General features: G+C 43.7%; 1 protein-coding gene across 1 annotated transcript; it reads right to left on the reverse strand.

The window, feature by feature from the left end:
* Positions 1 to 727: 727 nt before the first annotated feature.
* CAPN14 (calpain 14) lies at positions 728 to 26,896 on the reverse strand. Its single transcript, XM_068564152.1, has 20 exons — positions 26,885 to 26,896; positions 24,851 to 24,920; positions 23,873 to 23,991; positions 23,601 to 23,737; positions 23,046 to 23,220; positions 22,369 to 22,431; positions 20,534 to 20,619; positions 17,270 to 17,344; positions 16,096 to 16,259; positions 14,918 to 15,085; positions 12,101 to 12,338; positions 10,541 to 10,577; positions 9,982 to 10,038; positions 8,573 to 8,630; positions 5,975 to 6,039; positions 4,276 to 4,344; positions 3,537 to 3,615; positions 2,779 to 2,895; positions 2,373 to 2,428; positions 728 to 820 (listed from the first exon to the last, which is right to left on the reverse strand). Exons 1-20 carry the CDS (start codon positions 26,894 to 26,896, stop codon positions 728 to 730), a joined length of 1,938 nt encoding a protein of 645 aa, XP_068420253.1.
* Between the last annotated feature and the right edge of the window lie 28,915 nt (positions 26,897 to 55,811).

Raw genomic sequence — 55,811 nt, forward strand, 5'->3', positions numbered from 1 at the left:
ATCGGATATACCGACCATCCGCTGATTAACTCTACAATGCAGCGTGGATTTGTTGTTCTTCTTTGAAGTAGATCTGATAGCCCATAGGTCAGGTAAACAGACTGACACCCATCACATGCAGAAGCCCTTTAAGAAGTCGGGTGTTTTAAATTCACTGGCACCCCCAAATCCAACCATCGGGAGATATTGTCAGCAGAAGATCACGCAGTGACCTCAGATGCCAGATCCAGCCCATCCCACCTGGACCCTGACAGTTCGGTTATTTTCTGTGTTCTTAAAACCTCAGTGTACCCCCGCCCCACCCCCAGACCGTTAAAAGTTAGCCTATCCCTCTACCAGTTTATAGATGCCGGTACAGACGCCTACAAACATACCATTCCCTCTTCAGATCTTGAAACCTAGACTATTACCCCAAATGTGAGAACGTGGCATGTCTAAAGTCATTTAAGTTGGACACCTGTGGAGGCAGTATTGTATAAAGGAAAGCACACCAACCCTGGAATCAGATTGCTTAGACGACGTTTCTGCTTGTGACAAGGTTGTGGTCACAGGGAAAGAGAGCTGGTCTTGACAAGTCCAAGGCAATCTTTACTACCTCACTGCTTCCCTCTTTGTATGCTGCCCATCCAAAGGGGAGATCTGCAGAAAAGAAATCTTCCCAGATGAGAAGGTGATGGCTGGAGACACAGTCCTGAAGAACTGTAGGTGGGTTGAGCACGGGTTGGTCTCAGCCAAAGGCCACCCTTGGGCCATATGCAGAGTCTTCAGCGAGGGCCGATGAGCGTCCAGCCTTCTCAGGATACAGAGTCATCGTCAGCCACTGGAATAATGGGGAAGAAAGTTATGATCTACTCAGACCCATCTCTGACATTCAGTTAAGGATGCTTCATTTCTCAGTCACCAGGTCCTAGAGCCTGACGCAGGGCTTGGGGCCTCCTCCCCCATCACTCCTGGGAAGCCAGAGACAGGACATTAATGGATAGCTTAGCCAGAGGGAGCACACCATCCCATAGTAAGTATAAATCAACCTGAAATATAATCAACCTTGACTTCCCTTGGCGCCTGTGAATGATGATAGCCAAGATGCAGGCTGATTCTATATTCAATTCTCAATGCAATTTTCCCCCATGAATTCAATTTGGCATGCTTGTGACAGCAGTGTGCAGGTGTGTGGAACCACTGGGTAACAGAGATCCAGTAGAGCATAGTCTACATGTTTACATTTATGGGCCCATTTGTCTGACAGCTTTATGTGGGTGTGATGAACGGTCCCTCTAACTCACATAGGGGGGGACCTCTGGGGAAACCACTCCCCAGGCCAGTTACATAAAAATGGTGACGCTGATGTGGTGATGATGAAGATGATAACGGTGAAGTTACCAGTGGGGTCTGAGAAAACCCCAGAGTGAAATTCCAGCAAGTTGGCTGCCGCTCCCTGTAGGCCTCCTCGGATGGCCTTGAGGATCTCCTCAAGGAGCCAGAGATGGTCAGAGCTGGAGAGAACGTTAGAGACTACCTCACCCAGCCAGCTCATTTCGCACATAGGGAAGCTGAGGCCCGGCGATGTAGCGTGATTTGCTGACAGTCCCACAGGTGGTTACGAGGGGTGCTGTGGCTTCACCCTGGGTCTCAGGCCAGCTCTCTTGCCATGATAGCACGTTGCTTTCTAGGAGACTGCTCAAGCTGTGCGCTGCCCTGTGTCAGTTGCCTCTGTGGTGGCTGTCCTGCTCTCTCAGTGCTGAGTATGTCGCTATGGAAGGATTGCTTGGGATCAGGTGTCCTTGGGGATCTGTGCTTGGGTATGGGCTCAGAAGTTCTAACCATTGCCCCTCCACCTGCATCCCAACTTCACACTCAAATGTGGGAGTGATTGAGGGTAGATACACGTTGAGGGTCCCTATATCTTAGAAGCTTATTCCATAAACTGAACATCTGAGGTCAAGGAAGAAACCCCAGCTTTTATTAGTCTCTTTCTAAGCAGCCCAAACAGAGGATGTGTTTTAGACAGAAAGGGCAGATGATTCAACTCCAGACTCCAGTGTCTCCACATCTGGCCCATAGCAGGTGCTCAGTAAATCCGTGCAGGCTGAATGATCAGGGAAGACAACCAGCGTCAGACACAGAGCTGTTTTCTCCTCAGCGTGTCACCTCATTCATTCAACGAACACTTGTACCTTCACATGTGCCTGGCACACAGTGGCTGCCCAGTCATATGTGAGGCACCAATGAATAAGTGCAATGAATACAGCGCTCCATCGTGAGCTCAGCAGAATGAAGGGCACCCAGAACCCTTCTCCTATACAAGCCCCTGAACCGGCAGCGGCCACTGCTCCCTAAGATGACGTGAACCGACCCCGTGGAGAAGGTCTTACCTCTGGCTTCTGGAGGTATATCCCTTTGCCATCTTGGGTCAAGTTTTGGAAGAAGTCTGTGAAAATGCAGTAGAAAAGAACACAGCTAATGCGTGTGCATGTGTTGGAAACAAGGGGGACTAGCTCCTCCCGTATGGGCCCTCACCCAGGAAGCCAATCTCGGCCTCTGTGCAATCACACGCCCCACACTTGTTCTAAGCGAGCCGCCTCACACCTTTGCCCTGGAGCAGACAGGGCATAAGTTAGTTTGGGTAGATGCAGCTGGGTTTCACAGGCACAGAGCCAGCGTTCCCCGGAGCTCCCCACACAGGCAACAGTCCTGTCTCGTGCTTGAACTGGGGACAGGTGGGCAGTCCACGTGGAGAGCAGAGGAAGCCCGGGCCCTCCCTCCTTCCCCCCAGCTCACCCTCCATGTTCTCCACACGCAGCATCAAGCGGACAAAGCTCACGACGTCCATCTGGAGGTCAGGGCCACCGTAGCGGATAAGCATCAGCCGGCAGACGTCATCACTGAGCACGATTCCTGCATTGAACAAGGGCTCCCACCGTGGGTGCCGGAAACCTCATATCCAGCTCTCCTCCCGCCTGAGGCCCCTTAAATTGTCCCTCCACTTCCGGGACCTGAATCCTAATAGCCTAAGATCTTCTTTTATATGGTTCATTGTGAATTGTTCAATTATTTAGCCTATTAATTTTATTGTCTCTCCATTCTCCATCCCTGTCCCCTAGGCAACCAGCATGAGGATCTTTTTATCGCGTGGGTTACTGGCCTTGAAGGCAGGAGGCAATCTGCTTAGTGGTCAAGATCATCTGCCTTGGAGTCTGGGGGTCCTGGATTTAAGCCCCAGGCAAGTTAACTTCTCTGAGCTTCAATTTCTTCCTCTGTGAAGTGGGGATTATAACAGGGTGTTGGCAAAGATTAAATGTGAGTATACATGTGCCAACCCTCAATAAATGTTAGCTGTGATCATAGTGATAATAATCAATGGTTTAGTTATTCACGGATCCTGGTCTCTGGGCCTCTGAACTCGGGGAGTAACTCTGCTCATTAGAAGACTGCAGGACGCCACATGCCCTGCCCAGCACCACTCACCCCCACCCCCCCGCCCCATCCCCTGCCTGGTGTGCGCCCTGCAGCACCAGCTCCCCACCCACCGGGCCTACCCGTGTCCCTCATGGCAGCCCGCAGCTGGGCCCAGTTCAGGCATCCTGAGCGGTTGGTGTCCTGCTTGTGGAAAACCTCCTGCAAAGAGCCCACACCAAAGGCTAAGGAAGCCAGGCGTTTCCAAGCCCCGCCTGAGAGCCCCTCACACCCCAGTGTCAAGGCTGCAGGACTGCTGAATGTGAGCTCCACCAGTAGGCCCGGCTGCCTAGACAAGAATAGGGCAGGGGGTCCCTGCCAGGATGCCACCTCCTCTCCCAGTTCTCCTTAAGGCTTGTGAGAGGGGACGGTCTTTCTGTTACAGGGGATGGAGAGTCTGGGGATAGGTAAACGTGCCTAATCTGAGCATGCCATCCAAACTTTGAAGGGCTTCCAACCTTATGACTCAGGAGACGGGAGGAGAGTTGTGAGTAATGATTGGAAAAGTAGGAGGGAGCCAATTTATGAAGGACTGTAAATGCCATGCTAAGGAGTGTGAACCCGACTGAAGGCCATGGGGAGTCTCAAAAAATTTTTAGTAAGGAAGCGATGCGATCAGATGTCGCCTTAAAAATTCAGAAGACTATTGCAACAGGCTCTCTGAGTTTGGGAGAGAAAGGAGGAAACACTAAAAGGACATTAGGGAAGATTGGGTGAGTGGTTGGGTAGAAAGGGCTGAAAGGGAGAGAGGTACCTTATAGTTTTGCAGAACTGCCATTTCTGCACTGTCCCGTGGGAGGCGTGGTGAACACTTGTTCTTACCTGATAGAGCATCAGCTGCTTCCACGGGTCCCTGAATTCCTGGATACTCACGGTGCCGGACGCATTAAGCTGATAGCAAGGTTAAGGTCAAAGCCGCCAGGGGAGCTTTGTCCACACCTCTGGAGGCAGTGATGGGCCCTCCACAAAGCAATGTGCACTTTGGGACACCCCATTCAATAGCTGGCCTCCCTTGACTGATCAGTCCAGCCCAGGGCTCCCCGGCCCTTACTAGGAAGGGACAGAATGAGCTGGAACACAGCAGCACTGGGAGGAGAGGATGGTCTGATGATGGTGATGATGACAGTTACCATTTAGTGAAGCAGGGTATTCAGACATGGCCAATCTGATGCGATTTAAATAAAAAATAGTAACTCTTTTTTTCATTGTTGTCAAAACCAACTCATGGACGGAGTCAGGCACAGGGTGACTAAGGATGTCTCTTGTATTTAGTCATTTTAGGAACAGTTAAAAGCTGAATGGTTAGCCCTGTAGACCACGTCCAAGTACCCCCGCGTCAGAGAGACTGGCTCAGAAACACCATGACACACCACCTCTCTTTGAGCCCTGATGGCGGGCCTAGTGCTGAGCTCTACACTTGACCTATGGAACTTCATTTTCACCTAGTAGGTGGGGTAGGCACTAACTCCTCCCTGTTATGGATGAGGAAATGAGGGCTCAGAGAGCATGATCTTGTCCAAGTTCACACAGCTGGTGACAAGGCTGGGACCTGTCCCAATGCCTGCATACCTGACCACCATCCCACACTGCCCGCAGCCTCTGCAACGTCTCTGCCAACATTCTTTATATTTGCAACCCCTCTCACAGTATCCGTTCTACGTGCCTCTCTGTGGGTAATTAAACTCCGAATAACTTAAGGCAGACAGTTTGCTAGAAAAATGACAGTGTTAAGAACGAGGAAAGCTGATTTCGCGGCATGTCATGGAACTCCCCAAGCTCTGGTTTCCTGATCTGTAAATGGGGGCAGCTGCTGCCCCATCACCAAATGGAAAACTCAGGACCCTGAGGCTCTTGTAAAAGCTTCTTGTAACCTGGAGAATTGTTACTAACCGCCACCCTGCAGCTGCCTCCTCCTCGCTATCAGGAAGTAAGCTTATTGTTATTAATAACAATATTGATCACTTTTCGATGACAGTTCTGTCCTAAGCACTTTACGTGGGTTATCTCATTTGCATTCACATACCAATCTTACAGAATAGCTTTTGTTTTTTGGGTTTTTTTTTTGTTTTGGCTGCGATTTTTTGGGTCTTCGTTGCCACTCACGGGCTTTCTCTAGTTGCGGTGAGCAGGAGCTACTCTTCGTTGCGGTGCGCGGGCTTCTCATTGTGGTGGCTTCTCTTGCTGTGGAGCACGGGCTCTAGGCGCGCGGGCTCAGTAGTTGTGGCGCATAGGCTTAGTTGCTCCGTGGCACGTGGGATCTTCCCAGACCAGGGATCGAACCTGTGTCCCCTGCATTGGCGGGAGGATTCTTAACCACTGCGCCACCAGGGAAGCCCCAGAATAGGTTTTAATACCATCTCTGTGCTGCACATGAGGACCTGGGGCACAGTGAGGCTAAGTGACTAGTCGGAGGTCACAGACCTCGTAAGTGCTAGGGTTGGGATTCAACCCCAGGCAGCCTGGCTCCAGGGCAAAGCTCTCAAACAGCAGAATGCATCCTCCCACAAACCCAAAAAGATACATCCAGTAGGGCCAGGATCCCCTGGCAGGCCTCGAGGCTGAAGAGAGGCTGTTCGCTCCTTAGACCTGTGAAGGAACAGAAAGAGTCTGCATGGGGGTGGCCCCAGGACTGCATGGCCCTTTTCTGAACAGGAAGAGGCAGTGCTGTCTAGGCCGGCCATAGGGTCCAATGACCACCATTTACGTTGGGGCAGGAAGAATGAGAACAGTGGAGACAGAGAGAGAAGGCTTAGAGGGGATTCCTACATCCTAGTAACACTGTAAAACCCTGCAGAGAACATTCTGGTTTTGCTTCACAGTAGGTCAGACGAACATGGCCCTGTGTATCGGAGGGTTGGGGTGGGGGCAGACAGGACGATAGAGTCACAGGCTCCCCAGTCTGAAAGGGCACCTTTTTCAAGCTCCCACCCAAACTGGGAGACAATCTCAGATGTCCTGATAGATGGCCTGTCAGTTCTGGGAGCTCACTTTTTCACATGGATCCATAGCTCCAAGTCAGGAGAAATTTCTCATGTTAATTCCAAAGGAAGCTCCTGTAAAACTCACTCACTAGTCCTAGTTCTACCTCCAGAAAAGCATAAACAGGTATTTGTCCCCTCTTCGACTCCTCCCCTCCATTCTAAACATCTAAACCTTTCTCCATCGGTTCCCCAGATGATATGGTTTCTAAATCCCCACCTCCCTCTTCTACGCACTATGCTTTGCCAGCGTCTCCCTAAAATGTGGTACCAAGACTGGAATACACTCCTGCAGCCGCAGGTGGATTAAGCAGAGTACAGTGGGTCTATCACTTCCAAAATTTTCAGTCCGCATTTCCCAAATTAGGTTCCAAGGGAGATGTTTTGCAGAGAAAGGGTTTTGAGTTCAAATACATTTGAAATATTCTGTATCTATGACCCTTGTCTCCATCACCATGTACCTTAGCACGTGATCGGTGTACAGGAGCCAATGTTGAAATTTTGTTTAATGCAGAATTTCCTAAGCACAATTGACCATAGAATCTAACCCATTTTACTTCATGGAACACTTACTAAAACCTCTTGGTTTCTAACATTTCTTGGAACACAATTTCAAAAACACACACTAAATGCTTCCATTAAAAACCGCCTGAATTTGGATTAGCTTATTTAGCAGCAACTTGAAACTATTAGCACATGTTAAGCTCAAGGTCAACTAAATTAACCAGATAGCTTTCAAATTAACTGCCACAAAGATGAGGTCTCTTCTGTTAGGAACTTGTGCAACTGATTTTTTAAATATTATAAAATGGCAGTTTTTAATTACCACCCTGACTACATTTCATCTTTTTGGCTTGGGCACAGCTTGTGGTGAGCATTCTGAATTTCAATTCTGTTGGCTATTATATTAATTATTCCTCCCAGTTCTGTGCCATCTGTGGATCTGATAAGCCTGCATGCCATGTCTTCTTCCAAGCCATTGATAAAAGTTGAGGAAGTGTAAGGGGACCAAGGGCAGAATACAGAGACTCTCAACTAAATATCTAAAACGTATAGGCTCTGACCCATAACATAGAATTATCTCTCTGGGTTCATATTTATATAACTCTTGGGATGATGATAAAACTTGTGAATCATATTGCAACTTTCCAACCCACATTTCATCATTTATTATGGGAGACTTTACCAACTATTTTGCCAAAAGCTATAGTAGCTCTCTGATCTATCAACCAGAAACCCTCTCATAGGAATAAAGGAAAACAATGTGTCCATCCATTCTTTCAAAAATCATTTTGCATACTTGTGATTAATGCCTTAAAAATTTTAGTGTGCCATCTCTTTTACAATTTTTTTTTTTGAGGAGGGGTAGGGAGGGGCCACATCTCATATTGTATAATTTCTAGAATCTCCCTTTCTGGCTCTTTTATGATACCCGAGTTTGGCTTTGAGAAACCATCTGGAAATTATACAGTTTCTGAGTGTGTTTGGGTTTGAAATCTTGGCTTCATGTAAAGGAGAAGCAATCACATGTTTCAGGTAGCAAATACCCTTTAGTTGTTTGGTTTACTTTTTTCAAAATCATGTTTTTCTCACTCAAAATATACACATAAAATACTTTTATATGGGCTTTAAGCTTTCCTGATGATTTATCCCAAGCTTCATACAAAGGCATCCACACCGCCCATCTGCAGTTCTCCTACGTGATGTGCTCCTTTCTATCAGATTTCTGTGGGTTAATCAATTTAAATATGATCTCATCAGAGAGCTCCCTGGTAAGCTAGTCGATACTTAATATTTATTTGCCGGGTTGAGAAAATGAATGCCATTCTTCCACATGGACTTTATATGCCAAGAAAGAAATATTCAACGATTCTTCTCAAACTAGCAAACTAGCAGAAATCTTCATTTTTCACTGCCATCTATCTTTACACACTCAACTAAGCAAAAAAAAAGAACAATTCTCTAAGCTGCATAAATTCCTCTATCTCTTTCTCAGACCACACGACCCACCCTGGTATAAGACACAGCTCCTGGGGCGACCAGTGGGCATTCACGTGTCCCACCAGGAGAAAGAGAAATAGACCCAGAGTTCAGAAAAGTTGTGTCCCCTGAGTCCTACAGGATGACTCTGAAATACTTACCTGACCAGGGCATGTGGTTCAGGATCTTCTGCAGTTGGACTGCATTTATTTCTGGATGCTAGAGCAGAAGCAGAGTGGTAGAAGAAAATCATTATTGCTGAAGGCTCGTTAGATGCAGAGGGCCCACAGCTAAAGCGGGCTGGGAAAGGCCTCTCCCACATCTGCTCAGGGTGGCACATATGCCATTTCTGGGCAGAATAAGTGATGCCGTTTTCCTGCACATAAGGAACATGACTAGATATACAATTAAATCTGGAATTTCATAAGAACTTCTACAACAGTTTAACTGGGTGCCAAGTTCAGAGCACCCCAGCAGGGCAGGACTCTTAATAGGGAGACTAATAGCGGTGATTCTCAAACTGGGTTCTATAGAGATGCTTTGAAAGTTCAGCAATTGGGTTTCAGTTTTATTATTAATAAACTATCCTTAGCCAAGAGTCCAGATTTCCATTTTAGAGTTCAGAAAAGCAACCCTTTACATGAACATTTAACTTTAGAACATATTAATGCAATATAAGTACCATAAATTTGAACTTATAAAATGGCTATAAGTTATCTGTTCATATTTATCTGTTTTATATATGTTAGGTTTCTCTGTGAGATCCCATTTGATAAAAAGGACTGCCGCAGAAAATGTTTGGAAACCCCTGGGGTGGAGGAAAACTTTTATAAACAACACACATAAGATTCTGATGTATCCTCTCTGACGACATTAAGCAAAACGCCAGTGGTGAAGATGAGAGAAGACGGGAGGGCAGGCAACTTGGGAATGAAATCAGGAGTGTTACTAACACAGGGGGTTCATGTTCTTCCAGTTGTGATGACATCACTCAGATGGCAGGCCCAGGTTTCTTGCCCTGTTCCTAAATGTATTTAGTGTCCTGCTGTTTAGGGACAGGGTGGCTTCTTGCTGGTGCTCAAACCTGGGTCAGCCCAAGGAGAGAACTGGAAGGGACCGGGTGGGTAGCCCTCCTCCTCCCCAATGCCTCTGACCAGTCCCACCCCCCCCCCCCAAACCCACCCACGGGGTCTTCTCCCTGGGCTTCCCTCCCCCAGACCCCCCAGGGCTCACCATTGCCACATTCCACCCACTCCTCCCAACACTGAGTCTCACTTCTGCCATATTCCATCGTCACAGGGATTAAAAATTAATTAAAGTTGTTTTTCCTACAACAAATCAATGTAGCTTCCAAGAACGGATATGCATTTTACAGGAGCCTGCTGGAAACAACAGCTCTACTCATTTGTCTAAAACCTTGAGGGCTTTTATAGAAAGTGGCAGTTTGGAGACTAGGAAGCCTTAAATCACAATTTATACACACGGTCAGGCAGATGCAAACCCACCCTCCATGGAATTATAGGCTCCACAGTGTCCCCTGCTCCTTGCTACCTCCCTTGGTTCAACTCACCTTTTCAAAGAGTTTGGTGAAGAATTCATCCTGCCCTTCACTTTGGTCTACAGTTTCCTATAGGAACAGACACACAGAAGGACTTGGTCATTCCCCTGGACGAATGGACTCTCGTGCACTCACTAATGTGCTCACGGCTCCCAGGCCTCTGAAGTCTGTGAGTCTGACCTCGAGTGCTGGTTGAAATGTTTTACCATAGCACTCACCCACATCCCTGTTTCTCCAATCGTCACTGGCTTTGGGGAAGTAGCAAACCGTGAAAGGGGCAGAAGAAACACCAGGTAGAGAGAAACAGAAGAACATGGAGGTGTGACTCATGCATCTGGGGCTCTGGGCCTTCAATGCCAAGGACCTGACCAGAAGGGCAGTTATTTTGGTGCAAAAACAGCAGAACCTGCATACTTCTAGGGCACGATAGATAACATACTATGTGCGCCATAGAGTAGGGCCTGCAGGATCTGCAGACCTCTTCCCCCGACCCCTGAATGTGAGGGGAGAAGTCCCCCTTCCCGGCTCTGTAAACGGTCCCCATTATGTGGAATTCCACCTGACAACTCACCTTAGAGAAGACGACACTTGAATTGCGGCCAATTTCACTGAGGGGGGAGAAAAGACCAAATTACTTCTTGGGGATCATTTTGGGAACGTTTTGACCAATATTCTCCCACCCCTGGGAACTCACCTTCCCAGTTCCTTAGCTGACGCCCCACTTGCTCTTGAAGCGTGCAGTCTGGCACATGGCTCAGCACACGGCTGTACCTCCCCACGCGCCCTGTGTTCTCACCCCACGGCCTTTGCTCAAGCGGGGCCCTCCACCCCGTGTGCCCTCTCCTTCCCCCACCTTCACCTAACTACTCCTACTCATACGTTCAGACTCAGTGATCTCACAAGGCAGTGAGGCCTGGGACCAAGTGAAACTATCTATGCCCGAAATATGATGGAAAGAGAACTGGGTTCTAAGCACTGAAGGGCTGTCATGTCAGAACAATCATAGGCAAAATACAGGCGTCCCTCATTTCCCTGTGCTCCGCTTTACTGCATTTTTTTTTACAGATTGAAGGTTTCTGGCAACCCTGCATCGAGCAAGTCTATGGGCGCCATTTTTCCAACAGCATTGGCTCACTGCCTGTCTCTCTGTCACATTTTGGTAATTCTCGCAATATTTCAAGCGTTTTCATTATTATATTTGTTACTGTGATCTTTGATCAGTGATGTTACTATTGCAAAAAGATTTTACCTCACTGAAGGCTCAGACAATGGTTAGCATTTTTTAGCAGTCAAGTTTTTTTTTTTTTGGCCGCACAACTCGGCATGCAGGATCTTCTTTCCCCGACCAGGGATCCAACCTGTGCCCCCTGCAGGGGAAGCGCAGAGTCCTAACCACTGGACAGCCAGGGAATTCCCGAGTATTTTTTAATTAAGGTATGCGCATTGTTTTTTTAAGACATAATGCTATTGCACACTTAATAGACTACAATACAGTGTAAACATAATTTTTATATGCCCTGGAAAACCAAAAAAATCCTGTGACTCTCTTTAACGCAGTATTTGCTTTATTGCAGTGGTCTGGAACTAAACCTGCCATATCGCCGAGGTAGGCCTGTAATAAGTTTGGCTGGGATGAGTGTATATTGATTCGTCTGAGCCTGATGGTTGATGACAGCCCCCCTCAACTGAACAAACCCTGTGCATCTCTTAGGAATCACCACGTCCTTGAAGCCACCCCTGCTTCCCCCAGGACCATGGAAGGTTGGCTCAGATGCTTCTCCTTGGTGCTCTCCAAACACCCTGGGCAGATAAACGCTTGCCCCAGACACAGCGTAACATAAATAACTGTTCATACGTCCATGTCCTTTCCAGATTTTGAGCTCCTGGAGGGCAGGGGCCAGACCTGTTCTAGCTTTTTCTCTCCAAGTCCAGCAGAGTGTTCATTTGTTAGAAGGAGAGCGGGGAGGAAGAAGTGAGGGATGTCTCTGTGCAGACAGCTGCCCTGCTCTCCTGCTCACCCCGTCCCCTGTGTTGGTCACAGAGACCCCCGTCCTCCACCATTTTCGCCTCGCCCTGCCCCCCTCCCCTGGCCCGAGTGGACCCCAACCTCCGGGAGAGGCCTGGACCTTACTAAAAGACGTGCTTCCTGCAGAGGACTCTGAGGACGAACTCAGACTCCTGGCGGGACTCAGATGTGCAGGGCACAATGACGTATGTCCCAGGCTCCAGCCACAGCTCCCGACTCACTTCCTTCTCTCTGAGAAACGTCTCAGGCCAATTCAGGGGAGCATTTTTCCAGAAGGACTTGGGAGGCAGTCTCCTCTGGTCATCATAGCTCTGTGGGTAGAGGACAGAGGGCAACAGTTGAGCTGATCACCCAGGGCTTGTGGCCAGGCCTGGGCCCCTTGGCCAGGAGCCAGGACTAAGGTGGCCTCTGATTTGCCAAATCCCACCTGCCCCAGTGGAGGATGAGATAAAGGGATGAAGAGTGGAGAGAAAACATCAGAACACGTCCAGAGTGGGCACCTTTGCTGGAACCCTACATGAGGTTGAATAAATATGTCGACTGATTTGACTTTGTGTTAAAAACAATATCATACACAAAATGAGGTGAGGAATGTCACTGTGTCTGCACTTTCCACTTTACAGTTGAGGGTCTGAAGTTCAGACAAGTTAGGCCATCTGCACAAAGTCACCTAGCGGGTAAGAGTCTCAGCCAGGATTGGAATTCAGGGCAGCTGAGCTACTATGTCCACGTTCTTGATACTTCCTGATGCTGCCTCCATGTATGTGCTACAATTTCAAGGTTGATTATGACATGATTATGCTCATAGGTACAGACGGACCACCAGCCATCTCCCTCCATACAGATCAACTGGAGATTCCATGTCATCTCAGTGAAAGCAGCCTCATAAAGAGGAAAGAGTACTGGCCAAAGCTCAGAAGACCCAAATCAGAGGTCTGGTTTGTGTTTTGTTTTATCTCATATTTTTACTCTCTCTTTCTCTCTCCCTCCCTCTTTTATATCCCCCTTTTGCCCTATTTTTCTCTCTTGCTTCCTCTTCCCTTGGCTCTCATGCAGGACTATGGAGGGAGGGGAGATCCATAAGGAGGATGCACACAGTTGCTGATAAAGACACTACCCACCACATAAAGACATTTCCCAGATTCCACTTAGGGCTGGGGAAACAAAATGTATCTCTTGGTGATGCATGCTTTCTTTATTGAGACAATGAGAACTAGAAGATCAGCCCTTTGCTGTCTTTGCCCTGGCTGCCAGGAATCTCAGAACTAAATTTTGTAATCAGCTGTAGTAGCTGTTCTAGGTTTAGTGTTCCTGGTAGAATTAACTGCTTCCCTATCCCTCATCTATTTCTAACTTTTTTCTCACCTTTTGAATTCTATAACTGGTTCACAGTTTTGTTCTGTTTATACTTTTTACTGTAGGTTGACCCAATTCTATTTAGGAATAGGCTTGATATAAATAGCTTTTTTTTTTTTAATGAAATAGTAGAATTTAATAGAAATTCATGGCATTTTAGATTTGTCTAGATTTACCAATGTCTATCTTGAGATCTGGCATCATTTATACTATTTCCTAGACTTTTTTTTTGAATTTTATTATTTTTTTTATATAGCAGGTTCTTATTAGTTATCTATTTTATACATATTAGTGTATATATGTCAATCCCAATCTCCCAATTCATCCCACCACCACTCCCCAACTAAATAACTTTTTCTTTTTAAATTAATAGGCAACTTTGGGAGCACTCAGTATTCCCTCGTGAGGAAAATAAAAAACCCAAACCGACCCAAGACACCCAATGCGAAATGGTTTCTTTACAAAAACCCTTTTACTCGATTCAGTCCAATCTGAGAAAATTAAGTTTTTCACTCCTGTTTTCTTTGGGAAACAAAGAATAGCTGCCACCGTTCAGAGGCTGGGATAGCTCAGGCCTTCTCAACTGATCCCTGTAGGCTGCCACTGCAGCTGAAACACAGAGCTGCTCTTGTCCCCTGCCTGTGTTTCTGTTTTGTTTTCCCAGCCTTTGTCCCTTGTCCCCTAGTAGGTGGACTGCATGGGCTCCTGATGTCCCATCTGTTATAGATCTATTTTATTATGGGCTTCATAATTCAGGCAAGATTGTGATTTATCATTCTTCCTATGCTGTGACAGTCTTCAATATTAGCCCTAAGTATTTATGTAGGGATTTAATCGATTCTAAAATTTATTGGTTCTGCATCAGGCTCAGACCTGTCTGTGGAGGTATAAGGACTTTGGGGGACCCTTGGATAAAAAAAGAACAGCAGATGCTCTTTACTTGCACACAGAGAGGCAGTTGGCATTATTGCCAGACCTTCCAGCGGCTCCTTACATAAGGCTGCTGCAGTCTCAGTGAACCCGGGACATCACTCCCTACCAGGGCCAGCCTGGCAAGTGTGCAACTCACCTTGCTCATCTGAAAAACAAAAAAGAGAGGCCTCATTAGGCAGTGAATCCAGCTCTTTCACAGGCATGAATTCTAATGGAGGCTGGTATACAAGAAGACTCTACCCAGAGGCCACTTTCCCTCCCATAAGACTTGCTGTTCCAGTCAGTGACATTCTAATCCGTCATCAGAAATTCTAGAAAAGGGTGAGGCAAGGTAAGCTCGGCTTTTGGAGAGGGACAAAGGGAACCAGAATTAATTGTACCAACTGTGTGCCAGGCACAATGATAAGCACTGCTACACGATCTTCTTTTACTCCACCTTTTGCATATATATCATTGTCCCCATTTTACAGATGTAGAAACTGATGTTCAAATGCAAGAAGGTGGCTCATTCTAGATCATATATTCCCAAGGATTTGTACCCACGGTAGACAGAGAGGGATGTAGGTAGACAGAGATGGATGGTAAAGAGGACAGGAAATAGGAAGAAAGGATAAGACTCCACGAGAGGCCCACCTACCCTGAAGAGGTAGAAGCCAATGGCAAGGTGAGGCTTCTTGTTGCGGTGCCTGTGCCTGGGCTTCTGGAGGAGGGACACCAGCATGCTGCAGGGCATCTGGAACTTCCTGCCCTCCTGGGGCCTCCAGACCAACAGCAGGAACTGTGGGTTCTTCCAAAATGTGTCTGGGGCAGAACATAGCCAAGGTGAGACAGGCTCCCCTAGCATCCTGCTTGCCAAACCACAGCGAGGAGCACAGACCCAGTGTGCTGCCCCGAGATTCCCACCCAAGGTCCACCCGGACAGAGCTGGGGTCTCTTTCACCACAGCTCTGTCCCCCTCCCTCCCACCTCTTCCACCCCGGGTTCTTCTATGGACACACAGACCTGAGAGTTACTCTCCACTGTAGCTTTTGCCCAGCACGCTGCCTGGCACAGACTTTGTGTCCTGGAGATGTTCACTGCCTGGGCCAGTGACTGTTAACTGAAGAGAACGTGCCTGTGGTCCCAGGGGAGCAGCATTTTAACGGGGGCCTTAGCTTATGTGCAGCTTCAGCCTTTGGGGGGACCCTGTGGGGGAGATGAAGCCAGAGCCAAGGCCACCTGGGCCCTGCTGAGATCTTACCCCCTTCAAATCTTTCCTACCCAAGACATGGCCCATTGTGGAGAAAGGGACACAGTCCCCAAACCTCTCCACTTGGAGAATGTATACACCTTCATCTCCTATACCTGATGACCTGGGAATCCTTGATTTTGTTTCTCTACCAAACTCTAGGTAAGGAGGGCCCGATACATACAATATAAATACTATTTCAATCCTGCCTGTTATGGGGTGGTTACTTCAGCATATCAGTGACCTTATCGTAAAACCACAGAAAGATGTAACCCAACCTTCTACTATGCCTGTGCCCCTGTGGCCTCCTGGTGCCGATTAGGAAAGGGAACCCTCTGGAAAGATACACCCCCAAGAGGTAGGCAGCCTGACTGAGAATTCTACGCCCTGGTGCAAATTAGGACAGAAGTGCCCCATCTCCCTGGTTCACATAGCCCGGCCCCAGCGCACGCAGCTTGGCCAGCAAAGCCCCCTCACCTTCAGCCAGGGGCTCTGGGCAGCGGCTCTGTCTGCAGCCCCACCTTTGCCCGGGGAAGCTGCCACTTTAGACCCAAGAGCCCCTGGCTCCTGTGCACAGGCTCACCTAGGGGTGACTTTTTCGGGCCACCAGCCGTGGTCCCTTTCTCCCATCTCCCCTCCAGCATGGTGTACGACCACTTCTGGCCCACCTCCTGACTCAGCAGGCCTGGGCTCAGTTTACAGATGACCAGAAGCATGAAATGTGCTTTAAAGTCCTGCAGTGCCATCCTGTGTAGAGGACGAAGGAGATGACATCCAGTCATCAGGACCAGAAGGGAGGCTGCAACTAAGTAACGGGCATCCCAGCCCTCTGCTGGACCCAGGACCCCATCCTCCACACCCCCACGCAGAGCTGAGCTGCCTTTGGACCCATGAGACTGGGGCTGGATGGACCAGTGTGAGGGTCCATCTCGGGCAGGTGGTGCTACCATGAAACCCCACCCCGTGGCTGGAAGCAGCCTCCAACAATGGCTGCCTGAGGGCAATGCTCCTGGGCCGCTGCTGGTGGTGATAAAGTGGAATTGGGGCATTCATAGCTAGTCAATTGATTTATACATGTTCAATAAGAATTGCACAAATCAGTTCCTCATCATCAATTGATTAAAAATCTTCGCCCCTATTGGCTAACGTTGTGCCCCGAGGCGTGTTGTCTGAACCAGCTCAGTTTACTATCTGTTAATGGAAATAACAGTATTTGCAGGACTCTTGAGTTCAATGACCACCTACTTCAAGAGCGAAAGGGCCACAGCAGTCTGAAAAGGATGGGTACAGGGAGAAGAGGGGCAGCGTGGGAGTTAATACTAAGGGTGAAAAGTGGAAGGAACGGGGAGCAGGTGGGTCTCATGTCAGACACCCAGAAGCAGCATCAGCTCAGGGTGTCTGGTGGCCTTTCATAAAAAGGGGTGAGAGGCTTTGGGGTGGGTGGGAGTAGTACTGCTTTGCTCTGGAGGGCACAGGTGCGGTGGCTTACAGTTGGCAAGAAACAGAAGTCGGAGAGGAGGCAGTGGCCACACCCACCCTCTGCTTTGAGCACCCGCTGAGTTCCATGCCAGGGGTCTCTGGTCTCATCACAGAGACTGTGACTGTTTGATTGCCCTGCTAGGCCGTGAGCCCCTAAAGGGTCTTCTTGATCTCTGTATAAGAGATGCCTGGCATACATGAGGCACCCTGTAAACGTTTGCTGGATGGATGTCCTAATGTAAGCCAGGGCACGTGCCCCAAGCCTCTGAGTCAAATACCAGAATTCTCCATCATCATCTTTCCTCAGCAGCAGAATCTTCTCCTTGGGGCTCAGTAGCTCCCACACACTTGAGCTGAAATCAGAAATGTTTTCATGGGGAAGGAAAGGATTGAGAGGGACATGCAAGAAATTCTTCAGTAGATGCTCTATAGTGTTGCTATTTATTCTCATCTTCATACTGCTTGCAGACAATTACATCTCACATCCTCTATTATGAAAGCAACGTGTGACATTAATTCATCACTCACTCTGAGCCAAGTTCTGGGCTAGGCTCTTGACATATTTTATTTCATTTAAGGCTAACAGCAACTTTACAAAGTAGGGATTTTTACTGCCATTTTAGAGATTAGGAAACTGAGGTTAAAAGAGATTAGGTCACATGCTTGAAGTCACAAAGTTATTAAATGTCAGAACTAGCATTGGAACCTATGTTGCTATTGGTTTTTTTCCCACAGCCCATCATTTTGGACTTCTGTTTCTGGCCACGAAGGAGTAAGGCTTTCATGTACCACTTCCCCACTATAAACAACTAAAAATGGGACAAAATACAAGAAACAACTGTTCTTGGACATTAGACAGCAGGCAGCACGGAATTGTGACCCCAAGAGGAGGGAGACAAATAATGTGAGCCCTAACATTGCCTAGACTCCTGCCTGAAACTAATTCCCTGGACAGTGATGCAGGGAAGTGGACCCAAAAAGAGCCTAGCAGTCTTGCTGAGTGGAAGAGGCAGAGTCTGAAGCTCAGGGAGACAAGACAGCTAGAATTTGCTGGGGAAAGTGCCCAAGAGGAGGGGGCTACTTAAACAAGCACCTCCAGAGAACTTCATAGGTGTTCCCTTGAGTCTTTGGCTAAAATAAAATCTGTGCATACGTAAAATGAAATCCCACAAGACTGGACTATACACAGAACAATTTCCAGAGCTGACACCAGGCTGGAAATCATTTTAATTCCCACCAGCCAGAGTCAAAAGACCTTACAGTATACATGAGGTCTTTAGTAGAGAACTCAAAGGGTCTACACCTTAGTAGTGGGGTCAAGTTAGGCCCCAGCTAAAAGTTTTCCTAGATCTGTCCTAAAAGAAAACGTCAAAGTATCAAAATAATCCCTAAGCAACTAAATTCACAATGTCCAATATCTAATAAAAAATTACTATGTATATGAAGAAGCCGAAAATGTGATCCAATATCAAATCAATATCAAAAAAAAAAACAAACAACCCAATCCAAAAATGGGCAGAAGACCTAAATAGATATTTCTCCAAAGAAGATATACAGATTGCCAACAAACACATGAAAGGATGCTCAACATCACTAATCATTAGAGAAATGTAAATCAAAACTACAATGAGGTGTCACCTCACACCAGTCAGAATGGCCATCATCAAAAAATCTACAAACAATTAATGCTGGAGAGGGTGTGGAGGAAAGGGAAACCTCTTGCACTGTTGGTGGGAATGTAAACTGATACAGCCACTATGGAAAACAGTATAGAGGTTCCTTAAAAAACTAAAAATAGAACTACCATACGACCCAGCAATCCCACTACTGGGCATATACCCTGAGAAAACCATAATTCAATGAGAGTCATGTCCCACAATGTTCATTGCAGCTCTATTTACAATTGCCAGGACATGGAAGCAACCTAAGTGTCCATCATCGGATGAATGGATAAAGAAGATGTGTCACATATATACAATGAAATATTACTCAGCCATAAAAAGAAACGAAATTGAGTTATTTGTAGTGAGGTGGATGGACCTAGAGAGAGAAGTAAGTCAGAAAGAGAAAAACAAATACCGTATGCTAACACATATATATGGAATCTAAAAAAAAAAAAAAAAGATTCTGAAGAACTTAGGGGCAGGACAGGAATAAAGATGCAGACGTAGAGAATGGACTTGAGGACACGGGGAGGGGGAAGGGTAAGCTGGGACGAAGTGAGAGAGTGGCGTGGACATATATACACTACCAAATGTAAAATAGATAACTAGTGGGAAGCAGCCGCATGGCACAAGGAGATCAGCTTGGTGTTCTGTGACCACCTAGAGGGGTGGGATAGGGAGGGTGGGAGGGAGGGAGACGCAAGAAGGAAGAGATATGGGGATATATGTATATGTATAGCTGATTCACTTTGTTATAAAGCAGAAACTAACACACCATTGTAAAGCAATTATACTCCAATAAAGATGTTTAAAAAAAATAAAAGAAAGAAAATGTGATCCATGACCACAAGTAAAAACAGACCTAGAAATAAGAGAGATATGATGGAATTAGCAGATAAGGACATTAAAACACCCATTATAAATGTGCTATGTGTTCTCAAGGATGTAAAGGGAACTATGGACATGATGAAGAGAAAAGTGAAAGATATTCTCAGATGGTATCTCTAGTGTTAAAAAATATAATATTTAAAATGAAAACTACTCTGGATGAGACTAACAGCAGATTAGACACTATGGAATAAAGCCCATCATTTTATTTAATCCTCATCACACCTCTGGCTCAAAGAAATTAAGAAGTTTGCCTAAGATCACACAGCTACCAAAGTTAATTTAACCAGTCATTTTTCTCAAAGGCAAGCACTTGTTTTCCTAAACAAACCACTACCAACAACATTATGATGCTATATTTCTACAACACTTTAAAATTTATATAAATCGGGCTTCCCTGGTGGCGCAGTGGTTAAGAATCTGCCTGCCAATGCAGGGGACGCGGGTTCGAGCCCTGGTCTGGGAAGATACCACACGCCCACTAAGCCGGTGAACCACAACTACTGAGCCTGCACTCTGGAGCCCACATGCCACAACTACGGAAGCCTGCGCACCTAGAGCCTGTGCTTCGCAACAAGAGAAGCCACCGCAAGGAGAAGCCCAAGCACTGCAACGGAGAGTAGCCTCCACTCGCTGCAACTAGAGACAGCCCGCACGCAGCAACGAAGACCCAACGTAGCCAAAAAAAAAAAAAAAAAAAAAAAAAAAAAATTTATATAAATCTTTGGATGCCATTTTTCCACATAGACTCAGTCCCTCTGACAATTCTCTTTATTAATTATAATAAATAGAGTATAGTACATTCTATCAGGAGTAATAGTCCACTTATTTTTCTGAGCCTTCATTTTTTCATCTATAAAAATGATTAAGTGATGATGCAGATGTGAAAATGTCAAAAGCACGCATTTGAATTTGTGTGCCAAAGGCAGCCTCCTTTGCAGCCTTCACCTACCCCGTCCTCACCCCTCCCAGCCGGTCTCAGAAGTTCACCTGTCACTCCAGTCTCCTTTCCATTCCACTCTTCCCCAGGGGTTCTGCAGCTTGATTAGGTACGCAGGTCCACGTTTGGAGGTCACCTGTATAAAATGAGAACCAGTCCAGGTGGCTGGGCTGAGTGCCAATAGGAAATGTTGCAGATATCTGGGTGAGATCCACGCCTGCAGATGAAACCTTGAAATGAACAATCAAAGGCCCTGGGAGTTGGTAAGAGGAGAAAATGGCTCTGCTGCTCACTAGCTGTGAGACCTAAGGCAAGTTACTTAACCTCTCTGTGTCCTTTTCCTGATCTGTAAAATGAAGCCAATAGTCACATCTACTGCAGTGAGTTGAATGGGTACCCTCCTCCAAAGATATGTTTACCTAGAATCTGTCAATGTGATCCTATTTGTAAAAAGGGTCTTTGCAGGTGTAATTAAGTTAAGGATCTTGGGACAAAATCACCCTGGATTAGGGTGGGTCCTAAATCCAATGATAAATGTCCTTACAAAAGAAGAGAAGGGGAAAGACACAGAGGAGAAGGGCGTGTGAAGATGTAGGCAAAGACTGAGCTATGCATTCCAAGCTGAGGAATGCTGGGAGCCATCCTAAGCCGGAATAGGCACGAAGGATTCTCCCCTACAGCCATTGGAGCGAGTACGGTATTAAGGACACATTGATTTCAGACTTCTGGCTTTAAAAAACACTGTGAAAAATAAATTTCTCTTGTGGCAATTTGTTATGGCAGCCCTAGGACACTAATACACCTACTCACAGGACTGTTGTGAGGATTGAGTTAACATTGGTAAAGCAGTTAGGACAGTATTTATCACATATTAAGTGCTAAATTTTGTTAAATACATTTGTTAAATAAATATAAAATTATAAACATAAATATTTTAAAATATAAATTTCGTTATCTAAATATGAAATTAAAAGTTCTTGACACACACAAACATGACTGATGGAGATCTAAGAGAAAGAAGAAGTCAGGTGCGAATGGAGTTGAAAAAATCTGAAACAGAGTTAAAGGGAATTGGAGGACTTTGGGGAAGTTACACTCTCTAGAGGATAACAGAGGTTCTTTAAGATTCAACCTGCGGATTCCTTATCTCTGTGCTTTGCTCCTGCCCTCCCTCCACCAGGAAGGCCCTTCTCCCCTCACACAAATCTACCCATCTTTCAGGGGCCAACTCCATGTCACCTCCTCTATAAAGTCTTTTCTGATTTCCCTCCAACCCAACCAGGTAAATGTCTTCTCTCCTACCTCTAAACCCCTCAAGCCTTTCACCATTGCTTTCTTCTTTCAGTTTCTACTTTGCTTCCCTATCCATTTCAAATATGGTTTGCCTCCATACTTGACTGTAAGCTCTTTGTAGGCAGGGTCCCCGTCTGGTTCATCTTTCTCTCAATGTTTAGTAGAGCTCAAAAGATGGATATCATCAGAAGGAAACTGGGAGATTGTGGGACAAAGAGAATGTGGGAAAGAAGCAGGAATTTGGAGGGAAAACCCAGGTAGAAAAGCTATCAATGGCAGCCTAGAGCGAAGTGAAGCTCAAAGAAGGGTTGTGAGGCACAGCAGGGCTAGATGGCTGATTGGCTGGGACTGTCAAGAGAGGCTGGGATGGTGCGATGGAGGTGGCAAAGGCTGGATCCACCACTTCACCCCAGAGAAGCGGCACGGAGGTCTGGGGAGACTAGTACCTGCTTTGGCAGGCCTACCAGAAAAACTCACCCCCTAGACTGGGAACAGACACCAATGTTCACCAAGATGAGGCAAGGCCTCGGTGAGAAGGCCCGGGAGAGACGGGAGAGGTTGAAGGGAGACAGAGGGGCTGGGTTCCGCCCACCTTCCTGATCCCTGTGAGAGTATAGGCATGGCCTGGCACCAGCCCATTCTTCAGCGCTCTCTCCTTCTGCAGAGACAGAGAGCTCCTGTCAGCACTCTGCTGTGTACAGCTAACTTGGGAGTTGGGGGGATTTATTAGCTGGAGCCAGGGTTTATGGGGAGGGGGTGGGAGAGACCCATGCTGTGTTTCCTTACTGTTTTCAAAGCTCTTCAGCACCTGCAGTCTCATTTGAGCCTTTCAAGAAGTTAGGGTGCCACTCCGCAGTGATTAATACCCCACCTTCCCGAGGGCAACACAGACTCAGAGCTGCTAAGTCATGTGAGGTGACGCGACGGTCGTTAGCAGAGGCAGGGCTGAACTGAGGGCTTCCTACTCCACTTCCGGGTTCTTGTTTGTTATGAAATTAGACGGTGACAGCTAGTGGTGCTAGTAAATGGCCTTGCATGTGGTTGACACTCAAGAATTGTTAGCTCCCTTCTCTGAACACAATCTGTATTCTATGGAGTTCTCGCCTGCCCCGGGGGCTCAGCTCTGCTGTTCTAGTTTGAACGTCAGGACTCTGGGTGCGGGAGCTGGTGGAGTCCGGGGGCCCACACGAGGTGAGAGCAGCAGCTGGTTGACAAAGGGGATGGGAGCAGGGGAGGAGGCCATCCTGCCAGGGCGCAGCCCAGCCTCACCCTTGAGTGGGTCTGAAGGCCAATCTGGGTTCTGCTGTAGGTGGCTCGGGTTAGGATGTCCCAGAGCTTGCCAGGGGCTTCCGCCAGGTTGATGGTCATTGTCAGCCCTCCAGTGAAGTCCACAAGGGCTTCAGATACCTGTTCACACTGCAAGTCTTCATAGGAGCCAGAGAGCCTGCCCAGGGAAGGCATAAGCATGGGATAAGGGAAGGGTGTTTATGCTGTAGCCTGGGATGGTCCAAACAAGTCTAGAGAATCCCCCGCTTGGTTATTCCCCGGTCATGTGTCTGCTATCCTTTCCTTGCATCCTAGGGGCAAAAAAAGAAAATATATACTCAGAGTTTCTAACCCTATTAAAGAACTCCATCCATTAGGGAAAGGTAAGACTCTTGAAAGCATGTTCCGATAGCGTGACCTCTATGTTTGCTGAGATTCGCCTCATCTCTCACGTGAGAAACTTTACCGCTTCTTCGTCTTGTCCTCCCTCAACATTGATGAGAGGGAGACAGAGGCAGAGGACGTGGGAAGGGCTGGGAAGGAAAGGGGTTGTCTTACTTAGCATAGGCCTTTTCCAGAAGAGCTCCCCAGAACAAGTTCTTGTAGGTAGAAGAGACAAAGACCAGCTGGCCAGCCTCACTCACAGGCAGTCGGTCATCTGCCACCACTGGAACCCACTTCCCAAAGTGCCAGAACTGGAAGGAGAGAGTGCCCGCTGGTGAGTGAAGACTGCCATGGAGGACAGTCAGCCCAGGGAGCGAAGACATGACTCTTCCAGAACCCTCTTTCCTATGGCCTCCTCCAGGCTGGAACACCAGGAGGACACTCACCCAGAACCGGAAGATGCCAGCATACTTCTCAGTGAAACTCTGATTCAGGGGAATGACACGACTCAGGATGTCCTGGTGCAAAGTCAGAGCTTGCAAAGCCGCCAAGAACCAGCAGTCGCCTAAGCCAGATAGCACACAGTCTCCACATGAATCTGCTGGACATGCGTGCACAGACCGCAGTGTCTGCATGGGTGTACTGTACAGGCCTGCACATGCTACAAGTGTCCACACGAATCTACTGAGGACTCACTGCATGCAAGAAATGTCTGGCGCCAACTGCTATCCTCTCTGGGCTTGTAGCCTAGTTTAGGAGAAGGGAATTCTATACCGGGAAGGAAGATGGTGAGTGAGCAGAATAGAGAGTGGGGAACATTGTCTGGAATCCAGACTTGACACCAAGAACTGAATCATATTCCTGGACCAGCTTTTAGCTTCCCCTTGCCCCAACGTCAGGAACTTGGGCCCAAACACAACCAAAGTTTTCTAAGGCCTGCTTCTGTAACTGATTTATGTTCTTCTGAGAAAGGCTCAACCCTTCTGGACTCCATTTCTCTGTCTGTGAAATGGGTATCACTACACGTGTGCCTTCCCTCATGGCCAAGGGTTTTTCTATTCCTCTAAAAACAAAGTTGGGTTGAGGATAGATCTGCTTGGATTCTGGGGTATCTAGTGACTGGTGTGCCAAGAAGGACTCATTACAGGGACTAAGGTAGAGTGAGCACATTTTCCAAAGATGAAACTTAGACCTGTAAACTGGTAACAAGGATGATCGTTAGGCAAGGTGTGGCATTCCCACGCATCCTCAGGGAACCAGTTGTGATCATTTTCTCATCAAAGGACAACATGTCAAGGTAGAGTTCAGGGTGGCCATTTCCCCCGCTGGGCTCTCTCAATCCCCCTCCTCTTCACCCAGCTCTGCCTTGTCTGGGTTGGGCTGGCTACTGCCAGTTGTGCGTCTCAGGGGCTGTGCAGACTTACCTACCAGTCCCTGGCACAGATGCAGCCTTTTGGCCTTGGCAGAATAGAAGTGGGGATTGCTGTGCAGCTCCTGTAGGAACAAACAGAAATGTCCTTCTGAACGAGAACAAAGAAGCTCCTGGAGCTACAAGGACCACAGTTTCCCATATCCCCAAACTGGACTTCTGGGGACATAAATATAGAACATATGTGAAATCAGGGCTGTTCTAGAAAATCAGGCATACAGATTCTGCCCACTGTATTTCTCGTTCCTTCTTGCAGCTCATGTTAAGTGAGAGTCCTGGAGAACCCCGTGTAGATATTGAAAAGTAGCACTTGTATCAAGAATGCCTTTTCTTGGGCATCTGTGAAAAATGGAAGCACCTCTCTTAGGGAGTGTTCTAATTTTTCCTAGAGATTTCTCATTCTCCTTATTCTCCCCCTACTCTTCCTTCCTACCCCCAACCCCCAGTCTAGCGGCCTCTTTGGCTTCCATGCTGAGATGCAGGCTTGGGGGGGGCAGGGGGAGTGGGGGGCCGTCTCTGCTCCACAGCAGGCCCTAATCCCTCCATCTTTGCATGTGCACGCTTCCCTCAAGGTCAGGTGTGTGACAGACTCACTACATCAGCAGTTCCCAAGATTTTCTGGGAGAAGGAGAATCTTGGCTGTCATCTAGTTTAGGAGGCTCTCTTGGGAATTTCACACACAGTAGGGACTTAGTAAGTCGGGGGCTACAGGCCCTGATGGTAACGGCTGAATAGGGAACAGAAAAGGGGAGAATCTGTAGCACAGATTGACTTCATTTTGTTCACTAGCCGTGTTTGGGAAATCTTGTGTGTTAACCAAGTTTGGGGGAGCTGGACTGCCTTTGAACACACTAAGACGTTGCCTTTTAAAGGACTTGTTGATGCGTTTTATGAAGAGAAGAACACTTGTAAAGTGATTAATAGCTTCTTCAGGATGAGGCCACACACACACATACCTTATCTTTAAAGAAGTATTCCTAAGTCACCTTCAGGAGAGTCTAGACCCAGATGCAGCCCGTTGGAAGTTCTTCTGTGTCTTCTGTTACAAGCTGTGGAAGGAATTGTCTCATTCCCATGTTGCCACGGCTCTCTACAAAGGGCCACATGGGTCTCGGTCATATGTGGAAATGCACTTTAACTGTTGTAAGTGAGCAATGTTGGAGCAGACTGGTAAATGAACACACTAACCAGGACACAGGTATTAGCGCGTGCAGCCTGAAGACACGCTGCCTGGCCTGAGAGCTTCCTTGGCTCCCCAGAGGGAGTTGGACTCATCCATCATGTTCTTCAGGTCGGGATTCGTTTGTCCTCAGCAAATCAGTAGTCAGAGCCTCAACCTTCACTTTTCCCACCTTGGCTATGCTTGCCTTCTCTGTAGATGCTGAGGGCAAGAGAGATCTTTATGGTGGGGAGGGGGATCCCTGGTACTCATGACCCCCAGGAGGCCTTAGAATGTTAACTGGCTGGTGAACATGGAACACCATCACCAGGTGAGACACTGGGTCTCTTTCACGCCTCGGGTCCCTGCCCTGATGGTCAGTTCCTTCAGATGTTTACTGAGAACCTACTATGTGCAGACACAGTACCATGCTGGACACATACACTTGGCTCTTGACTCACCAATAAGGGTAGAGTCGGGGCTCTGAAAAGGAAACAAAAGACATAAGAAGCATGTCCCTGCTCACAGGTACAGTGGACCTGTAGAATCCTCCTACGGGATGACTGATTTCCAGAGAGCTCTGGCATCTCACCACCACCCACTGAGTTGTCTCAGGTAAAATTGGAATAGAAACCTAGGCTCCTTGCACAATGGCTCTGTCTACATGATTAAAAGTTATCAGATGGAAAAAATGATCAATTCCATCCTCTTGACAGTCGGAACAAAAGAACAAGACTAAGAATCAGCCCTGCCTGATTTATCTTGGGAAGAACTATACTTCTCTTGTGTAACAGGCATTGTACAGTGTTCATGGTGTGCCAGATTTGGAATTAGAAAACCCAGCAGGTGGCTGGGCTTGCCACCACTTACCTGTGTGGCCATGGGCAGACCACTTACCATGCATGAGCTGGTTGCTTTACCTATAAAAAGGAGATGACATATACTGTGCCTACTCTCAGGACTCAAAGAGACAACGATGTGAAGTGGCTTGAATAAACTCTAAAGCAGGGGATGGCAAACTATGGTCCATGGGCCAAATCTGGCCCACCATTGGTTTTTGTAAATAAAGCTTTATTGAAACACAGCCACACTTACCCATTTATGTACTGTCCATGGCTGCTTCTGCAATATACATTACAAAAGCAGAGTTGAGTAGTTAGAGCAGAGATCATATGACCAACAAGTAAAAATATTTACAGCCTGGCCCTTTACAGAGAAGTCTGCTGTAAAGCACTACCTAACCCAGGTGGATTGTTGCTGCGTGGCACTAGGCACAGAGGTAAGCGCCAAGGAGGAATTCACAGAATAAAATGTGGTTAATTGAATCCATCACTGAGAATTTATCTTAATGCAACAGAATTTTTATCTCTAATTGATTTATTGATTTTTTTTTTTTTTTTTTTTTTTTTTTACAGAGTCAACATTTTCAGTTACATTTGTGTCTCAAAAAGACCTAAAGATTTGGCTTGCCACTTCTCTCTGCTAAAGTCCGGTCTCTAATGCGTTTTTTAGAGGTGATGACATCAGGCATTCTTGAGCAGTTTTCAGGTGGTTTTGTGGGTACTGATTATGAATAGGAAAACCCACATCTCTATGTACAGATCATGACCTGTTCATAAAAGGGGAAATGATTTTACAAAATTAACAGTTGGAAAGGATCTTGAAAGTTTTTACCATTTAGATATCTATCTGCATTTAGATTGAGTTTTTAATAGAAGACCCCAAGACATTGCGTTTCAGGAAACAATGAAGGACTTGGTCCAGCTATGAGATATTGAAGGCAAGAGTATTTTTTTTCCTGGATTTGCAGAGCCCATCATTGTATTATGAAAAAAGAGGTGGTTGATAAGTGTTTGCCGACTGACTGACTGACTGAATGAATGAATAGATGTTTCTTCATTTGTAAAATGTAAAGAATGGTAAAGCCTGCCCTCTCCACCCCTCTTGATGTGAAGCTGAAAGGAGAAAAGGACAGGAACACTTTCTGTGAGCTCTCAACCATTCGGCTGCTCTTCTGTTGTTCTGATCACATCCCTGAAACTAGTTTAGGCTGAGAACTGTTTTCAAAGGCCTCCTTAATAGCACTCCCACCTCATCCAGGCTGGCTTTAGGGCTCCTTTTCAAGGAGGGTATGTGGGATCTAGGGCAAAGTGCCCTGAGGAACAAAGTAAAATCAAGGTCAGCCTTAAGGAGTCTCCATAGCGACCGTGCACCAGGAGAGTAGACTGGGGCAGGGGCAGGGGTTAGGGAAGGAGGGGCAGGAAGCCCTCTGCCTTCACTGGTGATGCTGTGTGAGAGGGTCCTCTGGGGTGACTGCAGGACCATTTGGAGAAATAAGAACTTGGCTGATGGAGCTCCCTACCCACTCCCAACTGCCTCATCTTCCATCTGACTCTGTGAGACACTACACAGCCACAGATCTCTGTAGAAATGCAGACACCCCCAGACTCCCCCAGAATGTGAGTGTGCACCTTGAGTTGCCACGTAAATTTCTGCAGGCTTCCGAACATTCACTTGGCCCATGTGGAAGCCAGACCCTGATGTCACTCTTTGTAGTTGAACTAAACGTCGGGCTGGAAGGAAGTTGGTGGTCCTCCCTTTCAGCGGCCCTGTGTAGAGGCAGGACCTCCGAGCAGTTTCAGTGGCTCTTGGCCGTCCAGCCTGGCTGGCGTAAAAGCCCGGGGGCATCTTCTTGGCACATCCTCTTTTTTTACTTTTTTACAGGCTCCTAGACCGGAACCTCAGCGGGGCCACACCATTTGCTTCTTGCAATTCTTACCATCCTAGTCTTGGAGTCATTCCCTACTCTGATTTCTCCAGCACCTTCTACCCTTTTAAAGGACCACCTTTCTGATTTTTCTCCTTTCTGGACATTTCAAAACACACCTGAATAGGAAGGAGTTCTAAAACAGATGTAAATGAGTTCCTCTTTTTTTATTTCAGGAGTATTTGCATCTTAAGAGAGTCACAGGCTTTGAACTGCGTTATTTGATGAAACAGAAATAGCCTTCCTTCCCCTGATTCACACAGAGCGTGGCCTCAAACCCAAATGGACAGGCTCTCAGCGTTTGGGCCCCTTTCTGGGTAAACAACCCCCAGCACATGTCCTCTGCTCTATTCCAACACACCTTTCGCTCGCACACAAACACAAGATGTGTCTTGCCCTCTCTGGTTCAAACTGCATCCATTTTTCAAAGTTCAGGTCAAGTTTCCCCTCCTCCCCAGAGCCTTCTCCAGCTTTCTAGCACGTTTTATCTTCTCACAGCTGAGTTACCTCATTGATGCACAGATTGTTTTACACCTCAGGAAAGGTATTCTAAGGATCTCTGAGCTTGTGTGACAGTATTAAAAGGAGACTGTTGCGAATGTCAGCCTTTGCGCCTGCTCCATCCGGATAAAGCAGGAAAAGCAGCGCGTCTTTCAGCTGCCTGGGCGTGAGGTGCGAGATTCCAAGAGATGCAAAACATAAACTTGTTTATATTGCCAAGAAGAGTACTGAAAACATTGGAGTAAATGATTTCTCTCAAACAGTTTTATTTGGAGAGTTACCCGCCTCATCTCTTGGACATGTAACTGCTTTCCTAGACGAGATTTTAGTGCCAATTATTTCTAATAAGAACAACCATAAATCCTGGTCCTGTTGTATTTCACAAGACATGGAACGTCACATAGAAGTCATGAAAAATAAAATGCATATTTTTAAGGGCAAAATGTTAAGAAGAACTCTTCTACCAATTCCCACTATTGCAGGAAATATTGACCTGGATCAGAAATATTCAGAGACCAAACTAGAGCCAAATGAAAGGACAGTACTCCATGCAATTGAATCAGTGGTTATTAAATGGTCGCATCAAATCCAAGAAATTGTAGAAAAAGGTTTAGTGCAGCCTTTGCTGAATAGTCTTCACTCAAATCCTCAAACTGAACTGGATTTCTGGATGATGAGGAGAGAGAACCTAGCATGCATTTATGATCAACTTCAGGCTCCCATTGTCCTCAAAATGGTTAAGATCCTGAAAAATAAGCAAAGCAGCTATTTTCCAACTTTGAAGGATATCTTCATGGCTGTGAAAAATGCTCTTCTAGAAGCCCAAGACGTGGAACTTTACCTGAGACCCCTGAGGAGACACCTTCAATGTGTCCAGGAGACGGAATTCCCACAGACTGGTGTATTAATTGCCCTGTTATTTCATACCATCTGTCTGATCTGGAGTCATTCCACGTTTTATAATACCCCTGTTCGGGTTATAGTTCTATTGCAAGAGTTTTGTAATCTCTTCATTGACCGGGTATGTAGCATGAAAAAAATAGGAACAATAAGAATTATTGCCATGTGGTAGGTTTTATGAGATCAAGGAGGAATGAATAAATCCAGTCTACAGAAAAAAAAAAAAAGGAGACTGTTGCAAAAGAAGCCACCATGAAAGAACAATCCCAAATCTGCTATGACCTGGGGAGGACAATGCTGGGTGACAGCACTTCCCAGCCCCCCGAAACCTTGGTCCTGGGCTTGAGGAACGGGTGGCCTCGCATCTCAGGCTATGATTTGCACCACTCCAGAAAATCAAGCTATGCAGTTAGAAACCCAGGCAACACTTCAGAAAAAGGAAGTCAATCAAAAACATCTTTCGCAAAAACTATTTGGTAGTCAATACTAAAGGTAAACATATTTACATCCTCTGATGCAACGATTCCTGGATATCACCCAACAGAAATGCTTACATCTGTGTATCACAAAACATGTACAAGGATATTCGTAACAGCATTATTCAAAATAGCCCTGAACTGAGAACTACCCACAAGGCCGTGAACGTGGATAAATGATATTGGGGAACATTCACACGATAGAATGCTATAGAGCATTGAGAGTGAACAAACAAGGACTACGCGCTACCATATGGATGAAAGTCACAAACTTCGTACAGAGTGAAAACATCCAGACACAGAAAGTCTATGATTCCATTTACATAACTTTCAAAAAAGGCAAAACTGATCTATGTGTTAGAAATCAGCTTAGTGCCCTTGGGGTGTAGAGATTTGTCCCCAAACCAATTATGCCACTAATAGTTAAATAGATTCTATTCCTTTCTACTGATTGTTGTGATCGTCAGTAGAGAGATTTACAAGGGAGATTGAAAAGCGATACATTCTACTCATTTAAACAAGTCTTGCTTGACTGGACACCTCCCCATGGGCCCTCAATGGCAAGGATGCAGGATGAATCAGAATTTCCGCCCTCAAGGACATCACAGGCCAAGAGAGAGGGCTCTCCTCTCCTCCCTGTGAGGTTTACTCCATAATGGTCAGTACCCAGCCCATCCAAGAATCCTCACTCTCCAAAGTCAGAGATATGCTCCCACCCTGCCAGGTCTGGAAGATTTCCCCAGACTGAGAAACTTAAGTCCACTTCACTGGCTCAAAGTTAGGATCACAGTTCTAGCCCTGAGCTCCTGTAGACTGAATCTGGCACGTCCGGAACAGAAATGTTTGACCTATATCCAGGCTGCGTCCCACCCACACAAAGGGTATCTCCCTCTGCCTTCACTGGACAGGGTCGCACACTGAGCTGAGAGCTGACGAACTTCCTCCGGAGCCACCCCAAGCCTCAGAAGCCCAGAGGCCAGCAAACTGCTCCAGCATGGTGATTTCTAGATTTCTCATCTAGGCAAGCGCTACTCCTTAGCACCAAACTGACAACTATCACGTGAGGGACCATTTCGCTCTCACAGAAGGTGAGCATTGTCATCAGTGTTTCTTTACATCTGATTTCCCAGAGGACGTCAAACCAGCCTTGCTGCCTGCCAGCACCCAGAGAGCAGCCTGTCTCCCGGGACATCAGGACCCCACAGGGCCCCAGGACCCATTCAGCCCCCTCCCCAAATCAAGGAGGCTCAGAAGATCCCTGGAAAGGCCTGAGCCCCGGGAAATGACAGCACCTAGCAGCATTAATCACTCTACCAAATCACCATTGATGGAAATCAGAGCAGGAGGCACCCCAGGAATCACCCAGGTCCTAAGACCCCCTGATTTTAATGAGGAGACTGAGACCAAAGGGCTGAAGTCCACTGTTCTAGGTCACACTGGTGAGCAAACGCAAAGCTGAGAACAACATTCACATCTCCAGACCCCAGACTCTTTCTACTCTGACCTGCAAAGCACATACCAGGAAAAGCAACTACCTTTCTCTCACCTTCTGAACCCAGACCTCACAGAGGCCTCAGAGGCTCTGGGCTAAACTGGACCCACCCTTGGAGCTAAAGACATTTACCTGCACAGGAGATCTTGTTCCTTTAAGCAACTGGACAGACTCTAATCCCAATGCAGGTAGAACCCGGCTGCCCGAGACTACTCTTTCTGTAAGGTCCTTCTTAGGCACAAGTGCTGGGCTGAGAGTCTGAGTTCCTGCCTTCCACAGCTTTGGTTCCTCCCCGCTGTGTGTTCCCTGGAAGGGAGGGGACCGCCCGGGGCTTTGTGATGACGTGGTACAAATCCAGTTATTTTCTTAGAACAACATACAAACAGAACTTGTTCCAGTAATGCCTTGAAGAGAGCCATCTTCTCAGTTCCAATCTAGGGAGGGTATTTGGAGATACGGCTTAGAGCATTATATCATTGCCAGAAATAATACAATTATTATTTTCCTTTGCGGTCTTCAGAGTTTGATGCAGCTTTTCCCGCTGAGGAGTAACTTTGTGACTCCTTTTTGCTACTGAGATAGCAGATCTGCTATCCCAAATCTGCTCCCCAAATCCCACCTTTCTGCCAATTTTGCCTTCATGTCTTTGACCACTCAAAGCTAGAAATGTTGACCCCTATTGATTGTTTCCTTACATTTCACACTGGCTATTCCTCCCTCAAAACACTTCCTGGTGCTCACATGGTTGCTCTTTTGGGAAGACTTCTCCTGGGTTCCCAGCACAACTTGCACAGATTTTCTTCCTGGTGATTAAGTCAGTTCCAGCTTGTCTGACTCCACGCTTGCACACCTTGGGTCCCTAGGACCTAAAGCGATGGCTGGCACCAAGTGAGTGCTCAGTACATGTCAGTGGAATTAAAGGGTCCCTTACCTCTAGAACTCCTCTCTCCTCTCCCTTCCTACCTGCTTCTCTGCAGTGGCCTTTTTCCCTGACTCTAATCTCTCACACCTCGATCTTTCTGTACAATTATCACCTCACTCATTTGAGTAATACTGATAAAGAAAAGAGTACTGATAATAATAGCTGTTATGGACTGAATGTTTGTGTCTTCCCCAAAATCCATATGTGGAAGCCCTAACCCCACAGCGTGCCTGTATTTGGAGTAAGGAAAGAAATGAGTTTGTAGTGACTCAGCCCTGATCCGATAGGATTAGTGTCCTTAAAAGAAGACATACCAGAGGCGTGTCTCTCTCTCTCTCTCTTTCTCTCTCTCTCTCTCTCTTTCTCTCTCTCTCTCTCTTTCTCTCTCTCTCTCTCTTTCTCTCTCTCTCATTGTGTACCGAGGAAATGCCACATGAGGGTGCACTGAGAAGGCAGCCATCTACCAGCCAGGAAGTGAATTCTTGTCAGAAACTGACTCTGTCTCTTCTTACCCAACTCCCTGGTACTCTTCTTTCAAAGAATCCGCGTGCTCTACACAAGCCGGACCTTCCCACAAACTTCAGTGCATTCTCTGAAGTATCTCCTTCCTTTTCCTACAATCAGACTTCTCATTCTTTTAGGGCACTGGAAAGCAATCAGATTGAACTAGTTCTCACTATTGTGTGAAGGGGCTCACAAATCCTTATCTTCACCATAGGTATTTGCGTTTTAAATAGAAAACTCCTTGCCTTAATCCTTGGTGGTTCGAATCTCAGGCAGTGAAATAAGAAGTAAAAAAGTCCAGGAGAGGGATAAGTTAAGGTGCCCAGTATAGTGAATAGTAACTGTTCAAAAGTGTTCATTCTTGCTTACATGGATCACTTATGTTATTATATTAGACTCACATTAAAAAACAAGTAAAGCTGTTATGTGTCCAATACAATTGTAAATGAGAAAAACTTCTGAAACACTGTGGTTAAGATCTAACCACTCCCTGCATTGATCCCCTTTTTTGCAGATATAAGAGTGAAACAAGTAAATCATGAGATATTATAGCTCTGGCAATGCTTACTTATGGCAGCCCTATAGACGGGGATTTAAGGTCCTGGTGGTTATGGCAGCACCAAAGCTTCATAAAACAAACTGACAGTATCTCTGATGTTTCTTCCCACTTGATCTTTATTCAGTTATATGTCTTTAAAACTAGGATCCAACAAGGAAAAGAGAAGAGATTTGATTTGTGAGTAGGAGAAAGGAAAAGGAAAAATTGGTGGTTCCATATATAACGTTTAAGCGTTAGAAATTTATCCAAAAACCAAGATAATAAAAAGAGGCTTTGTGGGTGAGCTCATAAATTAAAAGTCATCTCCAAGGTTCCAACGTAAATTCTAAGACCTAAGTTATTAATTTCTTCACACTGAAAATATATTCAGAATGTCGTAGGAAAATATTCTTTAAGAAACTCAGTAGGAAGTTTGGAAATAAAAACAGACAAGGTATTTTTTCAACAGGAGGGTGTTTTCCTGAGTTGTCAGAGAGTTAATTAGAATTTCAAGGACATTTACTTCTAACCCATAACCCAAGTGAACTCCAATTGTCAAGGTGTGCTGTATCTGGGAAGGGCTTGGGGATGCACTGGGAGTCAGGCAGATCAGGAGGCAGGGCAGGCATCAGGGCAGGATGGTCTGGAATGGGTGAGGGCAAAAAGATGCAGAAATACAACGAGGTCCAGCTCCAGGCAGGCAACATCAGAGAGGGTCTAAAACAGCTATGGTGACCTGACCACAGAACACAGCTGGGTTCCTAGAAAAGCGGCGGATGTAAGGCTGACCTCCGTCTCTTAGGGAAGAGGGTCTGAGGCAGGGAGCTCTTCTTGGTTTAGGATGCAAGGCAATTGCTTCTCATAGAAAACCATACAACAAAAGAGCAGAATTATTGAAATAGATGTCAAGGGCCCATAAAATATCTAAATTAGGTCCTAGTTATTTCCCCAGTCTTGGGGCAGAATTGGTCACTAAATCTGGGGTGGATGGGGGTTAAATGGAAGCAGAAGCAGGAGCCCTCCTCCATCACCCTCCATTCGGGTTATTGTCTTCTCTACCCCACTTTCTCTGACCTAATATTGGTCCAGGGGACCAGGTTTGTGTAGCAAGTAGGGTCGTACTGGGGTAATGCCTGGGACACACTTGTATATGACATTTATATCATATACATTATATAACATTTCAGTTGACTGGAAGTACATTTTGTCATTTCTTTAGCAAGTTCATGAAATATCCATTAATCTAGCACTCTGGCCTTTTTTTTTTTTTTTTTTTTTTAACATACTTTCCCCCATGGCCATTGGAAAGAATCTGATAACCTAATTCATGAAAAGATGTGCATGACTGATGACAGTTTAATTGTCAAACGCCAATGATTCAATTATAAAACATAGACCTTGAAACCTAGAACTTCATCTATTAACCATAAGCCACTAGGGGAGATCTTCCTGGCATGATGGGCCTTCCTGGTATCCCCCCCAAAATCACACAATTATGAAGTTATGGATTATTCTTCCAAACAAAGACTGTCCAAAGAGAGAAAAGCAAAGGAACAAAAAGGTCTACACTATGATTTGTTTTTTCATTTCTTTTTTAGCTCCTAGTCTGGTTCCCTGACAGATAAAAAAACGTTGTCTAGACTTCTTTCTGTCAAAGCCTCATAGTATACATTTCTTATTTTCTGCCTCTATTCTTAATTGTATTCTTGGCATTATTAAGCTTGTCTAACTAATACACAACTACAGAGCATATTGCTAACCATTCTTCTTCCCGGCCCTTACTTTATTCCTGACATCATTTTGCTCTGGGTGTCTCACAATTTTACCTCTGCTTATCTGTCGGTGTGGATCTGTTTATTTGTTTATTTTCCATTTGACTTGTGCCCTGGGCTATCTTTATTGGCAGTACATTTGCCTGCCATTATGATGCTCATGGCAGGGAAAATTGATTGCTGAGGAGAACAGTGTGGTTTCCATATTTCCTTCCAAGAGTTGGCGGCAAGATTTCTGTCAGGAAAAATGCTCTGATGGTAAATAAACCGTGACTAATCCCAGGGGTACAAAAATGAGTACGACACGGTTCCTCATGCCCAGAAAAATCCAAGAAAGGAGGTGAAAAAAGTCCCAAAGCCAGGAGCATTCCAGCCAGGGTGATGACTCCAGTAGAAGTGCCAATACAGTAGCTCCAATTCCTGAGAGTTCCGTCATGCATAACCCTCTAAAGTGATGTCTCTAACATGGAAGCTTCCGGGTTGCCAATCAAAGGAAATCCTCACCTTTACAATTATGTCTACTAGCCGTCCTCAACCTCGCATTCTCTTAAAATAAGAGTTTCTCTATATCCAGAAAACAACACGCTTTTATGGAACGTGTGGCTTAAAGTTTTCAACAGGACATTGGCAGAAATTTATGTTGAAATATATTTTCCTCCTACAGTTCCATGGAAGGGTTTGTGTGTGTCTTTCAATACATAACAGATCAAACCTCCTTTTAAGCCAAGAGCCTAATCTCTGATCAGCCTGAGTGTCTGGGCTTTCGAGGATGAGGCAGCAATTTTGAAGACGTCAGTCACCTAGTCACCCTCAGGTCTGAGCCTCCTAAATGCATGATGTGTTTTGCCTTGGTCTGCCCTCTCTGGAATTTGGAGTCTGTGTCCTAGAAAGAGCTTACACTTAGAGTCAGATAAACCTGGGGTTTGAACCCAACTCTAACCATTTACTGACTCAGTTCTATCATTTCAGTTTTATCATCTACAAAATAGGGATAATATATACTTTGTAAGATTAGTGGGAAAATTCAACTATTCATTTCGTAATGAATACAAAACATTTAGTCTGGTGGCTGGTCCATAATAAGCACTCAGTAAATTGTGTTAAAATAGTAATTAAAATTATTCCTTAATGATTGAATTTAGTGCTTACCAAGAGGTCTTTGGGAAACTCTTAACCCCTGGGACTGAATGTGAGCTGCCTGTCTACAGGACATCCAGGGGAAGCTCAGACTGGAGATATGAATGTTTAGGATTATTGGCATACAGATGGTAATCAAAATCTTGCAAGTGGGTAATAGCACAGTAGTAGATTGGTTGTTTTTGCCCTCGCAGGGAACAGTCCTCCAAATATAATTTTTAAAATTTCAGTTCCTTAAATTATCCATAATACAACATAGTGACTGGTTCCCTTACTGTTAACCATGCCATATCAGACCACATCTGGGTTTATCAATCAGTTCACCTACACTTGATAAAAACTGTGGCACATGCCCTGCTCTGCCTCGTTCTAGGTACTAAGCTTCTGTTCTGCTCTCTGGGAGAATCATGACACTTCAGACTGTCATGAAAACAAAGTAAGTCATCTGTGTGAGAACAGCTAGCATAGTGCCAGCCATATAACAGGCTTCCAGGCAGCACTGATTGTCCTCATCTCCTATGTTTGGGCTCATGCGGCTCAAATCTTAGAATCATTTTTGGCAACTACATCTTAGTGTTGACTCACATTGAGTTTGCTGTCAATTCAATCTCATGTCTCACATGTTAAAACATGTGAGTTCTGTCCCATCCTGCAAAAGGAAACCCTTTGAGAAGATCCTGGACTGAGCTTCAGTATCCTTGTGGCTATCAGTAGGTATCATTTTCCAAACCTACTATTCCTCCTGTGGTCTCAGTTTCTGTTCACAGAATCACCATCTACCCAGGCTTCTAAGAAACACTCAGAGCACATAACACAAATACGTAATTATGTATGTAGGAGTCTATATACACACAAATACATGTATGTGTCAAATCTAAAAGGATGTTACATGCCAGATGCTAAGAATACTTTTTTATCTGACCAAAAAAAAAAAAAAAAGCATTGAAAAAGATCACAACTCCCAAGCCAAGGAGGTGAAAGAAAGAAGAATCCAGATAGGTATCAGAGTAGCACTGACATGGGGAACAAAAAAAGAAGGCTCCTTTTTAACATTTCAACATTGTTTTGAAAATTCTGGCAAAATATGAGATACAATTATAAACCTAAATAGTATTAATAAAGAAGAAAAACACTAGCTGATCCTCATTTAACTGGAAAACTAAGACTGAACTAAAAAATACTGTATGAATGAGTATTAAGTAAAAAAACTATACATAAGATAAACACTTTTTAAAGTAATGGCATTCCTATATATAGCAATAAGCAGTTAGAAATTATCATAATAGAAATATCTTTCATAGTAACAATACAAATATAAAATAACTGAGAATAATCTTACAGGAAATTTTTTTACCTAGTTGTAAACTACGAAAAGTTTACATGGATGTAAAAGAATAAGTGGAAAGCTATATCATTTCCTTGGATTGAAAATTTAAATATTAAGAAGATGTTAATTCTCCAAAAACTAATTTATAGTTTTATTGAGATTCTGATAAAAAATATCCCAATGATCTTGTTTTGTGTGGGAGGGAAGAGACGAGGAGAAGGTAATTGACAAGACATCTTCAAAATTAATCTGGATGAGTAAACACAGAGACATAAGATTAATGTCCTTATTGTAAAAACAAGGAAACTTTTTCAAAACAATGAGAAAAACACAAAATGTTTTTAGAAAAATGAAGGCTAAACAAAAGTAGTCACAGAAGAAATATAAATGGCTAATAAACAAATGAAAATTTTCAAACTTTTTTGTAATACTATATACACGCATTTTAAAAAATGAGATATTTTCCAGTTCCCAAATTGGTGAATTTATTTAAATAATAACATACAGTGTTAGGGGGAAAAAAACCCTTAGGAACTCTAACATCACTGCAATAGGGATATAAACTGTTGTACCTCTTTTGAAAAGCAATTTTGTGGTAAGTATCGAAAGAATTAATAATGTTCCCAATGGTTCCATTTATAAAATACATATTAAGTAAATAAAACCATGAATGAAGAATTATGTACAAAGGTGTTCATCTTTCAGTGAAACAGAATAGATAACTCTGAAATAAAGCTTTTATTATTGTTGGCAATAATTCTGCCAATGACTTACATGTTCATTATTTATTATGGTTAATTAAATTAAGGAATTTCCATAGAGTTGAATATTAGCATTCATTCCTATTAATTATTTGAATAGTTTTCCAGGATATGTGAAATACACATGGTATAATGTTGACTGGGGAAAGGCAGAGGATAAATAAATATATATTGACAGAAATAAGACAGAAACTAAATTACCCCCAAATTTCATAATTACTTTTCAATTAGAAGGAACAGAAGTTTGAGAAAGGGGGGGGGGGGGCGGGGAAGACAACAAGGACAAGAAGAAAGTGAGACTAAGAGATTGTTAAAACATGGTAATAAGGGAGGGTGAATATTCATACCAGATACTAAGATGTATCATAAGATTACAGTAATTTAAATGGCATGTTACTAAAAATAGACACAGCTCACTGAAACAGGATAACTCTGAAATAGGGCTTATATTATCCAATAATTTATAATAATGTGTCTTTAAGGAGACTTGACAAATCAAAAGAGAATGGAAGACTATTCAACAGAGAACTGGTAAAGAATCTGGAAATAATTTTGAATACATCACCACTCCACAACTTTATACCAAAAAAAAAAAAAAAAAGCTAATGATGAATTTTAAAGTTACATATAAAAGTTTCAAACTAGAGAACAATTTCAAGAAAATAAAAACTCAAATTCTTGACCAGGAGAACTCTTTGTAAGTTTAATGTAGTAATGGGAGAAATCATGAAGAATAAAACCAATAGCTTTGGGCTTCCCTGGTGGCACAGTGGTTAAGAATCCGCCTGCCAATGCAGGGGACACGGGTTCGAGCCCTGGTCCGGGAAAATCCTACATGTTGCGGAGCAACTAAGCCCAGGCACCACAACTATTGAGCCTGCGCTCTAGAGCCCATGAGCCACAGCTGCTGAGCCTGCGTGCCTAGAGCCCGTGCTCCACAAGAGAAGCCACTGCAATGAGATGCCCACGCACTGCAACCAAGAGTAGCCCCCACTCGCCACAACTAGAGTATGCCCGTGTGCAACAACGAAGACCCAACACAACCAAAAGTAAAAATAAATAAAATTTTTTAAAAAACCAATAACTTTTCCTATAAAACAATTTTAAACTCAGTAAGCAAAAAAAAATTTTTATAATCAAAATTGAGAAGCAAAATACAACTAGGTGTGAGGAGGAACCAAGATGGCAGAGTAGAAGGACGTGCTCTCACTCCCTCTTGCGAGAACACCAGAATCACAACTAGCTGCTGGACAATCATCGACAGGAAGACACTGGAACTCACCAAAAAAGATACCCCACATCCAAAGACAAAGGAGAAGCCACAATGAGACGATAGGAGGGGCGCAATCAGAGTAGAATCAAATCCCATAACTGGTGGGTGGGTGACTCACAGACTGGTGAACACTTATACCACAGAAGTCCACCCACTGGAGTGAAGGTTCTGAGCCCCACGTCAGGCTTCCCAACCTGGGGGTCCGGCAACGGGAGGAGGAATTCATAGAGAATCAGACTTTGAAGCCTAGTGGGAATTGATTGCAGGACTTCGACAGGACTGGGGGAAACAGAGACCCCACTCTTGGAGGGTGCACACAAAATAGTGTGTGCATTGGGATGCAGGGGAAGGAGCAGTGATCCCGGGGGAGACTGAACCAGACCTATCTGCTAGTGTTGGAAGGTCTCCTGCAGAGGCGGGGGGTGGCTCTGTTTCACCGTGGGAACAAGGATACTGGCAGCAGAAGTTCTGGGAAGTACTCCTTGGTGTGAGCCCTCCCAGAGTCTGTCATTAGCCCCACCAAAGAGCCCAGGTAGGCTCCAGTGTTGGGTTGCTTCAGGCAAAACAGCCAACAGGGAGGGAACCAAGCCCCACCCATCACAAGTCAAGTGGATTAAAGTTTTACTGAGCTCTGACCACCACAGCAACAGTCAGCTCTACTCACCACCAGAGCATCCCATCAAGCCTCTTAGATAGCCTCAACCACCAGAGGACTTACAGCAGAAGCAAGAAAAACTATAATCCTGCAAACAGTGGAACAAAAAACACATTCACAGCAAGATAGACAAGATGAAAAGGCAGAGGGCTATATATCAGATGAAGGAACAAGATAAAACACCAGAAAAACAATTAAATGAAGTGGAGATAGGCACCCTTCCAGAAAAAGAATTCAGAATAATGATAGTGAAGATGATCCAGGACCTCGGAATAAGAATGGAGGCAAAGATCGAGAAGATGCAAGAAATGTTTAACAAAGACCTAGAAGAATTAAAGAACAAACAAACAGAGATGACCAATACAATAACTGAAATGAAAACTACACTAGAAGGAATCAATAACAGAATAACTGAGGCAGAAGAATGGATAAGTGACCTGGAAGACAGAATGGTGGAATTCACTGCTGCGGAACAGACTAAAGAAAAAAGAATGAAAAGACATGAAGACAGTCTAAGAGACCTCTGGGACAACGTTAAACGCAACAACATTCACATTATAGGGGTCCCAGAAGGAGAAGAGAGAGAGAAAGGACCAGAGAAAATATTTGAAGAGACTAAAGTCAAAAACTTCCCTAACATGGGAAAGGAAATAGCCACCCAAGTCTAGGAAGCACAGAGAGTCCCATACAGGGGAAACACGCCGAGACACATAGTAATCAAATTGGCAAAAATTAAAGAGAAAGAAAAATTATTGAAAGCAGCAAGGGAAAAACGACAAATAACATACAAGGGAACTCCCATAAGGTTAACAGAGCTGATTTCTCAGCAGAAACTCTACAAGCCAGAAGGGAGTGGCATGATATACTTAAAGTGATGAAAGGGAAGAACCTACAACCAAGATTACTCTACCCTGCAAGGATCTCATTCAGATTCGATGGAGAAATCAAAAGCTTTACAGACAAGCAAAAGCTAAGAGAATTCAGCACCACCAAACCAGCTCTACAACAAATGCTAAAGGAACTTCTCTAAGTGGGAAACACAAGAGAAGAAAAGGACCTACAAAAACAAACCCAAAACAATTAAGAAAATGGTCATAGGAACATCCATATCGATAATTACCTTAAACGTGAATGGATTAAATGCTCCAGCCAAAAGACACAGGCTTGCTGAATGGATACAAAAACAAGACCCATATATATGCTGTCTACAAGAGACCCACTTCAGACCTAGGGACACATACAGACTGAAAGTGAGGGGATGGAAAAAGATATTCCATGCAAATGGAAATCAAAAGAAAGCTGAAGTAGCTATACTCATATCAGATAAAATAGACTTTAAAATAAAGAATGTTACAAGAGACAAGGAAGGACACTACATAATGATCAAGGGATCACTCCAAGAAGAAGATATAACAATTATAAATATATATGCACCTAACATAGGAGCTCCTCAATACATAAGGCAACTGCTAACAGCTATAAAAGAGGAAATCGACAATAACACAATAATAGTGGGGGACTTTAACACCTCACTTACACCAATGGACAGATCATCCAAAATGAAAATAAATAAGGAAACAGAAGCTTTAAATGACACAATAGACCAGATAGATTTAATTGATATTTATAGGACATTCCATGCAAAAACAGCAGATTACACGTTCTTCTCAAGTGCGCACGGAACATTCTCCAGGATAGATCACATCTTGGGTCACAAATCAAGCCTCAGTAAATTTAAGAAAAGTGAAATCATATCAAGCATCTTTTCTGACCACAACGCTATGAGATTAGAAATGAATTACAGGGAAAAAATGTAAAAAACACAAACACATGAAGGCTAGACAATACGTTACTAAATAACCAAGAGATCACTGAAGAAATCAAAGAGGAAATCAAAAAATACCTAGAGACAAATGACAATGAAAACACGACGATCCAAAACCTATGGGATGCAGCAAAAGCAGTTCTAGGAGGGAAATTTATAGCTATACAAGCCTACCTAAAGAAACAAGAAAAATCTCAAGTAAACAATCTAACCTTACACCTAAAGGAACTAGAGAAAGAAGAACAAACAAAACCCAAAGTTAGCAGAAGGAAAGAAATCATAAAGATCAGAGCGGAAATAAATGAAATAGAAACAAAGAAAACAATAGCAAAGATCAATAAAACTAAAAGCTGGTTCTTTGAGAAGATAAACAAAATTGATAAGCCATTAGCCAGACTCATCAAGAAAAAGAGGGAGAGGACTCAAATCAATAAAATTAAAAATGAAAAAGGAGAAGTTACAACAAACACCACAGAAATACAAAGCATCCTAAGAGACTACTACAAGCAACTCTATGCCAATAAAATGGACAACCTGGAAGAAATGGACAAATTCTTAGAAAGGTATAACCTTCCAAGACTGAACCAGGAAGAAATAGAAAATATGAACAGACCAATCACAAGGAATGAAATTGAAACTGTGATTAAAAATCTTCCAACAAACAGAAGTCCAGGACCAGATGGCTTCACAGGTGAATTCTATCAAACATTTAGAAAAGAGCTAACACCCATCCTTCTCAAACTCTTCCAAAAAACTGCAGAGGAAGGAACACTCCCAAACTCATTTTATGAGGCCACCATCACCCTGATACCAAAACCAGACAAAGATACTAGAAAAAAAGAAAATTACAGACCAATATCACTGATGAATATAGATGCAAAAATCCTCAACAAAATACTAGCAAACAGAATCCAACAACACATTAAAAGGATCATACACCATGATCAAGTGGGGTTTATCCCAGGAATGCAAGGATTCTTCAATATACGCAAATCAATCAACATGATACACCATATTAACAAATTGAAGAAGAAAAACCATATGATCATCTCAATAGATGCAGAAAAAGCTTTTGACAAAATTCAACACCCATTTATGATAAAAACTCTCCAGAAAGTGGGCATAGAGGGAACCTACCTCAACATAATGAAGCCATATACGACAAACCCACAGCCAACATCATTCTCAATGGTGAAAAACTGAAAGCATTTCCACTAAGATCAGGAACAATACAAGGATGTCCACCCTCACCACTATTATTCAACAGAGTTTTGGAAGTCCTAGCCATGGCAATCAGAGAAGAAAAAGAAATAAAAGGAATACAAATTGGAAAAGAAGAAGTAAACCTTTTGTTGTTTGCAGATGACATGATACTATACATAAAGAATCCCAAAGATGCCACCAGAAAACTACTAGAGCTAATCAATGAATTTGGTAAAGTTGCAGGATACAAAATTAATGCACAGAGATCTCTTGCATTCCTGTACACTAATGATGAAATATCTGAAAGAGAAATTATGGAAACACTCCCATTTACCACTGCAACAAAAAGAATAAAATACCTAGGAATAAACCTACCTAGGGAGACAAAAGACCTGTATGCAGAAAACTTTAAGACATGGATGAAAGCAATTAAAGATGATACCAACAGATGGAGAGATATACCATGATCTTGGACTGGAAGAATCAACATTGTGAAAATGACTATACTACCCAAAGCAATCTACAGATTCAATGCAATCCCTATCAAATTGCCAATGGCATTTTTTATGGAATTAGAACAAAATATCTTAAAATTTGTATGGAGACACAAAAGACCCCAAATACCCAAAGCAGTCTTGAGGGAAAAAAACGGAGCTGGAGGAATCAGACTCCCTGACTTCAGACTATACTACAAAGCTACAGTAATCAAGACAATATGGTACTGGCACAAAAACAGAAACATAGATCAATGGAACAAGATAGAAAGCCCAGAGATAAACCCATGCACCTATGGTCAACTAATCTATGACAAAGGAGGCAAAGATATACAATGGAGAAAAGACAGTCTCTTCAATAAGTGGTGCTGGGAAAACTGGACAGCTACATGTAAAAATATGAAATTAGAACACTCCCTAACACCATACACAAAAATAAACTCAAAATGGATTAGAGACCTAAATGTAAGACTGGACACTATAAAACTCTTAGAGGAAAACATAGGAAGAACACTCTTTGACATAAATCACAGCAAGATCTTTTTTGATCCACCTCCTAGAGTAATGGAAATAAAAACAAAAATAGACAAATGGGACCTAATGAAACTTCAAAGCTTTTGCACAGCAAAGGAAACCATAAACAAGACGAAAAGACAACCCTCAGAATGGGAGAAAATATTTGCAAACGAATCAACGGACAACGGATTAATCTCCAAAATATATAAACAGCTCATGCAGCTCAATATTAAAGAAACAAACAACCCAATCCAAAAATGGGCAGAAGACCTAAATAGACATTTCTCCAAAGAAGACATACAGATGGCCAAGAAGCACATGAAAAGATGCTCAACATCACTATTAGAGAAATGCAAATCAAAACTACAATGAGGTATCACCTCACACCAGTTAGAATGGGCATCATCAGAAAATCTACAAACAACAAATGCTGGAGAGGCTGTGGAGAAAAGGGAACCCTCTTGCACTGTTGGTGGGAATGTAAATTGATACAACCACTACGGAGAACAGTATGGAGGTTCCTTAAAAAACTAAAAGTAAAATTACCATATGATCCAGCAATTCCACTACTGAGCATATACCCAGAGAAAACTATAATTCAAAAAGACACATGCACCCCAGTGTTCATTGCAGCACTATTTACAATAGCCAGGTCATGGAAGCAACTTACATGCCCATGGACAGACGAATGGATAAAGAAGATGTGGTACATATATACAATGGAATATTACTCAGCCATGAAAAGGAACGAAATTGAGTCATTTGTTGAGACGTGGATGGATCTAGAGACTGTCATACAGAGTGAAGTAAGTCAGAAGGAGAAAAACAAATATCGTATATTAACGCATGTATGTGGAACCTAGAAAAATGGTACAGATGAGCCGGTTTGCAGGGCAGAAGTTGAGACAGAAATGTAGAGAACAAACGTATGGACACCAAGGGAGGAAAGCGGCGGGGGGGTGGGGATGGTGGTGTGCTGAATTGGGCGATTGGGATTGACATGTATACACTGTTGTGTATAAAACTGGTCACTAATAAGAACCTGCAGTATAAAAAAACAAACAAACAAAACAACTAATACTAAACTTTCATTGGGTTATTTGTATGGAAATATGTTAATATAAATGTTGCAGACATTACATGAAATTTCTAAAAATCTTATATGTTCTGGTATAATGTTATAAGTCATAATTCTAGTTATAACTTTAAAATGTATATCTCAGAAATAACTAAATTTCCTTGTCAATTGCATTATTATGAACTTTCATCAAATCTTTAACCATGGTCATTTTTAAGTCTTTTGTCATTTACAGACAGTTCTGGGTGTACTCTGATGTTTTTGCAAATATTTTCCTATAAAAGGGTTTCATCTTCAAGGAATTCTTGGAAAAGACTCTGACAAGTACAGGTTTCTGGTAACTGACTGTACTGCTGAACTGAATGAATAAGCATTTTCAGAACTCTAATGAAAAACCGATGAACTCATAAAAGTGCTAACAAAAGATCAAGATGAAAAAAAAAATTAATTACATGGGACTGAGTGAACTGATGAGGATGATTATACTTTTTGTGACTTTCTGTTTGAAGAAAAAAATCCCACAAGGACTCAGAGGCAAAAAACATACAAGTCAATTTTCACTGCAAAGTAAAGGAGCTGTTACAGTGGAGGATAACTGGACTGAATGTCAATATTATGACATAGTCATGAGTGTGTTTCGTGTTTGGCAATTGCAATCTTTGTTGCTTTTGTTGTGGTCATCCATTTACAATGCTTGGTGCCAGTTTATTTATCTCTTGTAAAAATAAAATACAGCGTGTGTGTGTGGGAAAACAAAAAAAAAAAACAAGAAAATGCAAGTTTTCAGCTTGCACACTGAAAACTACAAAACATAATTGAAAGAAATTCAAGAAGACATAAATAAATGAAAAGACATCCTGTGTTCATGAATTGGAAAAAAAATACAAACTAAATAAAATAAAAATAAATACGGTTTTAAATAGAGAAAAATCGAGACATAGTTGCTGGGTAGCAGATTTTTAAAGACAGGAGCAGGCTCTGCTTCTTCAACTTCCACTGTTGTCTGCTTTTGTATTTTTAAATAATGCCTGCTACTATCTTCTGCCTTTATAAGGTTCCTTCTGCTGGTACACACTTTGTGATGGTCATAGCCTTATTGTTTTACAATCATTAGCCAACTGCAGGCAATTCACATTTCCAGTCTCTCTGCCCATCAAGAGCCACTTCCCTAATGAGTCAAGTTTGGGGCCTGCTCCAGCGCTGAGCTAGACTTCAAGAGAAATAACAGCTCAGCCTTCCTCATCAAGAAGCTTCCTCTACTTCCCCTAGTGGGGAGACAGGCAAGATTTACCATCTAGGAAAGATGCTCAAGACTTGTCCTTGTTCAAGGGTCCCTCTGGATTCCTGTGTTTTTGTCGTTTCACTGCTTTGTTATTTTTATTACCCAAGGGGGGTTGTTTAGTGAGATGGTGCAATCAAGGTACTGCCTGCAGGGACAGATTGATATGTCTGGGCTTGGGACCAAGAACTTGCTTCTGGTTTTGCTTTCGTCAGGAAGCTCGGAGCCGCACAAGCTGCTCACTTCTAAGGAGCACTGGGTGAGCGCACCTCCCCCCGACATGATCGCTGCACCAGCCACCTGCCCCTTCTCCTCCTATCTACTGCCTCAAGGGTTAACTTATTTTTCAGAATTCAGGAGATTTTGGAAAGCTGCCTCACACCTTTTGTGGATTGATGGGAAAGGAGGTAGGATGATCGATAGCTCCACAGAGGATGCCTGTGTGGGCAAAGCTTTCGACCTCTCTGCGTGACTGTTCCTCTCGAGGAAACATTCCTATCTTTACTTTCAGCACTGCTGTGAGGACCAGATGCTACAAGGGCAATGCCCACCCTCTAGGAACACAAGTGCTATGAAAGCAGAGACTGAAAATGAAGGTGATGATGGAAGGTTTTCTAATTATAGCTCACATCTTGTAAGTTACAAATGTCTTGCCTTTGGGAGATGAGGTTCTCAGAGAGAAAACTGAGCTGTAGGGGCTCAAGAAGCAGGCACTTTAATAAAACCAGACAGCCACCACTGCCTCCCATGGTGTGGGCTTTCTTCCTTGTGATGTTGGACTTATCCGGTGAGCTCACCCCTGGTAACCTAGGGATGAGATTATCTTTCTGCCCACGAGAGCTGCTGTGTATGACAGATGCACGTTCCAGCAATTAAGTATCAATAGGTGTGGCAGTAACGGTATGAACAGGGCAGGCTGTTCAGGGACAACTGAACAACTGGACTCAGCCTGTTACTTCATCTCCTTTTCTGTTTATAAATGTCCCGAGTACAATTTCCTAATCTCCTTATTTTTATTCCAGATTTCCCTTTCTTTGTATGCATTCAGTTTTCATTCATTCAAGGGGAAAGTACAGTAGTTCAAGTAGAAAGAACAGTAGTTCACTTTCCCCTTGAATGAATGAAAACTGAATGAACAAAAGTGAACTTACATGCCATATGTATGTGCATACATATATATACACACACATATATATACATACATGTAATTATGTCTATAGATAGATAGATATTTGTATAGAGATTATAAAATGGTATTAGGTCCTTAACCTACCCTGTGTCAATTTATCCCCACGACAGCATTGTGACGTGTCATTCTTAGACCGGGTTTCACAGATGAGGATATTGCCATAAGAAGAGGTTAAATAGCTTAGTCTAATTCTCAACAAGAGGAATTGGCTGAGCTGATGCATTTTCCCCTTCAGTGGAGCTCAACAAAATGAGTAAACTATGGTGTACTCATCTGGGAGGGGCCAGGCTGGGAGGGGCCCAAGCTCTAGGGTTGTGGACACCTGGGCCACCACTTGAACCGTCCTCCTGACTCCTCTAACCTCCCCAGGTTAGGGCCAGGGCTCAAGCTTTTTTTTATTCCAGGTTGCCACTGCAGTTTTCACCTTCTTCTCCCTCTACTTCTGGCCAGACTTTGGTGGTCTTGGTGAGAAAGGGAAGAAAAGGAAGGAAAAAGCCCAATTTCATGGTGTCACCCTCAAGGGCCTATAGTGAAGGCCACACATTCCACTACTAGCAGTTGTGTTTCTTGGAGCCCATGGGCCACCCTCAGTTAAGATACAAATGAACCGAAAAAAGTTACTCACTGACCAATGATATGCTAGCTTATTAAATACGTCCAGAACACAGGGCAGTGCCCACATAGTGAATAACAATAACGGTGATTATTATACTAAGAGCTAACAGTGTATACTGAGCACTGTCAACGGACCAGGCAGTCACTGAGCAATCAACATGCATTGTCTCCATTCATTCTCAAAAAACTCTCACTCACAATGGAGCTGAGGCTGGGAGAGTGAAGCCACTTTCCTGAGGTCGCTAAGGATGTGTGGGCCCAGGGACTCTATCTACTGCAGGTTGTCTGCCTGGGAACCTCAGGGTAACAGACTATAGGAGCCACGTGGTGGGCTTAGGAGAAGCACCTGGTAGGAGAGAGGCCGCTAGGAGCCAGCGGGGGCTGAGAGCGAATGCTGCTGACAGAATGTTGAGTAGGAAAAAAATTAAGTTCCAGGGGACGACGTGCAGCAGGATATGCTTTTTACAAAGTTCCAGAGCACGAAACCTCAACAATATGCTATTATTAATGGTAACATTAATTTAAAAACCAAGGGAATAAATTCCAGGTAGTGGCTAGCTCTGGGGCTGGCGGGGCACAGGATAAGGGAGGGACACATAGATACATGCAAATTATTGCTAATTTTTCCAGTTCTCTGATTGGCTGATGGGTTCACCAGGGGTTCACTGTATTATTTAAAAGTATGTTCAATAAAAAAAGAAAAAACTGCAACAAAAGAGCCAGGTATAAGGAGTTTGTCTCGAACCACGATTATGAAAAAAAAATCTAATTTTGTGTATCTAAGGACCAGATATTTTTTATAAAAGATAGGGGAAAAATAAATAAACAGCCAAGTACTCATATTCAGGGTTAAGAAATAAAGCACTGCGAATATATAGTTGAAGCCACCTGTGTCCCCAGCCCCAATTTCACTTCCGTCCTTAGTCCCCAGAGGACATTGTTTTCCAGATAGTTTTCTATTCCCTTACTTAAAGACTTCTGAGCATCGTGAACAACAGGGAGTGTTTTTTGCATAATTTAAAACTTTAGAGAAGTGGTATTTATTATGCTTTGCATCACAGCCTACCTCGGGCTTTTACCCAGCACTGTGTTTTGGCATCAGATCCAGTGTCCTCATTTTCACGTTTGTATAGTACTATTTTATTATATGAAATTAATTTTGTTATATGAACATGGCACAATTTATCCACTTTCTTGGTGAAGAAAATTTCATTGTTTATAATATTTTGCTGTTACAAACAATGCTGCCCTCAACATACTTATCTCCCCATGCACCTGCACGTGGGCAAGAGTCTCTCTAGATAACAAGTAGGCGTGGGATTGCACGGTAGATGGAGGACACGCACACCTTGAGCTTTGCCAGGTAATGTCAAATTGTTTCCTAAGGCGTTTATGACAATCTACACGTCCACCAGTGACGAGTGAGAGTTCCCATTGCACCACATTCTCACCACCACTTGCTATCAACCAATGTTTTTCTTTTTGGCCATTTTGGTGGGTGTGAAGTTCTATCTAATTGTGATTTGGCATTTCTCTAACTACTGAAGAGGTTCAACATTTTTTCTTGCGTTTATAGGGTAGAAGTCATGTAGCCTCTTTTGGAAAAGGAATGTCTTTTGCTAATATATTTTTTTCTGTTGGAATGTTTGTCTTTTTCTTACAGATGTGCAGGCATTAATTATATATTTTGGACGCTCTTTGTTTGGTTTCACGTACTGCAAATATCTTTTCACTCTCTTTTGTATCTCCAGTTGAATAACAGTGACTTAGGTTTACTATTGCCAAATGTATTCCATTTGCCATTTGTTCTTTTGGTGTCTTATTGAAGGAATTCTTCCTGACCTTGTTGTAATATATATATGCATTCTCTGTTACAACTTCTGTATATATCAGGTTTCCACATTTCCTGACTATTTTACTGGGTCACTGTTCTCTTGATCTATCTCTATGCTAAAACCTCACCACCTTAACCACTGCAACTTGATAATGACTTCTACTATGGCAAGTTCCCTTCACCTAGTTGTTGCTCTTGCTGTTGATATTGTCTTCTTTTTCTCCTCCTTCTCCCTCCCTCCTCCTTCTTATCCTCCGGTGCCTTCCTCTCTTTTTCTTTCTTCTTCTGGGATACCTTAGCTACTCTTGGACTATTTATTGTTCTACGTACATTTTGGAATCACCGTGTTAATTTCCATGGAAAACCCCATTCAGATTTTAATTTAAATTCTATCTATTATTGAATCTAGCAATTAAACTATAAAGAATTCACATCTTTGTGACATGAAATCTCTCCATAATTGAACATGGTATGTCTCTCCCACTTATTTAGAACTTCTTTAATGTCTTTCTATTAAGTTTTATTACTTTTCATCTAAAGGTCTGTACATCTTTTGTCAGATTTATCCCTATGTTTTTTACTTTTTGTAAATGATTTATTTTTTAAAAAATTCTCTCTTGTAACTGGTTATTGTTAGTGTGTAGACATGCTGCATCATTACTTGGTTCCTTTTTTTAAAAGATAGATTTCCCAACTCTTCATGACTGAGAGCTAGAGTTAGATGTGTCAACATGCATCGGTAAGTTAGATATTCAGGGCTGACATTTAGTTGTACACAATACCATGGCTGTACTAATTACTAAAATATTGAAATATTTCCACAAAGGAACCCCTGACTTCCCCACCAGCACCCTGGCCATCCTGGCCTTTCCCCGTCAACAGACCCAGACCTTCCCAAATTCCAGACACTACTAATGAGGTTTAACATCTTTTCTTATATTTTTAGGACATGCTTGTAGCCTCTTTTATAAAAGGAATTTTTGTGTCTTTTGCTAATTTTTTTCTATTGGAATTTTTTCCTTATTAACATACAGGCATTAATTATATATTTTGGATGCTCTTTTGTGGGTTTTATTATTGTAATATCCTTCACTGTCTTTTGTATCTCTACAAAAAAGGGCCTTAGGCCCTGCTTCGCTGAGAAGACAGACGTCTGTTCTGATTGCTCCATTCCCATGCCATGTGAGCTGTTAAATATTTTGAAAGTTGCCTCTTATGCTCATATGCCAGTGCTAACTTAACACCGAGGGTGAGATATTAGTCTGAGTGGTTTCTCAACCAGGGGTGCTGAGAGCTCAGAAAGAGGCGATCAGCTCTGGGGTTCAAGTAGGGAGTCAGGAGATCTGAGCTGTAGCCAAGGAGATTGGAGCCAGCACCCACCTCTGACAATCCCCACTCGAAACCCTGCAGCTCACCACGCTCCTCCCCTTGGAGTTCCCATGGGCAGCTCGACCACATGTTTCAGACTTTAAATGCTAAGTCTGCTCTCTTCCCGACTCCCCTAATTGGTGGAACAGTGTGTCCAACCACCTTGTCCCCTACAGTAGAAAATTCAGAATTATCCTAGACTCCATCTTACCCTTATTATTGCTTACCAAGATCTGTCAATTCTATGTCATTAAAAAAGAAAAAATCTCTTGAATATGACTTTTTCCCAGCCTGATTACCCCAACTCCTACATTTTTGAATAGTTTCCTAATCAGTCTCTTGGCCTCCAGCCTGTTTTGCTTCTCCAGCCCCTCCCCTGCACTGCTACCAGCATTAGCAGTCCCACCTGGCCCATTAGCATATTCTGTTTCCTCATCTGTGGAGGGGAGTATATGGGAGCCATCTGCCTTGGCAGGAGAGAGTATTTTGTCACTGATGCTGATGAGAATGGTGCGAATATAAAGCAGATTGACTTTGAGTTGGTTTTATTATTGTGTTTACATTCCTTATAGACAAATACACCCCTTTTTGCCTACACCTGGCCAGCTGTCATCCCCTTCTCCTTGGCATGACACTGGAGACATGATCTACCTCATAGAGCTGCTGTGAAGGTTAAATGAAACAATACTCGCTAGGAACTTAGCCCAGGCCCCTGCACATGGTGAGTGCTCAGTCAATGTTAACAGTTATTAGCAATAACATTATTATTGGTTCCTTATCTCCTCCATGATTCCTGTTTCTGCAAAACCTTTTGTGCCTGGCCTCAGTCACTCCCTTCCACACTCCTGAACCCAATACTCTAGGTAGCAAACTGTTTTCTCTGCCTTCACCACACCAAGTTTTTCCATGTTCCCCAGCCTTTGCAAGTGCCCTTTACTCAGCTTGGAATGTCCTCCTTCTTCTCTGTAGTTTTGTCATTTAAGATCCAGCTCATAATCAATGAATTTGGTAAAGTAGCAGGATACAAAATTAATGCACAGAAATCTCTTGCATTCCTATACACCAATGATGAAAAATCTGAAAGTGAAATTAAGAAAACACTCCCGTTTACCATTGCAACAAAAAGAATAAAATATCTAGGAATAAACCTACCTAAGGAGACAAAAGACCTGTATGCAGAAAACTATAAGACACTGATGAAAGAAATTAAAGATGATACAAATAGATGGAGAGATATACCATGTTCTTGGATTGGAAGAATCAACAATGTGAAAATGACTCTACTACCCAAAGCAATCTACAGATTCAATGCAATCCCTATCAAACTACCACTGGCATTTTTCACAGAACTAGAACAAAAAATTTCACAATTTGTATGGAAACACAAAAGACCCCGAATAGCCAAAGCAATCTTGAGAACGAAAAATGGAGCTGGGGGAATCAGGCTCCCTGACTTCAGACTATACTACAAAGCTACAGTAATCAAGACAGTTTGGTACTGGCACAAAAACAGAAACACAGATCAATGGAACAGGATAGAAAGCCCAGAGATAAACCCACGCACATATGGTCACCTTATCTTTGGTAAAGGAGGCAAGCATATACAGTGGAGAAAAGACAGCCTCTTCAATAAGTGGTGCTGGGAAAACTGGACAGGTACATGTAAAAATATGAAATTAGAACACTCCCTAACACCATACACAAAAATAAACTCAAAATGGATTAAAGATCTAAATGCAAGGCCAGACACTATCAAATTCTTAGAGGAAAACATAGGCAGAACACTCTATGACATAAATCACAGCAAGATCCTTTTTGACCCAGCTCCTAGAGAAGTGGAAATAAAAACAAAAATAAACAAATGGGACCTAATGAAACTTAAAAGCTTTTGCACAGCAAAGGAAACCATAAACAAGACCAAAAGACAACCCTCAGAATGGGAGAAAATATTTGCAAATGAAGCAACTGACAAAGGATTAATCTCCAAGATTTACAAGCAGCTCATGCAGCTCAATAACAAAAAAACAAACAACCCAATCCAAAAATGGGCAGAAGACCTAAATAGACATTTCTCCAAAGAAGATATACAGATTGCCAACAAACACATGAAAGAATGCTCAACATCATTAATCCTTAGAGAAATGCAAATCAAAACTACAATGAGATATCATCTCACACCGGTCAGAATGGCCATCATCAGAAAATCTACAAACAATAAATGCTGGAGAGGGTGTGGAGAAAATGGAACACTCTTGCACTGTTGGTGGGAATGTAAATTGATACAGCCACTATGGAGAACAGTATGGAGGTTCCTTAAAAAACTACAAATAGAACTACCATACGACCCAGCAATCCCACTACTGGGCATATACCCTGAGAAAACCATAGTTGAAAAAGAGTCATGTACCAAAATGTTCATTGCAGCTCTATTTACAATAGCCAGGACATGGAAGCAACCTAAGTGTCCATCATCAGACGAATGGATAAAGAAGATGTGGCACATATATACAATGGGATGTTACTCAGCCATAAAAAGAAACGAAATGGAGGTATTTGTAGTGAGGTGGATGGAGTTAGAGTCTGTCATACAGAGTGAAGTAAGTCAGAAAGAGAAAAACAAATATAGTATGCTAACACATATATATGGAATCTAAGAAAAAAAAAAAAAAAGGTCATGAAGAACCTAGTGGCAAGACGGGAATAAAGACACAGACCTACTAGAGAATGGACTTGAGGATATGGGGAGGGGGAAGGGTAAGATGTGACAAAGAGAGAGAGTGGCATGGACATATATACACTACCAAACGTAAAATAGCTAGCTAGTGGGAAGCAGCCGCATAGCACAGGTAGATCAGCTCGGTGCTTTGTGACCACCTAGAGGGGTGGGATAGGGAGGGTGGGATGGATGGAGACACAAAGAGGGAAGAGATATGGGGATATATGTATATGTATAGCTGATTCACTTTGTTATAAAGCAGAAACTAACACACCATTGTAAAGCAATTATACTCCAATAAAGATGTTAAAAAAAAAAAAGATCCAGCTCACAGTCATGCTTTCTGTGACATCTTCCTCATATTATCCAGGCAAAAAGAATGCCTCCTCCCGCTGTGCACCCAGGGCCCTCTGCTCCTATCTCCTCTTTAAGGCTGGCCTGGGCTGGAGCTCCTGGAAGGGAGAGACTGTATGTGCTCATCTTGGTGATCAAGTTTGTAACCACAGTCACCAAAATTGTGCCATAATACCGGTTCAATACTTGTGGAGGTTTTGCTTGTTTTGTTTGGTTTTACTGGACGGAATGAACAAATGAATGAATGAATGAAAATGGTTTTGACTTCATCCTAGACCTAGCAAAAAGTTTGGGTAGTGAC

Source organism: Eschrichtius robustus, chromosome 15 (assembly GCF_028021215.1).
Source record: "Eschrichtius robustus isolate mEscRob2 chromosome 15, mEscRob2.pri, whole genome shotgun sequence".
Lineage (NCBI taxonomy): Eukaryota > Metazoa > Chordata > Mammalia > Artiodactyla > Eschrichtiidae > Eschrichtius > Eschrichtius robustus.

Excerpts from the sequence above, each read along its gene's own strand:
- CAPN14 (XM_068564152.1), bottom strand. Across the intron at positions 23,221-23,600 it reads CTGGAAAAGGCCTATGCTAA|GCTCTCTGGCTCCTATGAAG; the intron begins GTAAGACAACCC and ends TTCCCTGGGCAG. Across the intron at positions 16,260-17,269 it reads GATGATGATGGAGAATTCTG|GATGGCACTGCAGGACTTTA; the intron begins GTATTTGACTCA and ends TCCTCTACACAG.